Source organism: Bos javanicus, chromosome 1 (genome assembly GCF_032452875.1).
Source record: "Bos javanicus breed banteng chromosome 1, ARS-OSU_banteng_1.0, whole genome shotgun sequence".
Lineage (NCBI taxonomy): Eukaryota > Metazoa > Chordata > Mammalia > Artiodactyla > Bovidae > Bos > Bos javanicus.
The window spans coordinates 27,790,150-27,862,238 of record NC_083868.1 but is presented as its reverse complement, the minus strand read 5'-3'; positions in this window follow the sequence as shown (position 1 = coordinate 27,862,238).

Genomic DNA, 72,089 nt, shown 5'->3' with positions numbered 1-72,089 from the left:
AGAAATACGTGAACCGTGACCTTCCAGATGTTCAAGCTGGTTTTAGAAAAAGCAGAGGAACCAGAGATCAAATTGTCAACATCCACTGGATCATCAAAAAAGCAAGAGAATTCTAGAAAAACATCTATTTCTGCTTTATTGACTATGCCAAAGCCTTTGACTGTGTGAATTACAATAAACTGCGGAAAATTCTGAAAGAGATGGGAATACCAGACTACCTGACCTGTCTCCTGAGAAATCTGTATGCAAGCCAAGAAGCAACAGTTAGAACTGGACATGGAACAACAGACTGGTTCCAAATAGAAAAAGGAGTACGTCAAGGCTGTATACTGTCACCCTGTTTATTTAACTTATATGCAGAGTACATCATGAGAAACGCTGGACTGAAAGAAACACAAACTGGAATCAAGATTGCCGGGAGAAATATTAATAACCTCACATATGCAGATGACACCACCCTTATGGCAGAAAGTGAAGAGGAACTCAAAAGTTTCTTGATGAAAGTGAAAGAGGAGAGTGAAAAAGTTGGCTTAAAGCTCAACATTCAGAAAACGAAGATCATGGCATCCGGTCCCATCACTTCATGGGAAATAGATGGGGAAACAGTGGAAACAGTGTCAGACTTTATTTTTTGGGGCTCCAAGATCGCTGCAGATGGTGACTGCAGCCATGAAATTAAAAGACACTTACTCCTTGGAAGAAAAGTTATGACCAACCTAGATAACATATTCAAAAGCAGAGACATTACTTTGCCAACAAAGGTCCATCTAGTCAAGGCTATGGTTTTTCCTGTGGTCATGTATGGATGTGAGAGTTGGACTGTGAAGAAGGCTGAGCGCTGAAGAATTGATGCTTTTGAACTGTGGTGTTGGAGAAGACTCTTGAGAGTCCCTTGGACTGCAAGGAGATCCAAGCATTCCATTCTGAAGGAGACCAGTCCTGGGATTTCTTTGGAAGGAATGATGCTAAAGCTGAAACTCCAGTACTTTGGCCACCTCATGTGAAGAGTTGACTCATTGAAAAAGACTCTGATGCTGGGAGGGATTGGGGGCAAGAGGAGAAGGAGACGACAGAGGATGAGATGGCTGGATGGCATCACTGACTCGATGGACATGAGTCTGAGTGAACTCCGGGAGATGGTGATGGACAGGGAGGCCTGGTGTGCTGCGATTCATGGGGTCGCAAAGAGTTGGACACGACTGAGCGAATGAATTGAACTGAACTGACTGAACCTGTTTAAGGGAAATATAATTGGTAGATTTAAATAACATGACTATGTTTGTGGGATTTTCCTCATTGCTTTTAATGGAGTATTATGAAATGTTAAGGGCTTCCCCAGTGGCTCAGCAGTAAAAGAATCTGCCTGCAACACAGAAACCACGTAGGAGACGTGGATTTGATCCCTGGGATGGGAACATCCCTTGGGGGAGGGCATGGCAACCCACACCAGTATTCTTGCCAGGAAATTCCCATGGACAGAAGAGCCTGGTAGTATACAGTCCATAGGGTCGCATAGAGTCCAATACAACTGAAGCGACTGAGTATGTATAAAATGCAAAAATAAAGCTATGTTTAATTTGGCATTAATTACTGAATATCTATTTGATTTCCATGAATATGTGCTTTATCTGAAGACCAATTAAATATGGACACAGAGAGGATAGTTAACCATTAATATTTATCAATTGTTTATGCTACCAGCAGGTTAGCAGTTCCTTTGGTTATGCTATAAACTACTAAGCAAAAATGTTTCCATAACTTCTGAAGTGTTATTATAAAATGGATTGTAATTGGATTACATTTTAAAGCTTACAATTAATAATATAAAACATTGTTTGTTAGACACAAGTTATCAGAATGGTATTATATAGTAGATATTAAAGTTTGTCACCAATGTCCTTAAACTCAGAAATTAGAGTAGAACGTAATTACTACTTAGTGCAATTACTCAGAAAAATATGATATAAAGAAGATATCTTGATATCTATCAAAAGAAAGTAATATTTAACATTCATTAGTATGACTATTATAAAAACATACAGAAAATAGCAAGTGTTGGTAAGGCTGTGGATGAAATTTTTTATCCATTGTTAGTGGGAATATTAAATGGTGCAGCCATAGCGGCAAATAGTATAGTGATTTCTAAAATAATTAATCATGGAATTACCATATGATCCAGCAATTTCACTTCTGGATGTGTACTCCCCGCTCCAAATTTAAAGCAGCTATTCAAATTAATATTTGTATACCCATGTTCATAGCAATATAATTTTCCATATCCAAAAGATAGATGTGAGCCAAGTGTTCATGAATGAATTAATAGATAAAATGGGATATATACCTACAATTGAATATTATTGTCTTAAAAGAAAGGAAAAACTTCTACAAAATAAATAAATCTTGAAAATACTTAACTAAAAGAAGTAAGTCAAAAAAGGACAAATATGGTTTGATTCTACTTATTTGAGGTTCCTAGAGTAGTCATTCATTGAGACAGAAAGTAGAATTATGGTTGGAAAGGGATTGGAAGAGGGAAAAATAGGGAGTTAGTGTTTAATTGGTACAAAGTGTTATTTGGGGAAGATGAAAAACATTCCAGAGAGGGAATGTAATGATGGCTGTACAACAATGTAAATGTACTTTATTCCACAGAACTGAACACTTAAAAATGGTTAAAGTGGTAAATTTATGTCATGTATATTTTACTACACATTTTACAAAAAGGAAAATAAGTTGAACTTAATCAAAAATAAAGTAATTTACATTTTATTATGATTAGGGAAGGAAATACTTTAATTTTAAAGGTTTTTGTTGTTGCTTAATTAAGATTTGACCCAATTAATCATATTAAATGCAAGTCACTTGTGTTAAATGCAAGAAATAAAATTTATGTACTAAAAAAAAATCTGATTGTAATAAGTACTACAATAAAAACTATTTAGCAGTGTATGTAGTTGAACAATTAGGTATTACATTTTATGTTCATTTCTCAAGGTAGTTATATTTTAATACAAATTATTTTTCCCTTCCCTTTGATGGGAAAGGTGTCCATCAAAGTCTTCTTCCACTAAGAAAATGTCCCTATACCTGTCAGGCAAATGCCATTCCAAGCTCATGCTGAAGAAGTTATCTTGCCATTCTGGACTGCAGGAATCATATGTGTTTTACAACACGCTTCCATTTACATCACGTTGTTTAGAAAGGTTGGGATTATTTGCTTGCTTAATTGGTTGATTTTGGTTTTGACTTTTTGGTCAGTGATATCTTTTCTCACGTCAAGGCTTGGTCTCACACTTCTTTGTAATCTTTTATGTGTATGACACAGGTGAAATTTTAAGGAATTGATTGATATATGAATACTTGAATGGCTAAATATTTACCACTAGCACCACTTGGGAAGCCCTGGAGCTTTTTTGGAAATACCTCTTTACCACACTGAGAAAGATATCTTTTACTCTTTAGTTTGTTGACAATTTGTTTCAGGAATGGATTCTAGATATTGCCAAATGCTTTTTTTCTGCAGCTATTTGAATAATCATGTGATTTTAAAAAATTTGTTAATATTATGAGTTACAGTGATTTTTATTCTAGGATAAATATGCTAGGATAAACTCCTAGTTATTGCACATACTGTAATGACCGAAAAGATTTCCTTGTGAGTGAAATAAAGAGAGAACTGGTAGAAACTCTACAAGAAAATCACTCATTTATTTGGTGACTGATAGATATTTTAGTATCTTAACATGTTATATTCTGAATACAAAAAATTTCTGGAGCAGAGGTCAAAATCACTGTCACAGGCCTAACAGTACTGGCTGCCCACCCCCAACTTTCCCCTTTATTAGGTGGTGCTTTGAGTGTCAAATGGACCCCACCTGTGCACAACAGGGCATGGTGCCCAAAGGAAGAGAAACCAAATGATAAATCTGGCTTCTTATATGCATGTTTTGCCCCTGTTAAGAGAGAAAAAGAAACTCTCCTTAATGGAAATAAACTCTCTCCAGGAAGAGAAAAGATAAATCCCCTAAATTCTATCTCTTTGAAATATAAATACATAATTTTAGGGAGGAAGTTGGTGGAGAGATAAAATCAGTGTCTCCAGATTTACAACCCCTAAAAATGTCTTCATGATGCCAGGTTCCATTCCAGTCTGATATGTAGAAATACAGCTCTGGGAAGTTCAGTCTGTCCAGAGTTCTCATTATCAGTTTAGTCATCTTTTACATTCCAAGCTTATTTCTTAACCCAAGTTCCCACAAACTCAGAAAACTCTAGTTACGCAGAAGCATAAGAGCATTTTCTCTATAGTCCCACAGTGAAGTGAAAGTGAAAGCCACACAGTCGTGTCCAACTCTTTGTGACCCCGTGGACCATACAGTCCATGGAATTCACCAGAGCAAAATACTGGAGTGGGTAGCCTTTCCCTTCTCCAGGGGATCTTCCCAACCCAGGGATCAAACCCAGGTCTCCTGCATTGCAGGCAGATTCTTTACCAGCTGAGCCACAAGGGAAGCCCAAAAATACTGGAGTAGGTAGCCTATCCCTTCTCCAGCGGATCTTCCCCACCCAGGAATCGAACCAGGGTCTCCTGCATTGTAGGTGGATTCTTTACTAACTGAGCTATCAGAGAAACCTGTGTACTCTTTTGCCAGCCACTAATTCTATTATTGAAAGCACAAGATGATTCCAATAATTTATAAACAAATAACCTTTATAATTTGATTAAATTTTGCAAACTTTAAGTTGAACTCCCCTCCCTTTACCACAAACCTTGTTTAGACAGCATAATCCCTTACTATTATTATGTGTTTATTTTCAAACACTTGTTGTATATGACACATTTGGTTGAACGGCATAACTCTGTGGCATCTTTGTTCAACTACTTCATGAATACTTGTTGTATAAGAAAACAAGACATAAAGCTCTGGACAAAATGAAAGTAATTACCAAGATCATTTTAGTGTAGTATCCCATTTACATTGAGTGAAATTAATGCTGTTATCTGTTATATATTGCCAAAGCAAATTGCAGTTCATATTTACTTTGAAAACTTAGCATGAGGAAGACATATTTTAAGGGTATTTTGTGGGAAATAACTTGCTGGAAAATATATTTTATTAAGTTTATTCAAATTAAAGCAATGCAAACTAACATCTATTTATGCATTAAACATTTTTAGACTCCAAGTACATGTCTCACTGTGGTTGTCTGTGAGATAGTGTAGGAAACTGAACCACCAGTAGCCATACATAATTAGGAAATTCTTCAGATTTGAGCCTGAAAGCCATCTTCATGATTATCTTAACAAACACACCTATTTTACTGATGTGCAACTGAGTTCTCAGAGAATTTAAGCGATTCAGGTTAAGAAATGATCTTATAGTAATATTCTGAGATTACTTATTAAAATAAGCCAGCATCTCCCCCAGAATTACTTAAGTGATTTTGATTAATTAATGTGCCTTTAATAGTTTGTCTTATATGCATGTGGTAGTTGTATAAAGTAGAAAACTGTTTTATATCTAAAAGTTTTTTTTCCCCCCCAACCTTTCAGTATTTCTATAGAAACGAAAAGATGCTTGCTCCTTGGAAGAAAAGCTATGACAAAACTAGACAACCTGCTAAAAAGCAGAGACATGACTTTATCAACATCAGTCCATATAGTCAAAGCTATGTTTCTTCCCACTAGTCATGTATGGATGAAAAAGTTGGACCATAAAGAAGGCTGAGCACCACAAGAATTGATGCCTTCAAAATGTCGTGTTGGAGAAGACTCTTGAGAGTCCCTTGGACTGTAAGGAGATCAAACCAGTCAATTGAAAAGGAAATCAACCCTTACTAATCATTGGAAGGACCGATGCTGAAGCTGAAGCTCAATATTTTGGCCACCTGATGCAAAGCACCAACTCATTGGGAAAGACCCTGATGCTGGGAAAGACTAAGGAAGGAGGACAAAGGGATGACAGAGGACAAGATGGTTGGATGGTATCACTGACTCAATGGACATGAATTTGAGCAAACTCTGGGAGATGGTGAAGGACAGGGAAACCTGGTGTGCTGCAGTCCATGGGGTCAAAAAGAGTCAGACACAACTGAGCAACTGAACAACAATTTCTATAGAAACATTTCAGCAGAATTGCACTGGTTTAATTTTTGGTTTTTCAACAATGGGTAGTATTTATGTAGGCCACACTTCTCTCCATCCCCACTCCAGAATATTCTTTTTAAGAACCAGCATGGTCAGATTTAGAAGTTCCAAGCCAGGCCTCAGGAGAGCCTTGCAGTACCAGGCAGTACCTCGATTCATTTTTCACTAGTCTTTAGGGCATCTCCAGCCTCATCATCCTCTGTATTACATCAGGAAGCAGATTTTTCTTAAAGCACACACTTTCCTATATTGTTTTCAGTGGTGTGTGCATGTGCTTCTTTCTGGCTTCTGAAAGAAAGTCCCCATTTCCTGATTAACTTCATTGCAGGATTCAGTTAAGAAATTTATGACAATCAGTGTATACTCTCTTAATGTCAATCAATGTTTTGTGTGTCTTGCATTAGCAGAATCAATGCAGGCACCCTGTGAGACTACTCAGCTCGCCATCTCTCCAATTCCCAGTTGATGACCAAGTAATTTGATTTTCTGCCAGGAAAGAGTACCCTAGAACTTAGGCTAAATTTAAACCTTTGTGCTGCTGTAATATGAAAAGCCAACTTGTAAAAGGCTTCAGAATATAAAACTACTCTCATTATACTACAAAGCTCATTATTCCTACCTGATGCCTCTATCTCATGGTTTGCTTTGGGCAATAGCCAAGCTGTCATTTGTTGCCCTTCAGTGGCTGGACAAAGACCCATATCCTCTGATAAGCTTTTCCCACCAACTTATTTCTTCCTCTCTTAAGGTTCTACTTTCTATTTAAATTCTTTTTCACTCATAACTCTGTTGATTCCATGGTTAAATTCCGTTTAATATATTGCCCACAAATCCCTTTTAACTCATAATGAATTTTCTCTCTTGTGCAGTCTCCCTGATTTTCTCTACCTACCTCCTATTCACTGAAATATTCATTCATTCATCAGGAATATATAAGTTATGATTATACCAAAAATATGAATTAAATGAAAGAAAATAAGTGGAGAAAGAAAGTGGGACACAAAGAGATGAGAAAAGTAAATAGAGGAATAAAATTAAGGCAGAAGTTGATTCAGAAATAACTATCCATGATAAGCTATACATTTGTTTGTAATGTTCTAACTCCTCTTTGAGAATATAAGTAGTTATGTTATTCATGGTCTCCATAAGATAAAAATAAGATGACTCAGAAGCTGAATTCTCTTGGTTAGAAACCTGAAAAATAATATATTTTCTATTTGTGCTCACAAAAAGAAAAGTATAGCTCAGCAAACCACATTTCTACAGAATATTTTGGATTATGTATGTAAGATATACAATATAACCATGTAAGACAATAATTTTAGATACATTTCTATTAATGCAGAAAAATATAACATCACTGAAATTCAGAAAAAAAAAATCTAAGAAATAGCCAGAACAAAACAATTCAGCCAAGAAACTCCCAAAACCAAGTCTAATGCAGAAGAAGATGATCAGATCCAGGCGTGGGATGGAAAATACTAGCCATCTACATCCCTTACTGACACCGTCTCCATTGTTGATGGTACGCTCTTAAACTGATTGTTAAATCCTGTCGCCTGGCGTTCATAAGTGGCCCCAGGGGACCACTTGGTAATCAACTGAGACTGGAATTTGAAAAAAGCCTGGATGCTATTAATTTCCACAAGCCATAGATGCTCTGTGTATTCTTCAGGCAATATTTCATAAATGTCATTTTTCTTTACTGACCTTGTATATGTAATGAGAGAAAGTGACAAATACCTACAATGACGCTATTCTAAACTGCATTTTAGTAAGGATTCAGTCTTATCATTCTTCTCTGTGAATGGAAATAAATTTCTTTTTAAAATGTGGAAGCCTAAATGACAAGACATATGCCTTAGTGTAAAGCCACTTCAACATTGCTCTCAGGTGTAATAAGAAAGTACTTCCAATACAATATCTTAAAATCTAAAGAATTTTATTTCTTTCTTTTTTAGTGGGGAGAAATGGGAGGCATTGACTGACAAATGATGTAAGGTATATGTAAATACAAAATGCAAAAAGCCATCAAGAATAGCCAAGGGAATTTTAAAGAATAAAAAGAAGAAAGTTGGAAGAATCACATTCTCTGCATGAAGACCAATGATAAAGCTATATTAATTAGGTCAGTATGATATTGATAACAGAATTTAAAAGTTGATCAGTTGTATAGCATGAAAACTCTAGGACTCATGTCAGTGATTAATATATGATAAAGATGATGCTGAAGAATAATGAGAAAAGATAATATTTTCAAGAAAGGGTGCTAGGTCAATTCAATTGACTGTTCACATGGAAAAAATTTAATCTTGACCTCTACCTCAAAATTAAAACAAAAATAATTTCCAGATAAAGTGTAAATCTAAGAAAGTTAAAATATAAAGTTCCTAGTTAAAAAAAAATATATATATATATATAATATAATATCTACCACAACTTGAAGTAGACAAATATCTTTCAAACTGAAGACTAGGCACAGAGGGGGGAAAAATGATAAAATTGACTGCATTCACATTAAGATGTACTCTATTCATTAAAAAATGAATCAGTTCTACTGAAGTGGATGAACCTGGAGCCTATTATACAGAGTGAAGTAAGCCAGAAAGAAAAACACCAATACAGTATATTGATGCATATATATGGAATTTAGAAAGAAGATAAAGATAACCCTGTATGTGAGACAGTAAAAGAGACACAGATGTATTGAACAGTCTTTTGGACTCTGTGAGAGAGGGCCAGGATGGGATGATATGAGAGAATGGCATTGAAACATGTAAAATATCATATGTGAAATGAATCACCAGTCCAGGTTTGATACATGATACAGAGTGCTCAGGGCTGGTGCACTGGGATGATCCAGAGGGATGGGATGGGGAAGGATGTGGGAGGGGGGTTCAGGATAGGGAACACATGTACACTCATGGTGGATTCAAGTCAATGTATGGCAACAGCAATACAATATTGTAAAGTAAAATTAATTAATTAAAAAAAATTAAAAATACTCTATAAATTAAGAACTACTTAACTCAAAATTCATCATCAAAGAAGTGAAAGGCAAGTATTTGTTATACATTTCTCTGACAAAAAATACATTCAGAATATTATATATAAAGGATTCACTCAATTTAGTAAAGAAAAGACAGAAAATTCAGTTTAAAAATATAAAAGAGTTAAATATGCATCTCTCAAAATAAGATATTTAAATAAGCAATAAATATTTTATTAAGAAACTTCACTATTCATTAAGAAAATGAAAGACCAGAAATAGGCTGTGGACTAGGACACCTAATTTAGGGAAGCACTCACTTCCAGAGTCAAGCAAATGTCAAGTAACAGTTCAGTTCAGTCACTCAGTCGTGTCCAGCTCTTTGTGAACCCATTGATTGCAGCACTCCAGGCTTCCCTATTAATCACCAACTCTCAGAGCTTGCTCAAACTCACGTCCATCAAATCGGTGGCGCCATCCAACCATCTCATCCTCTGTTGTCCCTTTCTCCTCCTGGCTTCAATCTTTCCCAGCGTCAGAGTCTTTTCTAATGAGTCAGTTCTCCACATAAGGTGGCCAATTGGAGCTTCAGCTTCAAAATCAGTCCTTCCAATGAACATTCAGGACTGATTTCCTTTGGGATTGAATGGTTTGATTTCTTGCAGTCCAAGGGACTCTCAAGAGTCTTCTTCAACACTACAGTTCAAAAGCATCAACTCTTTAGCACTCAGCTTTCTTTATGGTTCAAGTCTCACATCCACACGTGACTACCAGAAAAACCATAACTTTAAGCAGATGAAATTTTGTGGGCAAAGTAATGTCTCTGCTTTTTAAATGCTGTCTAGGTTGATCATAGCTTTCTTCTAAGGAGCAAACGTCTTTTAATTTCATGGCTGCAATTACCATCTGCAGCCCAAGAAAATAATTTCTGTCATGGTTTCCATTGTTTCCTCATCTATTTGCCATGAGTGATGGGACTGGATGCCATGAGCTTCACTTTTTAAAAGTTGAGTTTTAAGCCAGCTTTTCACTATCCTCTTTGACTTTCATCAAGAAGCTCTCTAGTTCCTCTTTGCTTTCTGCCATAAGGGTGGTATCATCTGTGTATCTGAGGTTAATGATATTTCTCCCAGAAACCTTGATTCCAGCTTGTGCTTCATCCAGCCCAGCATTTTGCATGATGAACTCTGCATATAAGTTAAATAAGGAGGGTGACAATATAAAAAATAATAGTTTCAATTTTGAAACTATTTTTTGCATCTACTCATGCATATCCTTTGAATCAGCAATTCTTTGATACATATCTAACAAAAATAAGATTACTATATTCATAAAAGACAAGTGCATAAGTATTTATAGGAGCATTATTTGCAAAGTTAGGACACTCAAAATTGTTATCAACATAAAAATGGGTAAAAAATTATGATATAGGAATGAAATGGAATACTGTACAGTAGTGAGAATTTTGAACTACAACTGCACACAGGAAACATGAAAAAATCTTATAATGTAGAATGACAAAAGACAGACACAAAGAAATATGCACTGAATTATATATGTTTCAACAACAGGTAAAGCTAATCTGTAGCCAAGATATAGGTCAACCTTAAAAGGGGATATTGTTGGAAGGGGCCAGTGTGGTTTCTGAGATGCTGCTAATATTTTGCTTACTAAAAGAGTGCTGATTACATAGATGAGTTCACAGTGTGGATACTCATTGATTTACACATTTACCTTTAACATACTTTTGCTCACTTGCTTCCTCATGTCCAACTCTGCAACCCCATGAACTGTAGCTCACCAGTCTCCTCTGTCTATGAAATTCTCCAGGCAAGAATACTGGAATGGATGGATCAATCAATGACAGAAATTGTGAGTCAAGTATCCAAGCAAAACCTGGGACACCCCCATGTGCAAGCCTCGGTGCTTGAGCTGTCCTGCAAGGATGAGGGTGGTGAAGACGTGGAGGTTCCCTATGTACGATACAGCATCGCTGATTCCTTTATGTTCCTCTTCGATGTTTTCAGTCAGCTCAGCTTTCTGGCAAAAGCTGAGCCTTATGTCCTTTTGAGAACTTCTTGTTGCTGCTTTCTGTGTTTAGCATTGGAATTCTTAATAGACATCAATCCAAAAAAAAAAAAGAATAATGGAGTGGGTTGCCATTTCCTCCTCCAGAGATCTTCCTGACCAAGGATCAAACATACTATCTCTTGTGTCTTCTGCATTGGCAGGAGGGTTCTTTACCATTAGTGCCAAGTGGGAAACCCATAATGTACTTTATAATGGCATATTCAATTTAAAGAGTATACCAAATAAGTAAGCAAACAAACAATTCATATTAGAAGTGCTTGAAAAGAAACTAAACTAAGATAATATCTGAAAGCCTGAATGTAGTATCTACACAAAAAAACCTTAACCAGTAAGTTTCAATATGACTGGAGGCATTCATATGTCATCAAATTGTGTCACATTTTGCACACTTTGATAGGCTTTCATCTATAAACTTCTTTTACAGACATCTCATCATCAAATTTTTAAACTTGGTCTTTCAAAGTCTCTAAATATGCTAAGTTGATGATAGACAATCAAGCAGATTAGTAACATAATAAATATTAGTACTGCTCATTCATGGTCATTTTGCTTTTTTCCCTAATTACCTACTTTGGTGTCAAATTTTCCAATTTAAAAATCACCGTCAGATGTTTAGAATGACAAGGCGTAAAATAATGCAGGTCAAATTCATTCTAAACTACATGAAGGAGAGTTTTACAAAATATGAGGAAAGGAGACTTCCCTGGTGGCACAGTCCTCAATGCAGGGCACATGGGTTAGGTCTCTGGTACAATTCACATGCTGAGGAGCAACTAAGCCCAAGCACCACAACTACTGAACCTATGTGCTAGAGGCTGAGAGCCACAACTACTTAGTCTGTGTGCTTCAAGTACTGAAGCCCAGGCACCTAGAGCCTGTGCTCCACAACAGGAGAAGCCACTGCAATGAGAAGCCCATGTGCAATGCAACAAAGAGAAAGCTTTTTCACAACAAAGAGAAAGCTTTTTCACAACTAGAGAAAGCTTGCGTAAAGCAACACAGTCTCAGTGGAATAAAAAATAAATAAATTTTAAAAAATACAAGGACTGAATGAAATACACACGTCAGTATAAAATTAGCTGTTCTCTATACAATAGCATGGGAAATAAGCATCCCAAAGAAAGGCAATGCCAAACAATGTTCAAACTACTGCACAATTGCACTCATCTCACATGCTAGTAAAGTAATACTCAAAATTCTCCAAGCCAGGCTTCAGCAACACATGAACCGTGAACTTCCAGATGTTCAAGCTGGTTTTAGAAAAGGCAGAAGAACCAGAGATCAAATTACCAGCATCTGCTGGATCATCAAAAAAGCAAGAGAATTCCAGAAAAACATCTATTTCTGCTTTATTGACTATGCCAAAGCCTTTGACTGTGTGAATTACAATAAACTGTGGAAAATTCTGAAAGAGATGGCAATACCAGACTACCTGACCTGTCTCCTGAGAAATCTGTATGCAAGTCAAGAAGCAACAGTTAGAACTGGACATGGAACCACAGACTGGTTCCAAATCAGGAAAGGAGTACATCAAGGCTATATATTGTCACCCTGCTTATTTAACTTATATGCAGAGTACATTGTGAGAAACGCTGGGCCTGATGAAGCACAAGCTGGAATCAAGATTGCTGGGAGAAATATCCATAACCTCAGATATGCAGATGATACCACCCTTATGGCAGAAAGTGAAGAACTAAAAAGCCTCTTGATGAAAGTGAAAGAGGAGAGTGAAAAAGTTGGCTTAAAGCTCAACATTCAGAAAACGAAGATCATGGCATCCGAACCATCACTTCATGGCAAATAGATGGGGGTGAAACAGTGGAAATAGTGTCAGACTTTATTTTGGGGGCTCAAAATCACTGCAGATGGTGACTGCAGCCATGAAATTAAAAGACGCTTACTCCTTGGAAGGAAAGTTATGACCAACCTAGAAAGCATATTCAAAAGCAGAGACATTACTTTGCCTACAAAGGTCCATCTAGTCAAGGCTATGGTTTTTCCAGTGGTAATATATGGATGTAAGAGTTGGACTGTGAAGAAAGCTGAGCACCGAAGAATTGATGCTTTTGAACTGTGGTATTGGAGAAGACTCTTGAGAGTCCCTTGGACTGCAAGGAGATCCAACCAGTCCATCCTAAAGGATATCAGTCCTGAGTGTTCATTGGAAGGACTGATGCTGAAGCTGAAACTCCAATATTTTGGCCACCTGATTGGAAGAATTAACTCATGTGAAAAGACCCTGATGCTGGGAAAGATTGAGGCCAGGAGGAGAAAGGAACGACAGAGGATGAGATGGTTGAATGGCATCACCAACTCAATGGACATGAGTTTGGGTAAACTCCAGGAGTTGGTGATGGACAGGGAGGCCTGGGGTGCTGCAGTCCATGGGACTGCAGAGTGGGAGACGACTGAGCGACTGAACTGAACTGAACTAAAGCATCTGATACTTGCATTGTAGTCAACACAGAAGCATCCTATGGTTTACATGTATTTAGATAAAATGCATATAGAATTAGGATTATTATCAGGGAATATTGGTCACGAAACAAACAAGGTAAACTAAGATCCCAAAATACCACCCTTATTATTGACAAAATAAGTTAAAGGAGATAAATTTTTAAAATGTGAGTATAGGGAAAAGGAGGTACTGAGGGAATGACTACCTAACTTCAATATTCTTGCCTAAAGAATTCCATGAACAGCAGAGCCTGGTGGGCTACACTCCATGGGGTCACGTCAGACACAACTGCACGACTAAGCTAGAGGCTTTTTAGAGGTAAAAAAAATAAAACCAACAGAGTTAGGAAGTCAAAATAAAGGCTCAACTAATCAGAAAACAAAGAATGGAAGGGGTTGATGTTTTGTATAAATTACATAAATCAAAGCATTCATTTTTGGGAAAATCAAGTCCTATCCTCCTTAACCTAGTTTCCTGAGACCATTAATAATCTGTAAATAAGCAGTGTCATGAAGTTTAAGTTGTTTTATCTTGTCTACATATTGCAATTGCTTTGATTGATACTAAGAAGGAAACACGGGTTTGTTCAGTTCCTTAGCAATGCTCCTGAGTAGAATTGGGATGCCAGTGTTGTAACCACCTGTCACTATGAGAGAAGATTCTCCCTCTTCTTTGTGGCAACCAAGAAGATTGAGTCCATTTGGTATTAAAGGTAAAGAAAGACTTTGTCAAGACAGACAACAGAGTCTGTGTAAATTAAACAAACCATAAAGTCTTGACCTTGGAGCAAGACTCCAAGGAGATAGGTTACCTGAACAAAATCAGCACTTTAACAGTAGCTCTTCATCACTAGAGAATTATCATGTGACCCAGATTTATCCACTGGTAAGTATTTCTCACAGTATTTAATGATGTTAAGTGAAACTGTTAGTCACTCAGTCATGTCCTACTCTTCGCAACCCCATGGACTGTACCTTGCCAGGCTCCCCCGTCCATGGAACTCTTAAGCAAGAATACTGTAGTGGGTTGCCATTTCCTTCTCCAGGGTATTTTCCTGACCCAGGAATTGAAACCGGGTCTCCCGCATTGCAGGCAGATTCTTTACTGTCTAAGTTACCAGGGAACTTCTCATACAAATATATTTTCTCATTTGTTTTCTAATAATTTATACTATATATTATAATCAGCTATGTATCTAGAAGTTTTGAAGGCTAGGATTACTTGTGCCTGTTGTATTCTCTTTATATAACCTATTAAGTGGCACTCAGTTCAGTTCAGTTCAGTTCAGTCGCTCAGTCGTGTCCGACTCTTTGTGACCCCATGAACTGCAGCACGCAGGCCTTCCTGTCCATCACCAGCTCCCGGAGTTTACCCAAACTCTTGTCCATCGAGTCAGTGATGCCATCCAGCCATCTCATCCTCTGTCGTCCCCTTCTCCTCCTGCCCCAGTCCCTCCCAGCATCAGAGTCTTTTCCAATTAGTTAAGTCTTCACGTGAGGTGGCCAAAGTATTGGAGTTTCAGCTTTAGCATCAGTCCTTCCAAAGAACACCCAGGGCTGATCTCCTTTAAAATGGACTGGTTGGATCTCCTTGCAGTCCAAGGGACTCTCAAGAGTCTTCTCCAATACCACAGTTCAAAAGCATCAATTCTTCGGCGCTCAGCCTTCTTCACAGTCCAACTCTCACATCCATACATGACTACTGGAAAAACCATAGCCTTGACTAGATGGACCTTTGTTGGCAAAGTAATGTCTCTGCTTTTGAATATGCCATCTAGGTTGGTCATAACTTTCCTTCCAAGGAGTAAGCATCTTTTAATTTCATGGCTGCAGTCACCATCTGCAGTGATTTTGGAGCCCCCAAAAATAAAGTTGACACTGTTTCCCCATCTATTTCCCATTAAGTGATGAGACCAGATGCCATGATCTTAGTTTTCTGAATGTTGAGCTTTAAGCCAACTTCTCACTCTCCTCTTTCACTTTCATCAAGAGGCGCTTTAGTTCTTCACTTTGTGCCATAAGGGTGGCGTCATCTGCATATCTGAGATTATTGATATTTCTCCTGGCAATCTTGATTCCAGCTTGTGCTTCTTCCAGCCCAGTGTTTCTCATGAGGTGCTCTGCATATAAGTGGCACTAATAGGTGTTAAATAAATATTCATTTAATTAATATTATGGAATGTTGAAAAAACTTTTATTTAATAATGTATTATATTCAAGTAATGAAAATTCCAAAACAAATCAATTTTCTTGTTAGTTGCCATTTTTTCACTGTATATTGGCTGTAGTGAAAAAACTAGCCAGGGTTTGTGATAAAATTGCCTATGTTAGAAAGATAAAATTTATTTGGCTTTTATTTTATTCCAGAAAGGGAAGATAAATTTCTATTTATATATTACTTAATGAGTTTTAACTGCTTTCCATTTGGCTGACCACATTGACATATATATATATATTTAATAGAAAATTGTATAGGTATTTTAATGTTTATATATGAATATTTCTATGTACCGCACATATATGTATGCCTTGATGCAGGTGAATTTAAAATGAAGTGTTTTAATCAATAGTGTGTGTGTTCAGTCACTTTCAACTATTTAGGACCCCCAAGGACTGTAGCCTGCGATTCTCCTATGTCCATGGCATTTCCCGGGCAAAAATACTGAAATGGGTTGCCATTGCCTTCTCTAGGGGATCTTCTTGACCCAAGAATGGAACCTATGTCTCTTGTGTGCCCTGCATTGTCAGGCAGATTCTTTACCACTGCACCATCTGGGAAGCACTTTAACAATAGTGCCAGTAACTAAAGTTTCACTAGAACAAAATGACATACCACAGATCAGGGCCTAAAACTGCTTTGACTTCAACAGCTACTGCTTGCCATTGGGCAGATTGCCCGAAGCAGTAAGTAGAGCTAGAAAGAACCGTTTCTGCAATTCATGTGATTTGTGTCATTGCTGAGAGAGGTGTTCTTATCCTTACATTTCTATAGCTAGCTCTATTCGGCTTGAATTCTCTCCAGTCCTTTGTAAGCAATGTAGCCTTTTCTAGCTCCCTCTGAGAACAGTCTGAAGGGCTTTTTCCTCCTGGATATGCTAGCCATAGTTGTGGAAAAGCTGCAAAGCCATCGCATTCTTAGTACTGATGAGCACATCTCCTTTACAATTTTCTGCATGATAAATTCTCAACATTTCCTATGGGCAAAAACCACAGGAAACTGTGTAAGGGGGAAAACGATTTCACTGTTATTTTCTTTTCATCTAGATGGAAAATTCTTCTCTACCAGCCCATTGATATTCAGACCATTTCAGACCAGAATTCTCTAAGCTAATTATTTTGTTCCTAAGTGAACAATAGATATTATATATTTATACATATATATATATATTTATTATGCAGTGAATGGACTGTCCCACAGTTACAGAAAATATACTTAACCTATGCTTAATTGTTTTAAATATGTGCTCTATTGCTCAAGAGACTAAGTGTGGTAGGGGGGATAGTGAAGTTATCCTTAGAGAACCATGACAATTCTGGCTTAACTGTCTGTCCATCCAGAGATCAAAGTGCAAGACAGATAAAGTGAATATTTTGAAAGGGAAAAATGTCTTGTGATTAGGCATGCCAGCCAGGTAAGCAAACCTCAGATTCTACCTGGTTATATGAAGGAATGGTGATTACATGAACCTCAGGGGTTTTGTTTATATTCTGATAACACAGTCAGACAGGAGCCATAGCCTTCTCAATGAGACTCAGTGAATCTCCCAGAGGGATATGCTAAGGGCAACTCTGAGAAGAACACGATATCATATCATCCGCACAAATTCATAATTCCACAAAACCTCACGTTATGCATCTTCCTTTATTGTGGGTCACAATGAACCTCTTTTGTCTGTGTACACAGCATTATTTTTAGTTACATAATTCACAGCAGGGAAAGAAGTAACACAATTTACCTGAAAAAGTTAATGGCTTTCTTGGACACCTAATTTAAACCATTCATCTTTCTGGTTGAAACTATGCCTGTAAAGAGTTAGTATAAAAGCTAAAGTTATAGCTCAGAAGTTCAATATGCTTCCAAGAGCACTTAATGCTCAAACCGACTAAAAGTGTTTTTATGGAGATCAATGGGCAATTCACTCCTTTCTTGCATTTTATTTTTCCTATGAAGTGGAGTGGTGGTGCAGTTCCCCATAATATTTAAGACACATAAAAATCTTTGTTAAAATCTATATACTGATGAAATCTTTCAACAAAATGTGTACACTGGGTATAGGTTGATATAGGAGGTTATAAAGGCAGTTGGACATTTGGTGTCTTTTATGGGCTCAAAGCCAAGGAAAATGAATTTAACTCATTACTGCAAATTCAAAAAGACATATTTAAGAGAGAAGGGAGGGTGACTTTCCTGAAGGACCCTCACTTGTCAGTAACTCCATTTCTAAGGCACAGCCACTCAGATTTTTAGCTCAGAAATGTAATTGTCGGGGCACCCTGAGTCCCTCAGTTCCCAGAGCATTAAGTCAGACTTGCCACACTCACAAGAGTCTAATTTACAAGACAACCAAGTGAGACCTAATTATTATTAAATAAAACATATAGCTATCAAGAGGAATGAATACTTCTATTTACTGATCAGCATATTCTTTCCCTGTAGGCAAGTTAAATTATAATTATATGATTTCACAGTCAACATGGGAATAAAGCAAGAGCAGTTAATTGGATATTTTATTGCCTAATGTCATCAAGTCCTGAGAGCGTGAAGTATTCGTCTCAACACAGATGCAGCAACAATGGTCAGTCACTCCTGGGTGGAAGCTAGGGTTCAGATGGAAAGTCCCTAGCAACATTCCAAAGGAATAGAAATATAAATAAGTTGATAGTGTTTAGCAGGCTGCATTAGATATGAATATGCATCTATTTAACAAGGTGGGTTACAGTCCATGGGGTCTCAAAGAGTCGGACAAGACAAGACTGAACCAACTTATCACAAGACAAAGTCATTTAACTAAAACTGCCAACTGAGAAAGCCAAAGAGGTCAGAAATCTAAAAGACAAAGAAGGAAGAAATCCCTGAGTATATACCAAAAGCATACAAATTGGGAAGAAATCATATGACAATAAAAAAAATTAAAGGGAAAGATTGTTAGATCAAGAGAAATTGCTTGAACTATCAAGATTCAGGGGAGAAGGAAATCCATTTGAATTTTCAACAAGTTTTTAACAAATGGATATTAGGACTGATTGCTATGCTTACATTCTGGGGCTCAGCACTATGACATCCATGTTAGTTGATACTGGTTTAGCTTAGTATCTGTTTCTCAATCCTAGCTTAAAAAAAATAATAATATCTGTTTTACCCCAAAGGTACTTTTCTCTGTATGGAACTATCATCAGATTTCCTATCTGCCTCACGTTCTATTATTTATTTATTTCATTTCTTACAATCCTGTTTTCTGAGTGGGTGCATGCTCAGTCCTGTCCAATTCTTTATGACCCCACGGACTTTAGCCTGCCAGCCTGGAATTTTTCAGGAAAGGATACTAGAGCAGGTTGCATTTCCTACTCCAGGGGATTTTTCTTATCCAGGGATGGAAAACACATCCTTTGTGTCTGGTGCAGTGACAGGAGGATTCTTTACTGCACCACCCAGGAAGCCTATTTTAGCTTATTACTAATCCTCAATGTGCCATTGTCCTACTGACAACAGATTAAGAACCCAGAGACTGAACTTTCTCTGGAGATGTATCTATGGACCCCACCACTTGGCTTCAAGTCCAGCCTCTCCTTGTCCATTCTAAGTAATGGGGTAATATTCAGCAGTCCCAAGATGTGCTCCAGATGGGTGAGTATGGCATTAACAGAGTAATTCATTGAGGAAAACATTTTTTTTTTTTCCTGTATGATTGGAGAGACAGAGCCATTTGAAACACTCCATCTAGAGTAACTTGGCTTTAAATTTTCTGTTATATTACCTTAGGGTCCATCAAAGCTCTAAGGTAATATAACAGTAAAATGATAAAAAGAACAATAATTCTTCTGAGGTCACTGGTACCTCAGAGGTTGCTGTGCGTGCTGCAATATTTGTGCTTCCTACGTTTAAAGTCCCTGTAGTAATATTCTTTAGTGAGCTAAGACTTACTGTTTCCTATCTACTAACACCACAGTTGTCTCTTCACAATAATGTGTATCATTTTACTCACAAAACCAGATTAGCATTAATTCATCATCAGGAGGGTTTCTGACTGACACATAGAGAAATGTAAGGGTTGATTTTTTTCATTTGTAATTCATGCAAATTCATCATGTTCAAATGTTGCTTCACTGGGTAATATGAAATAACACTAAGAACCAAGGGTCTATAACAAAATTTTCCAGACCCTTTTCATTTAAGGTTGTTTATTTTGAATGGTAGGGATTTCTGCCATATTTTAAAATTAAATTACTATTCTTATGCTTTAAGTCACTTGGCAGTAGACTCAAGGTATATGTTTTCTATTATAGATTTTCTCTCCTAAGTTATTGTTTAGGTATAAACATTTCATAGAGAGATTTTTATCTATATTACATAAGAGTAAAGTTACTATAAATTGATTAGGTAGGCTGTATAAAATCTCGTCAACTCTACCACCTAATAGAATTTATTTAGTGCCGATTCCCTTAGACTGTTTGAACATTTTGTTCAGATTTTGAATGTTTCAATAGTTTTCAGTGCTGAGTTGCAGAAGTGTTACTGAGTGTGTAGTTGACTTTTGCTGTTTCTGGCCTCCAGGCTTCCATGACCCATTTATGGCAATACCTAATTTCCTTCTGGAACATTATCTCTTCCATACCATGTATATTATAATAGTGGAAATGTAAAGCAAGATATTGTTTTCTCTCATTGTGGAAGGGAATGAAACGCCTGGAAGCTCCTGACATCTGATTCCTTCTGTAAATATCAATCTCCAGTTGAATTTCAGGCATCCCAGTGGTGGCTCTTGGGTGACTAGCCTTCTGCATGATGATCTTCTGTCTGTTCCAAGCCTGGTTCTCAATTTTTATTTTCAGTGGTAGTTGTTAACCTTTTATGCAATCTTATCCTTCCACTTTTTTTCTGTCAGTTAGGGTCATTCGGCAAGGTCATACTTGCAGCCAAAGTACCCCGAATCATGTAGTGGAAAGTTCAAGAGCAGACTTTGATATTGTAATTTTTATTTATTACATATTTTGAGTCTAGTTTAGAGATAAAGAACGTAGTTAGAGGCTAATGTGTCTGAACTCCATCCCAATATGTTTAACTTTTTTCCTTCTCTTCTTAGTGTTTCAACAGACTCAAAGTTGAAAACAGTAATTCCCAAGCACATAAAGCAACATGCTAAATCATCTATGCAGTCAATGCCAAATCACTGTGGTAGCAATTCTTGCATTACACAGGATCTACCTCCAAGCTACTCATGGGAGTTGAAAAACTTGGAGAGTGGGGACTGTTTTGGAGGGAATTGTCAGTGTGTTGTGAATTAAACACATATATACACGCACAAAGGGTGGTAATTTTTCCCTCTATTGCCTCAGGCAAAGTAAAGCATTAAAATAAGTTCTTGTAGAGCTTAATAAATGTTATCTGAAATTTGGAGGAGAGAAAGACCCTAAATATAAATTTAAAATGTATATATATTGGAAATTTGAAAGTGGGTAATTAGCTTTTATACATCCATTTCAGGGAATACTGTTTAGTTATTTAAGAGATGCCACATAATCATTTATACAGAAATCTCCATAAAATATTTGTAAATAAAAATCAACTATCAACTATTTTGCTGGATATTCATAATACATGTATACAAATAATTTTTAAGCAAAATTTAGAAGAAAATAAACAAAGATGAAGTGCAAGTTGTCTCAGTGTTTTTCTCAATTAATTTATACTTGTTTTATTTTTGTTTAGCCAAAATTTTAGCTTTTCTATGTAATAAATTTTATATGTGAAAATACATATGCTTATTTTTAAGGCACTTGGCATTTTAAAAAATCTGTAAAATTTTAAAATAGTCAATATGGCTATAGCAGCAGCCCCAAAGTATAACAGAAAAAGCAGAGGAATGATTGAAATTTTCTCAATCTCAATCTGAAACACAGGTTCTGAGAAATAAAATCACACTTACTGTGTTTGTGAAACTTTGGTGTTTAAGCAGCCTAGGTTTGGTTTATGCTTCTGTTTCTAACAGTATTTCCCTAACATAATCTCTCTGGGTTCCAGATTCCTTATGTGTAAAATGGACGTATTAAGGATGACTGCCTTAAAGACCCACTGTGTGTATTAAGTGAAGCAATGAACATAAAGTGCCCAGTGCCCATGATAAGATCATCCAAAAATGTGATGATAGTGATGACTCTGCTTTGATGACAATGCTTACTAATTTTGTTTTACGAAAACATGGTAATATAGATCCCCAGAGCAATTCCAAGAAGTAATCTGGTCTTCTTTTCTCTCTCCAGGATTCAAAATATATTACAATCATTTGAACCAGAGGTACTTCATGACAATCCCCCTAGTATCACTTTAAAGTACTTATAGTGAAGGGTGAATAGATTGATCTAAGAGTTGGATCAGTTTTATAGTTCTTCATTTTGTTTTTATTAACCAGAAATATGTTACTTGTATTAGGAAAAAGACCTCTACGAATGAATATGTTTGGGCAAACTCCTTTGTGTTTTATTTTTCTTTTTCATTACAAGTCTCCTGATTGTTAATAATTTAATATAAGGCTAATGTAAGACATTAAATCACAAAGTCACTTCAGATGGTGATTGCAGCCATGAAATTAAAAGATGCTTACTCCTTGGAAGGAAAGTTATGACCAAGCTAGACAGCATATTAAAAAGCAGAGACTTTAATTTATCAACTAAGGTCCGTCTAGTCAAGGCTATGGTTTTTCCAGTAGTCACATATGGATGTGAGAGTTGGACTATAAAGAAAGCTGAGTACCAAAGAATTGATGCTTTTGAACTGTGGTGTTGGAGAATACTCTTGAGAGTCCCTTGGACTGCAAGGAGATCCAACCAGTCCATTCTAAAGGAGATCAGTCCTGAGTGTTCATTGGAAGGACTGATGTTGAAGCTGAAATTCCAATACTTTGGCCACCTGATGCGAAGAGTTGACTCCTTTGAAAAGACCCTGATGCTGGGAAAGATTGAGGGCAGGAGGAAAAGGGGATGACAGAGGATGAAATGGTTGAATGACATCACCGACTCAACGGACAAGAGTTTGAGTAAACTCCGAGAGTTGGTGATGGACGGGGAGGCCACTACCGAGTGACTGACCTGAACTGAATGTAAGGCACATTTGTCCGTGAGTGGAAATTAATTCTTCAGCTTTTTGCAAACTTAGATTTTTAGAAACCATTTGAAAGGAGTATGGGATGTACTAGCCTAAAGTTTCACTTAAATGTTTTAGAAATTTTATTTTTAACAATAATAAATCTCATCCCTCAATAACTACTTGGGACTTCTAAGAATGCATTGCCGTAATCTCATCCTAAATGATTAAAATATTTGGTAGCTTTGAAATATATTTGCAGATATACCAGGTCCAGGTCATTTATATCCTCAGAAGAGAAAAATAAAGTAAAAGAATGGAAGTATAGTATATACTGAATTAATGTCTAAAAATGGCTAAAATGAATTCTACAATAAACCCCTAAAAATGAGGTTATTTATTCCATTAAAATATTTGTGAAAAAAATTTTTTAAGAAATTGTTGATCTTAATGAATTAGTTACTTACCACCTATTTTGAAAAGAAACATGTGATGCTGGCTAAAATTAAATAGGTTATAATCCACTTTATGCCACTTGATTTTCTCAACTGGAAACTTTAAATTACTGAATGAAAACCCCTAAAAAATTAAAGTTAACAAAAAATCATATTTGACTTCTTTCACTTTCTAAAGTATATTGATTTGTTTCATGTTTCCTTAGAGATACAGATCATCCTGTTAATATTTTCTGTTTGTACTTGAGAATCATTTGACATGTATTCAATTTGCAGCTTTTCCCTAGATACAAACAGCAAGGGTACCAATTAGGTTGGTGTTTCCTGAGAGCCAGGCAATGCTTTATGACAAACTGGAATAAAATCAGCTGAGCTCACCAGGATACATCACTGGGGTTGGCCTCTGCTACATTTGAAATTAAATCGAAGCACAATAACCACAGCTTCCCTGGTGGCTTAGAGGTAAAGAATCTACATGCCAATGTCTGCCAATGGAGGAGACATGGGTTTGATCCCTGGGTAGGGAAGATCCCCGAGAGGAGGAAATGGCAACCCACCCCAGTATTCTTGCCTGGGAAATCCCATGGACAGAGGAACCTGGCAAGCTACAGTTCATGAGATGGCAAAGAGTTGGATACGACTGTGCAACTGACATGGATTCACACAGGTCAAGTTTCAGATCCCATGTGCCTCCATCATGTTTTATCAAGGGAGATGGATAATAAAAAAAATGTAAGTATGTTTCAGTTACTGGTGAGTCCTGTGCCAAAAGTCAGTGGAATAAGGGACTGGAGTTTAAAAGAATTTTTTTCAGGAGAATTCATTCTTATTTGTCTACTTTTCCAGATTCTGATTTGAGACTATTGGTAACTACAGACAAATTACAAGTACTTCACACTTTCAAAGTCTTTTAGTTTACAACAGAAACCATCAATTGGTCCCTCTTTTCTTATGAAAAATACCTAATCAAGATATGAGCTCTGGGCAGAGTTCCCACTGCTATACAGCTGATTCTTACTAGTTATCCACTTTATATGTATATGTCAATCACAATCTCCCTATTTATCCCCCAAATCATCCTCCGGTGATAACTGTAAGTTTGTTTCCTAAACCCATGACTCTACTTCTGTTTTGTAAATAAGTTCATTTGGAAAACTCAGCAGTGGCCACAGGACTGGAAAAGGTCAGTTTTCATTCCAATCCCAAAGAAAGGCAATGCCAAAGAATGCTCAAACTACCACACAATTGTATTCATCTCACACGCTAGTAAAGTAATGCTCAAAATTCTGCAAGCCGGGCTTCAGCAATACATGAACCAAGAATTTCCAGATGTTCAAGCTGGTTTTAGAAAAGGCAGATGAACCAGAGATCAAATTGCCAACATCCGCTGGATCATGGAAAAAGCAAGAGAGTTCCAGAAAAACATCTATTTCTGCTTTATTGACTATGCCAAAGCCTTTGACTGTGTGGATCACAATAAACTGTGGAAAATTCTGAAAGAGATGGGAATACCAAACCACCTGACCTGCCTCTTGAGAAACCTATATGCAGGTCAGGAAGCAACAGTTAGAACTGGATATGGAACAACAGACTGGTTCCAAATAGGAAAAGGAGTATGTCAAGGCTGTATATTGTTACCCTGCTTATTTAACTTCTATGCAGAGTACATCATGAGAAACGCTGAGCTGGAAGAAGCACAAGCTGGAATCTGATTACCAGGAGAAATATCAATAATTTCAGATATGCAGATGACACCACACTTATGGCAGAAAGTGAAGAGGAACTAAAAAGCCTCTTGATGAAAGTGAAAGAGAAGAGTGAAAAAGTTGGCTTAAAGTTCAGCATTCAGAAAATGAAGGTCATGGCATCTGGTCCCATCACTTCATGGGAAATAGATGGGGAAACAGTGGAAAAGTGTCAGACTTTATTTTTTTAGCTCCAAAATCACTGCAGATAGTGCTTGTAGCCATGAAATTAAAAGACGCTTACTCCTTGGAAGGAAAGTTATGACCAACCTAGATAGCATATTGAAAAGCAGAGACATTACTTTGCCAACAAATGTCCGTCTAGTCAAGGCTATGTTTTTTCCAGTGGTCACGTATGGATGTGAGAGTTGGATTGTGAAGAAAGCTGAGGGCCAAAGAATTGATGCTTTTGAACTATGGGGTTGGAGAAGACTCTTGAGAGTCCCTTGGACTGCAAGGAGATCCAACCAGTCCATTCTAAAGGAGACCAGTCCTGGGTGTTCTTTGGAAGGAATGCTGCTAAAGCTGAAACTCCAGTACTTTGGCCACCTCATGCAAAGAGTTGACTCACTGGAGAAGACTCTGATGCTTGAAGGGATTGGGGGCAGGAGGAGAAGGGGACAACAGAGGATGAGATGGCTGGATGGCATCACTGACTCGATGGACATGAGTTTGAGTGAACTCCAGGAGTTGGTGATGGACAGGGAGGCCTGGCGTGCTGTGATTCATGGGGGTCACAAAGAGTTGGACATGACTGAGCAGCTGAACTGAACTGGACTGAACTGAACCGTACCCTTTTTTAAAAAGATTCCACATAAAAGAGATATCATATGATATTTGTCTTTCAAAATACTCTGTAATGGCATATATGGGTAAAGAATTTTTTAAAAAGGATATATTTTCTAAAAAAGTGTTCTAGAGTTTTCTTTCAGCATGTTTACTTTTTGCATATAAAAATATTTTATATCATTTTTAAGGGGAAACTATAAGAAATATTTATGTTCAGAGAAGAAATCCACCCATATGAATTCAGATTTAATTTTAAAAATAGGTAAACAATCATATAAGGAAAATCAGTGATTTTTCCAGGTATCTTTTGAAAATTAATGAAGACAAATCAACTCAGGAAAAAAAAAATATATATATATACTGTCAGTGTTTGGGGGTTTACCATCATGATAGGCATGTATTAATATAAGTATCCCACTGTTTTTTTTTTACCTTGAAGTGAAGTCGCTCAGTCGTGCCCGACTCTTTGTAACCCCATGGACAGTCGCCTGCACCAAGCTCCTCCGTCCATGGGATTTTCTAGGCAAGAGTACTGGAGTGGGTTGCCGTTTCCTTCTCCAGTGAATCTTCCTGACCCAGGGATCGAACCCAGGTCTCCCGCATTGTAGACCGACGCTTTACCATCTGAGCCACCAGGGAAGTCCGAGTTTTTTACCGTGGTGATTATCTAATGACATGTAAGACTGAACAGCCTTTCATGTATTTATCTACTGTCTGCATATCCTCCCTGGTGATACGTTTGTTTAGATCATTTGCCAATTTTTTTTTCATAGTAGTTTGTTTTCTTACTGTTGAATTTGAAGAGTTCTTTATACATTTTGGATAACAGTTCTTTATCAGATGTGTCTTTTAAAATGTTTTCCCCCTATGTGAGGCTTACCTTCTAATTCTCTTGACAGTACCTTTCATAGACTAGTTTATTGATGTTTGTTTGTTCTGGTAATGTCTGGCTTATCAATTATTTTTTCATCAATCATGCATTTGGTGTTTTATTTAAGAAGTCATTCCCTACACCCAAAGTTGTCTAGATTTCACCCTGTGTTATCTTTTATAGCATTGCATTTTACATTTAGGCCTATGATCTAATCTTGAGCTAAATTTTGTAAAGGATGTAAGGTCTATGTTGAGATTCCGTCTCAGATTTTTGCATGTAAATGTCCAGTTGGTCCAGAACAATTGTTGAAAAAATTATCATTTCTACATTGTAATTTCCTTTGCTCTTTTGCCAAAGACTGTTGACTATATTTTTGTGGATCTGTTTCTAGGCTGTCTATTCTGTTTCATTGATCTATTTGCTATTCTGTTATCAATACTACACTGTCTTGATTACTGTAGCTTCCTAGTAAATCCTGAAGTCACGTAATGATTTTTTTAAATTGAAAGATCAGTTGAATCTGTCTTGAGAGGTGACCTTTGAAAAATGAAAGAAGCAAACCATGTAAATATTTTGAGGACAAATATTTCGGGCAAAGGAAAATGCATGTGCAAATATTCTGAAGAGAATCATCGTTGATTTCTTCAAAGAAAGGTAAGGTTACCTGGGACTCTGGGAAAGTGATCCTTAGGAAGAGTGAAAAGGAGCTAACAGGAATAGTTGCAAGCATTAATCAAGTAGGGCAATATAAGCAAGTTAAGGGCCCTAGACTGTATTTAAAAGATAACAGAACCCAGTAGAGGATTTGAGTATGCAGTGAGTGATATTATCTCATTTATATTTTTAAATAATTATCTGGATGCTTATGGAGAACAAATATTTTGTTCTGTGTTGCACCAAAATAAAAGTAGAGGCAACGTTTACAGTACCCTTGCTATAGTCTAGCACCAAAATAACTGGACCACAGATTAGAATGACAGCCATGGAGGTCTGGGGAAATGATTACATTCTAGGTGTATTCTGAATAGAATAAAGAAGAATTGAATGTCATATGATGAGATATGAAAAACAAGATACTGATAATTTTTGTCTGAACACTTGATGAATGTAGATGTCATTGAATTAAATGGGACATATTTATGGAAGAGCAAGTTTGGTTTAATAAAAAAAGAATGAGGTCTTATTTTACCCATGTTAAGTTTAGTAGCTTTTAAGAAATCCAAGTGGAAATGTCAAGTAAGCATAGATATCGAGGGTATTATGAAAACACACACATTATAGAGTCATCAGTGCATGGGTAATATTCAAAGCAGATAAGAGTCTGGCTCTACCAATCCGCAATTTGAAAGAGATAAATGGTTAATCCCACCAATATTTCTTCAACTTTAAAAATCAGCAATTTAATAGACTAACAGCTTATTATCAATCCATTACAAATGCTGTGGGGTAGTTACATATCCCACATCAGAACTCAGATTCCTAGTTAAACATTTACTGTCCTGTGAACATAGCCTTTATTCTTCAAAATACAGCTTAACATTCCATCACACTTACCTGTGATTTTATGTTTATCCTTGTTTTATCATTTTTGTGACCCTTTAGAAAAATCAGTGGCTCAGCAGTAAAGAATCTTCTTACCCATGGGTTTGATTCATGGGTTGAGAAGATGCCTGAAGGAAGACATGGCAACCCACTCCAGTAATCTTGCCAGGAAAGTTCCATGGAAAATCCTGGCGGGCTACAGTCCATGAGGTCACAAAAGAGTTGAACACAACTGAAGCGACTGAGTACATACGAAAGATCAGGAGCAGAGGTATCATGTGAAGAAACAACATGGATGCCAAATTGGAATCAATATTGCAGGTGGAAATGGCATGAATTCAAGAAATGTTATAAAAGCAAAACTAAAAGCACAGTTTATTTTAGCTTTCTAAGACTACTACAGGGAGAAGGAAATGGCAACCCACTCCAGTATTCTTGCCTGGAGAATCCCAGGGACAGAGGAGCCTGGTGGGCTGTTGTCTATGGGGTCGCACAGGGTCGAACACGACTAAAGCGACTTAGCATGCATGCATGCATTGGAGAAGGTGGCAACCCACTCCAGTGTTCTTGCCTGGAGAATCCCAGGGACAGCAGAGCCTGGTGGGCTGCCATCTATGGGGTCACACAGTTGGACATGACTTAAGTGACTTAGCAACAGCAGCAGCAGTAGCAAGACTACTAGAGCAAATCACCATGAACTCACTGGCATAAAGTACAGATTTATTCTCACACATTTCTAGAGGCAAGACGTCTGAAATCAAGATGCCAATAGGACCACCCTATCATCAAAAATTCAAAGGAAAATTCTTCCTTTTTTCTTACTAGATTGAAGTAATTGCTGGCAATCATAAGCTGAAAATGTCCTATCCTTGCTTCCTTCTTCACATGGCTTTCATCTTTGTATGTGTGCCTTCTGCATCTCTGGATCTTCTTCTCCTTTAAGGCAATAAATCATTGAAGTTAGGTCCACTATAATCCATTATGACTTCCTCTTAACTTGATTACATCTGTAAAGACCCTATTTTCAAATAAAATCACATTTACAAGTACTAGAGGTTCAAATTTCAAAACATCTTTTGGAGGGGAGACAGTTTAAGCCAGCTGAATGTAGGAGGTGAAGCAGAAAATACAGGGAACAAGTGGGGAGGAGACATATTATTCCCAGGATTCTATCTAAGGAGAGGCTAGTTGGTGTCTGACAAGAAGCTTTAGACAGGTGAGAGATAATGCCAAATGTGTGTGCTTATAAGAAATCCAGGCTCACATATCTATAAATGCTGGCTATATATATCTGAAGCTTGGTAGATTTCAAGACAATGAATAGCATCATTAACATATTGGTAATAGTGGAAACCATGTGATTAATACATAAGTGAGATAAATTAATCATTACTAACGTGCATTAGGGAGAAGGCAATGGTACCCCACTCCAGTACTCTTGCCTGGAAAATCCCATGGAAGGGGGAGCCTGGTAGGCTGCAGTCCATGGGGTCGCTAAGAGTCGGACATGACTGAGCGACTTCACTTTCACTTTTCACTTTCATGCATTGGAGGAGGAAATGGCAACCCACTCCAGTGTTCTTGCCTGGAGAATCCCAGGGACGGCGGGGCCTGGTGGGCTGCCGTCTATGGGGTTGCACGGGGTCAGACACAACTGAAGCGACTTAGCAGCAGCAGCAGCAACGTGCATTAAGCACTTACTATCTGCCAACCACTTACCAAGTGCTTAGTGTATATTAACTAATACAATCCTCTACAACCTTATAATTTGGTACAATTACCCCTGATTCACAGATTTGGAAACTGAGTCACAGAATGATTAAATAAACTAGTAATTTGGGGAGGCAGGATCCAATTCCAAGCTGTTTGAGACCCACTTTCTAACACCATACACAAAAATAAACTCAAAATGGATTAAAGATCTAAACATAAGACCAGAAACTGTAAAACTCCTAGAGGAGAACATAGGCAAAACACTCTCCGACATACATCACAGCAGGATCCTCTATGACCCACCTCCCAAAATATTGGAAATAAAAGCAAAAATAAACAAATGGGACCTAATTAAACTTAAAAGCTTCTGCACAACAAAGGAAACTATAAGCAAGGTGAAAAGACAGCCTTCGGAATGGGAGAAAATAATAGCAAATGAAGCAACTGACAAACAACTAATCTCAAAAATATACAAGCAACTCCTACAGCTCAATTCCAGAAAAATAAATGACCCAATCAAAAAGTGGGCCAAAGAACTAAATAGACATTTCTCCAAAGAAGACATACAGATGGCTAACAAACACATGAAAAGATGCTCAACATCACTCATTATCAGAGAAATGCAAATCAAAACCACTATGAGGTACCATTTCACACCAGTCAGAATGGCTGCGATCCAAAAGTCTACAAGTAATAAATGCTGGAGGGGGTATGGAGAAAAGGGAACCCTCTTACATTGTTGGTGGGAATGCAAACTAGTACAGCCACTATGGAGAACAGTGTGGAGATTCCTTAAAAAACTGGAAATAGAACTGCTTTATGATCCAGCAATCCCACTGCTGGGCATACACACTGAGGAAACCAGAAGGGAAAGAGACACGTGTACCCCAATGTTCATAGCAGCACTGTTTATAATAGCCAGGACATGGAAGCAACCTAGATGTCCATCAGCAGATGAATGGATAAGAAAGCCATGGTACATATACACAATGGAGTATTACTCAGCCATTAAAAAGAATACACTTGAATCAGTTCTAATGAGGTGGATGAAACGGGGGCCTATTATACAGAGTGAAGTAAGCCAGAAAGAAAAACACCAATACAGTACACTAACGCACATATATGGAATTTAGAAAGATGGTAACAATAACCCTGTATACGAGACAGCAAAAGAGACACTGATGTATAGAACAGTCTTTTGGACTCTGTGGGAGAGGGAGGGGGTGGGATGATTTGGGAGAATGGCATTGAAATATGTATAATATCATATATGAAACGAGTTGCCAGTCCAGGTTCGATGCATGATACTGGATGCTTGGGGCTGGTGCACTGAGATGACCCAGAGGGATGGTAAGGGGAGGGAGGAGGGTTCAGGATGGGGAACACATGTATACCTGTGGTGGATTCATTTCTATATTTGGCAAAACCAATACAATATTGTAAAGTTTAAAAATAAAAAAAAAAAAAAAAAGAAGTCTCTTGACTTGTCAAAGGATAGCAAACAGAAGCAGAGATAAACACAAGCCCATACATATCATTGACAAAATGATAGATTTTAACCTGAAACGAGATTCTTCTACTCTGAGGAATTTTTTATCTTTTTCATAGTTTTAAAGGACAAAAGTATAGTCAATGGGTGGTGATTACATAAGTCTAACAAAATCTGGGCTATGCAAAATGAAATGTTATATCAACAACAAAATCATCCCTTTACCCTTAAGACACTGGACACTCAGGATATTTTTAAGGGATATTATAATGTTGAAATTATGCTAGGAAGACCTTTGAAGATTGTTATAAAAGAATATAAAAATACATAATCATTAAGATGCATTCCAACTATGAAATTCCATAAGATATTAAATCTTATTTAGTTTGTTGGTTGTTTTTTGTTTTGTTTAAAATCTTATGGCTGTGCCATGTGGCATGTGTAATCTGAGTTCCCCAATCAGAGATCAAATCCAAGCCCCCTGCAGGAGAAGCGTCAGTCTTATACACTGGATCTTCAGGGAAAAAATCCTGATATTAAGTTTTTTTGGTTCATTTTAAGAGTGACAACAGGAATAATTACTGAATGAATAAATATGAAAGTACAATATGACATGCTATACGATAAACCTGTTATTTTAAACATATCTATATCCCTGGAGAAGGAAAAGCCTACCCACTCCAGTATTCTGGCCTAGAGAATTCCATGGACCATGTAGTCCATGGGGTCACAAAGAGTCAGACACAACTGAGAGACTTTTACTTTTCATGCACAGAAAAAAGAAAAACGATCATATAAAAATGAAAACAGATTATCTCTGAGTTGTGGTATTATATTTGATTGAAAATATAGTTTTTCACTTTTTAGTAGTTATCCAAATTAACTAGTTTTGAAGACAGGTTTTAAGAAGATGTGATCTTAAAAAGAAATACTTATTGCTAAGAATACAAGGCTCAAAAAGTTGTTGTAATATAAGAATAAAATTAATTTGTATTGACACAATTGTATTCACAAAACTTCCTGATACTGTTTATAGAAGATAAATTAAGGCCACAGTATTTTTTAGGCCTAGAACTATTATCTGTTTGCATCTCCAGTTCTGCAACTGATGAATGTGTGAGAAATATTTATCAGAGAATTTTTCCCCAGATATACTATTATTGTTGAGTGGGAAGCAGTTACTTGTCTTTTAAAAAATATATTGTGCAGTGGAAACTGCTTATTCAAACTTACATATTTCATTGAAGACCCGATGTTAGATTTGGGAATTCCAGACTACAGAATATCATTAACAAATAAACAAAAAGACTAGCAAATTTTTTCCGAAGCCTCGATGTGTGTGCAAAACATACTGTGAACTATGGAATTGAATATAATCAGCTTTACTAGAAGAAATAAGATCCAAAATTTTTAATAAAAGATTTTATCTTTTAAAATAAGCAAGGAGGCTTATTTTATGAAGACTGCCTTTAATAACATTAGTTTTACTTAACTATCAAATATAAGGACTCTAAATTAGATGATGCCTGGTGGTTATCATATTAGCTATTAGTAGTAAATAGCACTGAATCACAGATGAAAGTACTTCAATTTGTAAACAGTTTCTGTTTTTTATTTAAACAGTGAACAATGGATGTGTGTGTGTGTGTGTGTGTGTGTGTGTGTGTGTGTTTATAATGAAATTAAGAGGGAGATTGGTAGCCTGAACTTTGTATAGATCAGGAAGATTTATCTTTTCTTTCAAAGCTATCTTATACAAAATTAAAACAAGCTCAGCTTTTAGACCCGCTGATCAGAGACATCCTATAGCAAGCATTATAAGTTATTATTTGCATATCATACATTTCTACAGTGTATATAGTCTTACTCAAGCAAAATACCATATCTGATTAGCTTTGTTATATGGAATCATAAATCAATGTTAAATAGAATCAACATTACTGGTTATCTCAGTGATATTTATATAAGTCCTAGTAGTATCTGTAGTTACACATTGTTTCCTATCCACTTAATTTGAGAATCTGTATTTGAAAATATTCAGTTGACAGTATGAGAGATAATGGAAGATAGCGATTAAATTCCATTAGATTGTACAATAGAAATGGAAATTCAGTCTTATGAAGTAAATAGACCATTATCATTAAAATTATATCTTTTTTTTTTCTAGAAACAGTTGTATTTAAAGTAGATAACCAAGCCACACAGGTTCCTTATTTAAAATTTCTGGTGGTCTGTATTTTGGCTAATTTTATTATAATTCTCATTCTGCATTATTATTCCAAGGCAGTAAGACTGGATAATTAAATTAACTGTGACTTTGCAAGTAATTTTCAGATTTTTGAGAACATGTGCTACTCTCTATCCTCCAATTTATTCAAACTTTGACCTGGCAAGTTTTCCCCCCACCCAATTAACCTAAGGATCAATTTCACAGAATAATAACATTTTAATAAAACTGAATAGCATAGTATGGATTATCATAAATGAATTCCAACATTCTTTTGATTATAAATATTACTGAACACCTGGAAATGCAGATTTGAAATAGCAGGACACCAGCCAAACCCTGCTCTGCTTTTTAAACAGTCAATTCACAATTAGGTCTTGTCAGTCATTTGAGGAGTCCAATTCTTGTTCCTCAAGGCACAGCATTTCCTTAACACCACCATTACAAATGAATCCTTTTCCAATGAGGGGTCATTTTTGTCTGCCTACAACAGATACTTGTCTATTTCAGTTTAATCACATAAGCGTCAGTTTCCTCACATAGCAAGAGGGTCCAGAGATGATAATAAAGTGGCTTCTTTTATCCACTGGGGTCCAGGCTCTTTCTAGATCTCTACTCAAACATCCTTAACCCAAGACCTTCATCTGGCTATTCAAAAGTTGATTTCTATACATCCAGATAGAGCATCCATGTTCCAGGTAGTTAAGAGGGAAAAGGCAAAGGGCAAAAGGATAAGGGCAAGATGAGTTGTCAGTTTTCATTTAAAAACACACACACAAAAGCAAAATCACTACAAAGAAACCTTTTGAGGAAAGCTCACCTGGGTACTTCCAATTACATTTCAATCGCAAGAGGTTTATCAGACAGCCACACTGAGCTGTAAGACAGGCTTGACTGTGAGTGCATATAACTGGGAACACTGACTCACAAAACAAATCTCAACTCTCTTAGAAAGGGAAAATGGGAAAATAAATATTAGGCAGCTGAGAGAGTCTGTTATAGAGCCCAGGGCTGACTGATTCAAGAATTCCTCAACTTAAATTCTGCCTGTTAGCGGCATGAATTTTTCTACCTTTAACCTACCTTCCAAATATCAGTTACTTTGTTGCCGTTGTTCAGCTGCCAACACATGTCCAACTCCTTGCAACCTCACTGACTGCAGAATGCCAGGCCTCCCTGTCCCTCACCATCTCTCAGAGTTTGCTCAAGTTCACGTCTATTGAATCGGTGAGGCCATCTAACTATATCACCCTCTGATGCTACCTTCTTCTTCAGTCAGTCAGTTCAGTCATTCAGTCATGTCCAACTCTTTGTGACCCCATGGACTACAGTACACCAGGGCCTCCCTGTCCATCACCAACTCCCGGAGTTTACTCAAACTCATATCCATTGAGTCAGTGATGCCATCCAACCATCTCATCCGCAGCTGTCCCCTTTTTTTCCCAACTTCAATCTTTCCCAGCATAAGGGTCTTTTCAAATGAGTCAGTTCTTCTCACCAGGTGGCCAAAGTATTGGAGTTTCAGCTTCAGCACCAGTCCTTAAAATGAATATTCAGGACTGATTTCCTTTAGGATGGACTGATTGGATCTCCTTGCAGTCCAAGGAATTCTCAAGAGTCTTCTCCAACACCACAGTTCAAAAGCAATCACTGCTAATCCAATCACTGCTGATCCAAAATGTGTAGGCTTCCCAGGTGGCTCACTGGTAAAGAAAGAATCTGACAGAAATGCAAGAGATGTGGATTTGATCCCTGGATCAGGAAGACCCCTTTTCCCTGGAGAAGGAAGTGGCAACCCACTCCAGTATTCTTGCCTGGGAAATCTCATAGACAGAGGAGCCTGGTGGGCTACGGTTCATGGGTTTGCAAAAAGTCAGACATGACTAATGGACTAAACAATCCAAAGTGGTGCTTTGAAAGTAGGCCTGGAAAGTATGCATCCTCTTTCTTCCACTGACCTCCCAATTGCCCAGTTCCAGTGATTTCAGCATACCCTGAAGCTAAGCTCTTTCCAGCATGGCTATACCTGCTGCCTTAGAAAATCAATTCACTTCCAAAATTTTCATCTGTAACCCCTCTCAGATTACTGTCTCCTGTCCTTTCATGCTCCAATTCCCTAATTCTCACTGAACACAATCTCTGCCTTCTTTGTGATTTGTTGGCTTTTACACAACTCCCAAGTTTGGTGAACAACAGTTTCCTTCCATTTGCAAACTTTCTTCTGCTGTTCTCACATCCCCATGTCACTGACCTGGCAATCCAGTTTTATCACTGCACTTGATTATTTTCCAAGTCTCTCTCCCATGGACTTTCTACAGAATGAGACCATATATATTTTTCTCTATCCCAAGCTAGTGGAGGTGATAGAATTCCAGCTGAGCTATTTCAAATCCTGAAAGATGATGCTGTGAAAGTGCTGCACTCAATATGCCAGCAAATTTGGAAAACTCAGCAGTGGCCACAGGACTGGAAAAGTCAGTTTTCTTTCCAATCACAATGAAAGGCAATGCCAAAGAATGCTCAAACTACCACACGATTGCACTCATCTCACATGCTAGCAAAGTAATGCTCAAAATTCTCCAAGATAGGCTTCAATAGTACGTGAACTGAGAACTTCCAGATGTTCAAGCTGGATTTAGACAAAGCAGAGGAACCAGAGAGCAAATTGTCAACATCTGTTGGATCATAGAAAAAGCTTCTGCTTCATTGACTACACCAAAGACTCTGAATATGTGGATCACAACAAACTGTGGAAAGGACTTGAAGAGATGGGAATACCAGACCACCTGACCTGCCTCCTGGAAATCTGTATGCAGGTCAAGAAGCAACAGTTAGAACTGGACATGGAACAACAGACTGGTTCCTAATTGGGAAAGGAGAATGTCAAGACTGTATATTTCACCATGCTTATTTAATTTATATGCAGAATACATCATGAGAAATGCTGGGCTGGATGAAGCACAAGCTGGCATCAAGATTGCTGGGAGAAATATCAATAACCTCAGATATGCAGATGACACCACCCTTATGGCATAAAGCAGGAGGAACTAGAGAGCTTCTTGATGAAAGTCAAAGAAGAGCATGAAAAGCTGGCTTAACTCTCAACATTCAAAAAACAAAGCTCATAGGATCCGGTCCCATCACTTCATTGCAAATACATGAGGAAACAATGGAAACTGTGACAGAATTTGTTTTCTTGGGCTCCAAAATCACTGCAGATGGTGACTGAAGTCATGAAATCAAAAGATGCTTGCTCCTTGGAAGAAAAGCTGTGACAAACCTAGACAGCATATTAAAAAGCAGAGACATTACTTTGCCAACAGAGGTCTATCTAGTCAAAGCTATGTTTTTTCCAGTAGTCATGTATGGATGTGAGCATTGCACTATAAAGAAAGCTGAGTACTGAAGAATTGATGCTTTTGAACTGTGGTGTTGGAGATGACTCTTGACACTACCTTGGACTGCAAGGAGATTCAACCAGTCAATCCTAAAGGAAATCAATCTTGAATATTGATTGGAAGGACTGATGCTGAAGCTGAAGCTCCAATATTTGGCCACCTGATGGGAAGAACTGACTCATTTGAAAAGACCCTGATGCTGGAAAGGATTGAAGGCAGAAGAAGAGGACGACAGAGGATAAGATAGGTGGATGGCTCACTGACTCAATGGACATGAGTTTGAGCAAGCTCCAGGAGTTGGTGATGGACAGGGGAGCCTGATGTGCTGCAGTCCATGGGGTCACAAAGAGTCAGACACAGCTGAGTGACTGAACTGAGAGCTGATTTAAACTTTTGTGTTAATTCCAGATGTATAGCAACATGGTTCAGTTGGATGTGTATGCATGTGCTCAGTCACTGTCATTTCTGGCTCTTTATGGCCCAGTGAACTGTAGCCTGTGAATCTCCTCTTTCCATAGCTTTCTCCAGACCAGAATATTGAAGTGGGTTACCATTTCCTCCTCCAGGAGTTCTTCTTCATCCAGGGATAGAACTTGGGTGTCCTGTGTATTGCATTAGCAGGCAGAGTCTACTAAGGAAGCATTTTTTAAATGCTGAAAATTAGGTAGTTTACCCTTACTTCTCACAGGTAAAAAGTGATCAATTTCTCAACAAAATCATATACAAATAACTCAAAATAAAACATAAACCTTTTGGCAAATAAGCATGACTAGGACTCTAGATGGAGAAGGCAATGGCACCCCACTCCAGTACTCTTTCCTGGAAAATCCCGTGGACGGAGGAACTTTGTGGGCTGCCGTCCATGGGGTCACACAGGGTCGGACACGACTGAAGCAACTTAGCAGCAGCAGCAGCAACAGCAGGACTCTAGAAAATGAAAACCTCTTGATACAGTTACTCAGTGCTAGGGAGTTTATTCTCACTAGATCTGCTCTGTTAATATAGGCTGCCAGCCAGCATTTCCATGAACGTTTTGTTATGGTGAACTTTTTATTGCAATGGTGCATGCAGGAGGGATTTGACCTGTATTTGTCCCACGAATTCTTTTCCAGAACATAACTCACTTTGACAAGGTATTTAGATACACAGGTATATTTTAAATAGGAATACCTCCAGGCTTCATGATCCTATGCCATGCAAAATTACAACCACTGAAAGGAATATTTGTTTGGCTTCTAAACTAAATAAGTTTAGAAGTGTTCTTGGTAATTTTATCAAAATAATTAGTAATTAATATTCATAATAAATAGTGTTTATTGGATCTGATACCGAAAATCTGAATTCAAGATTTCCCTCTTGGTACAAATGCCATTTGAAAAAAATGAGTGTGTATGTGCTATAAATTTTGAATATTTACTTTTTATGATGCTTGTGAAGTAAGACCACAAGGCTATTTAATTTTATGATCTTTCAGTTATAAATTTGGACATAACAAGAAAAAGAGTTTTCAAATATAATTCCTGTAATATTGTGTTTAAGATTCTAGTAAAGTTTGACACTGTGTGAAAATGTTAGTTCCTCAGTTGTGCCCAAATCTTTGCTACACTGTGGTCTGTCCATGGAATTCTCTAGGTGAGAGTACTAGAGTGGGTTGCCATTTCCTTCTCCAGGAGAACTTCTTGACCCAGGGATTGAACCATGATCTCCTGCATTGCAGACAGATTCCTTACAGTCTGAACTACCATTAAGTAATATGAAATCTGAATAGATTATATAATCAATAAGAGAGATAAGTTTTTAGTTACACACTTACTGATTACCACCAATTATGTACAAGGTGCTCTTCTAGATGCTCTTTTTGCTTGGGCCTGAGATGAGATGTGAAAGCTATGTATGTATGTGTAGATGTAAATATATATACATATATAAATATATATTTAATTACAGCTCAAAACATTCAAAGCATTACAAAACAGCTCAGGAGACACACTTGTCATGCCTTAAGTTTGTTGCTTATGTTACTCAAGTATGTGTTAGATCTGTCTTGAAACTGGCAATGGACTTTTCATCTCAGTTAAAGCTTGTGAGTTTTAAAATTTCAGCAGCATTTCACACAAGAAATTGATTCTCCTCGCCCTTCCCATTTCCTATCCCTCCTCCACCCTCTGCACACATTCTTTTTGCCAATGTGAGAAATGGTGAAAGCCCATTATATTCCCATCCTAGTGCCCTTTGGAAATAATCTGGTGTCACAATAATCATTAGTAATTTAGCCAGATACTCTCCACTTTGCTCTTTCAGGTACATGTTAGGTTGCCTTCCTTCCCTTGGGCTCTTCTTATCTTGGAGTTAGGTTTAACCTTGTAACTGATTTTGGCCAATCAAATGTGAGAAGTACTATGAGTTATCATACAAAGTTTTTAAAGCTACCATGTTTTCCTCATTCTCTGTCTCTGGCCACAGTGAGGACTCTGGCACGCCCTCAGTCTGGGTTATTTATGGCCAACAAAGAGAGGGTCTCCTGCCAATCAGCATAGACAGGGCACAAATGAGAAATCAACCTTAATCATTTTAAACCATCAGGACTTTCAGATGTTAATACTGCATCATACTTTTAACCTATCCTGACCAATACATGTGGGAAAGTAGACTTCTCTGAGATTAAACTGCCCTAAGACCCAGATAAACAACCACGTGAATTATTACTTTAAGATCTGGATTCTTTGTATTTATTCCTTCTTTCAGGAAACATTGGAGTGTACTAATGGTATTGATCACTTTGCTAGACTGCTAGACCTTGGGGTACTAATGATGAATGAGGTGTGGCCTTTGACCTCAAGGGTCTTGCATTCTAGAACACATTTCTGACATGTAATTGGATAAACAACAGGAAATCAGTCCCATGCACTTGAATTGGCTGTGTAGTTGGTCAGTCACTTTATGGGAACCTTGAATATAAGAGCAGCATCCTAAGCTGAGAAAAAAATGTGTGCAAAAAGAGAAATTATAAAAAATTGTTTAAGTTATGTTTAAAAGCTCACTATAGCTGAGAAACATGTCAAAATATTAACAAAATCATATGTACACAGAGAAAAGAAAAATTGAAATTATTTTTATATATATTTTTAAATTATTTCCCCTTACTTTGAGACAGTGAAAGAGCAAAATATTTGGAAGTTGCACTAAGCACCATTGAGATCATTCAGAGCTATGGCTTACATTGAGGCAGGATTTCTGCAAAACAAATTTGAAAACATCTTTTCCTGATTCTATTTAATTTGTTTCAAAGAAATCTGGATCCATATGGTTGAACAACTTTACAGTTCGTTAAATTGAATAATTTTGAATGTATGAGATGTCATTTATTTTCCATCCAGTTGTGAAATATAATAAAGTTGCACAATGCTTTCAGCATAAAATTCTTTATTATCCTATATTTCCACTAACAAAGTCCATATAGGAATTCTTTTTGATACCAAGTAGCTATTGGATGGGAAAATGAATTTTCTTAAAAAAGGTGTCAAGAAAAGTTCTAATATAATCATCAGCTAGCTCTGTTAGATTTAAAGTTTTACTTCCTTTCTATCTAACCTGTATTTTTACCAAGTAAATAAAAATGCAGTAAGTATATGTTCGCTTCTTTCACATGTAAAACCCTCAGTCATGTCACCTGAAATTTCTGTTGGTGTTATTGCTATTTTAGAAAATCTTAATATGTTGGTTTCGTAAATTCTTGTCACTTCTAACAGACAATTAAACTATACAACCAGAAAAGTGTTGTAAGACTAATTTCTGGCATCTGTTCAATTTTACTTTTCCTATGTTAGAAAATTTAAGCTTTGTTATTTTCTGTTTTAGAAATGCGGTAGGAAATAGGACACTATAGCACAGTATCCTTTTCCTTGGCACATTATATAAAAATTGTGGTGGAGGCACAAATTGAATCATGTCTAGAAAAAGCGATAGCCAACTTCCCCTTCCTCTGCAATCATGGCAATATGTTATAAACTTCTCACGGGTGATATTAAACATTGTGTTCTGGGTCTTTGTGATTGCCACTTCTCTTTATGTCTGAGAAGATATTTTGGTTCCTAGTTATTGGCTTCGTTTGAAATTGCCTTTTGTTTGAAATTATGAACTTGGTCCATATGCTGAACTTTATGCCACTACAATTGTTGACATGAAACTCTGTATCGTCTTGATTTTATTTATATATCGTTTACTAGCTCCTGTCATTCAGCCTTTCTTAAAAACACTCCATTTCTCTTACCTACTTATTCTGTATTCATTTGGCCCATTCGCTCCAGCTTAAGTATTTTTTAATACTCTTCATTTCCAAAAACATTTTACAATTGACCTTACTTTGGGAGACTTGGGTTGGATCCCTGGGTTAGAAAGATCCCCTGGAGAAGGGAAAGGCTACCCACTTGAATATTCTGGCCTGGAGAATTCCATGAACTATAGTCCATGGGGTTGAAAAGAGTTGGGTGTGACTGAGCAACTTTCACTTACTTGGATACAAAGATAATAGACTGTTAGTATTGGCTTAAAAGAAAAATCTCTTGGTGTTAATCTAGTGTTTCTCAAACTTCAATGTACATACAAACCAATGTGAATTTTGTTAAAATGCAGATTCTACAAACCTAACAAGCTCCCTGGTGATGCCTCTGCTGTTGTTCTGAGACCACGTCTTTGAGTAGCAAAGTGTGAATCCATTGATATCTGACATCATCTGGGAAAGATATAATCAATTATTCAAACTATTTACTAAATATAAACTATAACAGACACATCAAGCATTTCTCTATGCCAGACTCTAGTGATTAATCAGAAAGCAGAAAAAAAAAATCTAGGTTTTCACATTCATGGGATTTAAATTCTGGTGGAGAAAATAGAAAATAAGTGAATGACAATATAAACTTTTTAAAAATTTTAATAAAAACAATAAAGAAAATAAACATGATGCATTCTGTGGAGTAAATGCAGAATACCGGTCATATGGGATGTTCAGGGAAGAACTGTGGAAGTGGCAATTAAACAATGAGTGGGAAAAAGTGAAGGAAACAGTTATCTGAAGTGTAAGAAAACAGCCTCCAGGGCAATCATTCAGTGCAACATCTTTTCTGGTAGCATTTAGAGAATTTGAGATGTTAGAAAGGCACCCCATATAGCTGAAGTCAAGCAAGTAGGCTGGAGACAAACTCTGCAGTATCCTTTAGATTTTGGAGATTTTTTTTTAAAATTCTAAAATCAATAAAATTTCACTGAAGGAGCATTTGTTTATTTAAATTAGAAATGGACACAAGAACTTCTCTGATGATCCAGTGGCTGACTCTGCTCCCAATGCCTGGGTTCAATCCCTGTCAGAGAACTAGATTCCACATGCCTCAACTAAAGGATTCCACATGCTGCAACAAAGATGAAAGATCCTTCATGCCATAACTTCATGCCAGGGCAGCCAAATAAATGAGTAAATAAAAATAAATATTAAAAAGAAATATACATATATATATAATTTACATTTCAAATCTATTAAAATTCTTTATAAAAGAATGGACACATCTTTGTTATTTGGAGAACACAAGGGCAAGAGCAGAAGTGGGGGTGTGGACCTCATTGAGAATGGAGATTTAGGTAGCTATGCATTGGTAGTAGCAGCAGCAGAGTAATTGAGATCAAAGATGATCTAATCAGGGAGCTGACACTGAATCCAGGGAGAACAAGAGTTGGAGGTGTATTTCTGAGATAGGATGGACTTGTGATAAAAAGGGCAATAGATAAATGAACAACATGTTGGCTTAAGGAACAAATTGTCTAACAGCATGTTTTATTGATGTGTGGGACCTAGGACTAAAACAGGTTTGCAAGGTATCATTTCAGTTGTGGCCATGTTGACATGTGATGATAGTAGCCATCCAGGTATACAAGTCTGGAGCTCAAGGATGGTTCTGAGCTGTTGATAGAAACATAGAAGTCAGTAACCATGGGGACGTTGTGTCTCTGGGAGAAGGCATAGAAGAGAGAGAGAAGATCCAGCCCTAGAGTACTCAAAATTTAGATATTCAGACACATCTTAGATATCTCTTGTAAACACAGGAGAAAACTGGTTTTGGTTTTGTTCTATTTTAATAAAAGGAAAACAAAGAATAAGGGCATAAGTACAGGTGGGTGTGCTGGTTTAATGGAGGACATCAGCTCTCTGACAGTATCTATAAGATATCAAAGCACTTTTACAAGCCATATTCCTTTAGCTAAGGAAGAAGGAGCAGGGAGCTGTAAGGATAACAAATAAGTGGCTATGGTAATGGGATAGCTGTGTTCTGCCCCATGGATTGTAACCTAACAGGCTCCTCCATCCATGGGATTTTCCAGGCAAGAATACTGGAGTGGGTTGCCATTTCCTTCTCCAGGAGATCTTCCCGACCCAGGGATTGAACCTGGGTCTCCTGAATTGTAGGCAGGCACTTTACTGTCTAAGCCACCAGGGGAGATCAATGCTGGTAAATAACTTTTTTCTCAGAAAGAGTATCTTTTACATTTAGATCTGCAAACTGTCTGGAGTTAATTGCTTCTCGTATGATTTCAAATCAGAGCCAATTTGTATTATTTTGCATATGGAAATCCAGGTATAATAACTCTGCATCATTTATTTCAATTACCACCCTTTACCCACTAAACTGTAGTATCATTTTGTCAATTAGCTGTTAATTTTATATATGTGGGCCTGTTTCTGGATCCTCTATTCTATTGGTCAGTTGAGAGCCTTTGATTTCTTCAGCAAGATTTTCATTCTATATAATGAAGGCTCAAGTAAAAACTGTTAGTAAACTCTTAAAACTACCAGGACATCTATTGAGGTTGAATGTCAATATCTACATACGAAATTGGATTCTCACCCATGATGTTCTCCATATTTAATATGAAGTAAATAGATAAAATTAAATCGGTATGACAAAACACATCCATGTAAACAAACTTTTTAAGCCAAAAAGCAATATGTGAAAACCATCAATTACAGAAATAACAAGTATGGTAACTAATCCTTTAAATATCCCATTGCAAATGCACAAACAGAAATAGCAGAAATAAGACTTTTTCAAACAAAGGGATCACCAAAGTAAATATCTATTAATTCACCAAAATGTTGAGTTTAAAGCAATAACTTATGATACATATTTTACATAAACCTTCCAATACAAAAACCCAGCAAGTCCTTGTTTGTTTTTAAGTTATGCAACAAGGATAATCCTTTATTATTCTCTTACATCTGGAAATATATCAAATGTTACTTAAGTAATTCTAGCTGTAATACAAAGGCATTTGTAGAACAACTTAAATTGACATAGTGCCCTGAAGTGCTCTGATGATTTCATGTATGATTTGTTCTTTGAAATGTTGACTGTTTCCCTTCATTTTTAAATTTTATTTCACTTCATTTTTATCTTCACAATTTTTTTCTGCAGAGTATATTGCATTAAAGATCTGCCAATGAAAGCTAAGAGATAAAGTCCTATAAAATCAAATAAAGACTATCCTGAACAGTTTTGCTTTGGTTTCATGTATTTTAAAAGGGGGTGGGTAGAGAATCACAGTACAGCTACAATAAACATTTAGTTCAAAAACATGATTGAATTAAATGGAACATTTATATGAGATAGAGAGATCAAATCTCTTGACAAGATGAAGTAGAGCTGTTTTCTGTTTAGTCTACCTTGCTAGAGAGTAGATTTAAAGGGCAATAGAACTTTATGAGAATTCATCTCCTCAAAGATTCTAGCCCTAAAGCAAATGCAGTTTCTCATATATTCTCTATTTCTATTACTCCACTTTCCATTTCAGTGTCGTATTAGAAAATTACACTCAAATCACTGGTTTCAAAATATTAACTGCGTTTTTTAAGCCTCATTTTAATTTCCCTTTGGGCAAGAACTTTTCTTTTTTTTTTTTTTTTTTTTTTATTCTTCCAATTTTATTTTATTTTTAAACTTTACATAATTGTATTAGTTTTGCCAAATATCAAAATGAATCCGCCACAGGTATACATGTGTTCCCCATCCCGAACCCTCCTCCCTCCTCCCTCCCCATACCATCCCTCTGGGCCGTCCCAGTGCACCAGCCCCAAGCATCCAGCATCATGCATTGAACCTGGACTGGCAACTCGTTTCCTACATGATATTTTACATGTTTCATTGCCATTCTCCCACATCTTCCCACCCTCTCCCTCTCCCACAGAGTCCATAAGACTGTTCTATACATCAGTGTCTCTTTTGCTGTCTCGTACACCGGGTTATTGTTACCATCTTTCTAAATTCCATATATATGCGTTAGTATACTGTATTTATGTTTTTCCTTCTGGCTTACTTCACTCTGTATAATAGGCTCCAGTTTCATCCACCTCATTAGAACTGATTCAAATGTATTCTTTTTAATGGCTGAGTAATACTCCATTGTGTATATGTACCACAGCTTGCTTATCCATTCATCTACTGATGGACATCTAGGTTGCTTCCACGTCTTGGCTATTATAAACAGTGCTGCGATGAACATTGGAGTACACGTGTCTCTTTCCCTTCTGGTTTCCTCAGTGTGTATGCCCAGCAGTGGGATTGCTGGGTCATAAGGCAGTTCTATTTCCAGTTTTTTAAAATGCAAACTAGTACAGCCACTATGGAGAACAGTGTGGAGATTCCTTAAAAAACTGGGCAAGAACTTTTCTTCAACTTTATTTTTAAAATAAAATTAACCCTGACAGTAAACCCTGTTAACATGAATTCCTATGCCCAGTGCACAGTGAGACCAAACAAACGAAACTGTCAGAATTTGGAGCAGAGAAAAGTTTATTGCAGAGTCATGCAAGGACATGAGGGGCTCACACCCTAAAACGTCCAGAACTCCCCAAAGGGTTTCTACAAAGCACTTTTATTTTTTTTATTTTTATTTTTTTTACAAAGCACTTTTAAAAGCCAAGAGTTAGGAGTGTGGAAGGGTGAGTACATGGGATCTGTGATCAGCTTGTGTTCTATTCTCTGACCAGCAGATGGTGAGGTAACAGCAGTGTCCCAGGGGTTAACATTATCAGTCTTTAGGCTCCAGGAGACCTGGGGCCATGTGTTCGTGGTCATCAAGGAATTAGTATCTTCTATTTGTTGGAAACGGAGAAGACAATGGCACCCCACTCCAGTACTTTTGCCTGGAGAATCCCATGGATGGAGGAGCCTGGAAGGCTGCAGTTCATGGGGTCGCTGAGAGTCGGACACAACTGAGCGGCTTCACTTTCACTTTTCACTTTCATGCAATGGAGAAGGAAATGGCAACCCACTCCGGTGTTCTTGCCTAGACAGTCCCAGGGATGGGGAAGCCCGGTGGGCTGCCATCTATGGGGTCGCAGAGTCGAACACGACTGAAGTGACTTAGCAATTTGTTGGAAAAGGGAAGGTTTTTCACATCTGCAAAACCACTTTTTTATTATCTAGGTACTTCAGAGAGGAGCTAAAGCAGAGAAGAAGAGGGAAGGCTTGTTCTCTGCCCCCTTACCCCAAGGTTCCACGGGACCCTGCTTGGTTACATTACAAACCAAGGGTAAAACTCACAGCTTTTATGTTTGGCCTCCCCATTCTCTAAATGGGGCTTCACAGGTGACTCAGTGGTAAAGAATCCACCTGCAATGCAGGAGACACATTCTATCCCTGGCTCAGGAAGATCCCCTGGGGGAAGAAATAGCAACCTGCTCCAGTATTCTTGGAAAAGACCCTATGTTGGGAAAGATTGGAGGCAAGAGGAGAAGGGGGAAACAGGATGAGATGGTTGGATGGTATCACTGACTCGATGGACATGAGTTTGAGTGAACTCCAGGAGATAGTAAAAGACAAGGAAGCCTAGTGCACTGCAGTCCATGGGGTTGCAAAGAGCTGGACACAACTGAGCAACTGAACAACAAAAAAGCTAATATTCTTGCTGGGATAATCCCAAGAACAGAGGAGCCTGATAGGCTGCAGTCCACAGAGTCACAAAAGAGTTGGACATGACTGAGCAACTAAACAATAGCAACAACTTTCTAAGCACCAAATTTCTTTCTTCTTGAATCAGAGATTACATACTGAATATGTTTAAAACACAGCCAAGTGCCATATTTCTCTACAAGAAAATATTTTAGCAATATATTTGAAATGTGTGCAGTCCCATGAAGAAGGATAAAGAAAAAGAACAGATAATGATGTTTTATTTCCCATTAACATAAGATTGTATACGTGAAAGGCATGGACCCTCAAATCACTTCAATCAGACATTCTGAACAGGAGTATTGTTCAAACGAATCGCCAGTTCATGTTCGATGCAGGATACAGGATGCTCGGGGCTGCTGCACTGGGATGACTCAGAGGGATGGTATGGGGAGGGAGGTAGGAGGGGGGTTCAGGATAGGGAACACGTGTACACCCGTGGCGGATGCATGTTGATGTATAGCAAAACCAATACAGTATTGTAAAGTAATTAGCCTTCAATTAGAATAAATAAATTTATATTAAAAAAAATTTAAAAAGAGAATGTATTAGCAGTGTTTGTAACCCACAGATGTCACCTGACGTTTTGTCTCATAAATGGGGACCTGGGAGCTGGGCATCGTACTAGCCACACCCAGTCCCCAGGGTGACCCTTTCATTCACTTCAATAGAAACTGAAATCGTCACAAACCCTGATTTTGTAGCTTCCTAGATAGCTAAGATGGAGAAGGCAATGGCACCCCACTCTAGTACTCTTGCCTGGAAAATCCCATGGATGGCAGATCCTGGTAGGCTGCAGTCCATGGAGTCGCTAAGAGTCGGATACGACTGAGCGGCTTTGCTTTCACTTTTCACTTTCATGCACTGGAGAAGGAAATGGCAACCCACTCCAGTGTTCTTGCCTGGAGAATCCCAGGGACAGGGGAATCTGGTGGGCTTCCGTCTATGGGGTCACACAGAGTCAGACACCACTGAAGTGACTTAGAAGCAGCAGCAGCAGCAGCAGCAGATAGCTAAGAAAGCTTATTTTTGATGGTATTAGGAGAGCAAAACTCCAACATTTCTCCTTTATTTCAGAAAGAAGAAATGCATTTAAATTTGGGCCTCCAGACAAAATACCACTCTGATGGTTTAATTTTATGTGTCAAGTTGTCTAGTCTGTGGTGCACAGTTGTTTTTGTCAAACACCAGTCTGGATGTTGCTCTGAGGCATTGTTGATGTAATTAACATTTAAATCAGTTGACTTTGACTAAAGCAGATTAACTTCCATAAATTAATCTCATTCAATCAGTTGAAGGCCTTAAGAGCAAAAGTGAGGTTTCTAGAAGGAATTCTCCTCAAAATTGCATCATCAACTCTTATCTGAATTTCTAGCCCATGGCTTGCCCTACAAACTTCATAACTGCCAGTACCCATGATCGTGTGTGACAATTACTTAGAATAAATCTCTAAATATCACTCTAGATATGACTTCTGCAACTGGCAAAAATACTGTGTGCATGAATCTCAGCTTAACTACAGAAATTCACAGAATAAATGTTTTTGAAAAAATATGTGCAACAATAGCAAAGTGGCAGTTATGCAACTTTTCAGTAGTTTATTTGACTTGCTTTTTCCTGCCAGACCCCTAACCAGCCAGCCAGGCAATTTTCAACTTCCTGGAAGTTTGTATTGTTGCTATTCAGTCGCTCAGTGTTGTCCAACTCTTTGCAACCCCATGGGCTGCAGCTTGCCAGGATTCCCTGTCCTTCACTCTCTCCCAGAGTTTGCTCAAGCTCATGTCCATTGAGTTGGTGTTTCATGTCCATTGAGTTGGTGTCGTCATCCAACCATGTCATCCTCTGTTGCCCCCTTCTCCTCCTGACTTCAATCTTTCCCAGCATAAGCTTATATGTTTATACATATTGTAAATTCAAGCCATTTCTCCTTCCACACAGAGTCGATAGCCAGGTGGACCACTTGAAACTCCTGAGGTTTTGTTCTTATGCTGTCTGTTAAGGCCATTTTTGAGTGGGGCTGCACTGCAGCTGACAGCCCATTTTTTGGATTGCTTCCTCATATTGAACTTACCCATCCACAAACTAATGTATGCATTTTTCTTCATTTTATGCCATTTATCCAGAAGCCTCCAGAGATCAATGCGTGTGAGCAGAGGGAGGGATGCTGATAAAACCATGGTGTTTACCTGGGAATTTGGAGTAACTGCACATGTAACTTGTTTGTGCACTCTGATCAGGATCTTATGCTTCATCCCATATCTGTCACTTTCAACTTACAATGGATGACCACTGTGCCCACTTTACTTTATGTCTTCTTAGACCAAAACAACCCAGCACGTCTTTACAGTTCCAGGTACATGATCACTCAGTACCCTATGTTCAAACATGTTGTCGCTATAAGACTTCAGTTAAACCCCGGAAGCCATCTTTCAAAGGCATGTATTTCTCTGCCGCAGATAGAATGGCCTTGCTCCAGTGATTCAAGAGGACCTGCTGTTCTCTGTCTAGTTGCACCTACTCTCAATTGTATACTGCATCTTTCTTCATCACTGACCCCGGATGTTACAAGATTGCAGACTGTAAGGTCCACATGGTGGAACTGTGTGTTTTGTAGCCTGAGTTTCCTCCTTACTGCCTTAGGCCCAGCTCAAAGCTAGGAGTCTTCTACATCATGCATAAAGACCAGAACAGTATTCCAAGTTATGGAATATTTTATTTTCAGACCTCAAAAATGTCTACCAGGCTTTGAGTTTTCCTATTTGTGTAGAGAATACAAGCGGCATCAATTTCTACTTTACTTTGGAGAAGATGTTCTGGCACGTCCTGGATAACTGCAGTCCTAACACTTCACTGAAATGACAGAGACAACATCTTTACGAGATTTGTTTCCCACCTTTGGGCTTGAACATCCAGGATACTGGCTGCTCCTTGCTCCTGCCTGACTGGCATGATGCCATTGGTATAATGGATCTATAGATTTTTCTGTAGAATATCCAGATGGTTGGGATATCCAGATGGTCAAGATCTCTTTGGATTACATCATGGCAGAGGATGGGAGGGTTAACTTAGCTCTGGGGGAAAATAAAAATGTATGTTTTTGTGAACGTGAATTTTTTATGATTCTCTTTCCTGACTGGAATATAAAAGAATGCATTTATTTATTCAACAGTCACACATCATATACCTGAGGCCATATTAACCTGCTCAAGCTAAGGTATCACATCTGTTACAGCAGCTGTGATCAAGACTCCTAGAAGTTTGAGCTTTCAGTAACCCTCAGTCATTCTTTAGGATCCTTAATCCCTATAAGGCCAGAATGAGGTTTTAAAAGAAAATATCATAGGGGCCATAATCCTTGCATTTTAAAAAAAATTTGGGATTGAAATTGTTATCTACCATTCCCCCTCTTCCAATGTAATATTGCTTTTATTTATTCTCTTGTCAAGAGACTAGTTCAGAGATTTCCACTGCTTTTCCCCATGATGATGCAATGTGGGAATTACTCCAGCTGATAAGTGTGTACATTCTGGGTATATGCAGGGATCCGTGAAACAATTACCAGAAAAATCTACAGAACACACTGAAAACTAGACAAGCCAGGGGTCCACTTCTTCCTGGTCTCTATATACCCTCTAAGTGAGGAGACATGATGATGCTTTAGGTCCCCAGGTTTCAATGTCTACCCAGAGCTTGTGTCCAACAGTAAATTAGATGGGAATCCTTTTCTCATTGTAAAATTACTTAAGGTAATGCCATGGATGTTTGGGAGGAAGAACAAGGAAATCCTTTACAGTATATACTTTTCATGACCTAATCCAATCCTTTGCAATGGGATTATTTTTATCAGTGGCTTTAGTGTGAGAAAACTGGATCAGTTCCAGAAACTAGTCAAAAGATTTTGTGCAACTGCCCTCAATTTCCTGTCCATTCATTTTTTTTTCTCTTTTAAATAACAATGTTAAGCAATGCCCTTGTTTACTACTCATCTGTTTTTGTCCCTGGAAGCATCACTGCAGCCATGAAATTAAGACACTTGCTCTTTGGAAGAAAAGCTATGACAAACTTACACAGCATATTAAAAAGCAGAGACATTACTTTGTCGACAAAGGTCCGTCTAGTCAAGGCTATTGTTTTTCCAGTAGTCATATATGGATGTGAGTGTTGGACTATAAAGAAAGCTAGGCACTGAAGAATTGATGCTTTTGAACTGTGGTGCTAGAGAAGACTCTTGAGAGTCCCTTGGACTACAAGGAGATCCAACCAGTCCATCCTAAAGGAGGTTGGTCCTGGGTGTTCATTGGAAGGACTGATGTTGAAGCTGAAACTCCAATACTTTGGCCACCTGATGCGAAGAGCTGACTCATTGGAAAAGACCCTGATGCTGGGAAAGATTGAAGACAGGAGGAGAAGGACAACAGAGGACAAGATGGTTGGATGGCCTCACTGACTCAATGAACATGAGTTTGAGCAAAATCCAGGAGATGCTGAAGGACAAAGGAACCCTGACATGGTGCAGTCCGTGGAGTTGCAAATAGTCCGACATGACTGAGTGATTGAACACAACACGGAGCATCATGCTTAGCCATCACCATAACTTTCTATGTGCCAGTTGGCAGATGCCTGCCAATCTGAATTCTCAAGCATTATAATAATTATTGGGCATGCCTGACTTTGAGTGTCTAAACACTGGCTTCCATATCTGGCTTCCATTCTTTCAGAGTCCCTAAAATATCAATTATCAGTGAGTTCAGTTGTGTTCAGAGGAGCACCATCACTGATCATCTTATTGATGCTAGTATCTTTCCATTAGCACATTTCTGATGGTCTTACCCAGTGTTATATTCTGCATTTTCCCATAGAACGTAATTCTCCTGTGGAACTTCATATCTATCACAATATGTACATCCCAGTTTACCAATTTCTGTGAGCTTTTAACCCCTTATTCTTTCTCACTCAGGTATTTCCATCTTGCTCAGTGTGAGCCATCTCTTTTTTGAGGTTTCTCAGAGTCACCCTAACTTTGAGTTTGTATTTACACAAATTCAAGATCCATCCTCTTGGGTCTAAATCAAGGAGTGCAATCCATTTATCCCCAGAATGTTTTCACAAGCCAGTAATCTCTCCTGAGGTGGATCTTCTTTTCTGGTCTCCTTATTTGAGCACCTTCAGTATCAATACAGTCACATGGATAGTTCCAGCCCCTACCAGTACATGTGGGATAGATTCATTTCTTTGGGATTATACTCCCTTCCCTCCTTCAGTTGACCCAACACATCTCTGGAGGGATTACCTACAAGTGAAGTTGCTCAGTCATGTTTGACTCTTTGTGACCCCATGGACTGTAGCCCACAGGATCCTCCATCTATGGAATTTTCTAGGCAAGAGTACAGAAGTGGGTTGCCATTTCCTTCTCCAGGGGATCTTCCCAACCCAGGGATCGAACCTGGGTCTCCAGCATTGCAGACAGATGCTTTATCCTCTGAGCCACCAGGGAATCCCCTGGAGGGATTATATGTGCCTTAATCTGATTATCAACCTGGCAGCCAAGGGAGAATGTAGGGACAGCTGAAGACTAGAGTATCTATTTCTTTGTGGATAAAGAATTGTAAGCGTGTATCTTCCAGCTTGGGGAATGAATAAAATTACCTCATTAGCAAAAGACACCTTTACCACTCTCATCACTTAGGAAGTTTCTGGGGTTTTAAAAACTCTGTGCCAGAAATGGGTGTGAAGAGCAAATATATGCATTTCTTGTAATAAGTCACAAAATAAGAAACATATCTTAAGAAATGAACCAATAGATAAACAGCTAAGCCCTGAGACTTGGCTCTTAACTTCAAGTTACACATGATTTTTAAAAACTTAACACTCTGAAAGCATAGTTCACCACTGTTGATAAAGAACAATGAACAGATGCATTAATGAAGCAGTTTTTTACATTTGTCAAAATAAATTGAATTGGGATCGGCAAAGGAATAAGAGTTTCCATGAGTCTTCCAGATAGGTTAACAAATTCAAATATCTAAATTTAGTATTGTGGCAGATATAAAAAATTAGTCAACAAAACCTCAATTAAATAGATGGGAGACCAGGATGGGGAGCTCTCCTGCCATGAGATGATAGCAAAACTTAACAGGAAGAAGAAAGACTCATCTTTTTTCTGCTACAGACTCAGCCAATGAAAAACCAGGGATTTTTTGCTTACTACAGTCCTCTCAACTTCCTTTTCCTTTCCATAAAACTGTTCTTCCCTCATCTTGTGGGACCTTGCTTACGGCTTGCCATGGTTTCAGACCCCAAGTTACAATTCTCTGTTGGTCCCAAATAAACCTAATTTTGCTAGAGATTTATCTGGAAGACTATTTATTTCAGGTCAATATACAGGAAATTCTGAAATGATTAAAAGCAGAAGTGATTTTATAAGGTGTTATTATAAAACACATTTAGCAAGAACATATATTGATTATAGGAATGTAGCAATATTGATCACCATTCACTTATGTCAACTTAAATAAAGAGGTAAACTGAGGAAGTTTGAATTACTAGAAAAATGAGTTTGAGGAGGAATATCAGAGGAATTGCAATTCAGAAAACACCAACTGTAACAAGCTGAAAGCCAGACCACTGAAAAATTGGGGGTGGCAATATTCACAGGCAAAGAATGTATGTAAAAAAGATATTATTTAGATGGCAAATAAGAGTAATAAATATGATAATTCACTTTGAAATATTTTGATACAAATTATTTTGTTATAAAAAGTTATATTGATTTTGAATCAATTTATCTATTTTCCTTGAGTATACCTGAGACTTATCAGATGACTAGACACATGAATAATTGTGATATAGTTAATTTTTAAAGAAATTTTATCCCTCCAAAAATCAAGATATTTTATGATGTTTAATTCTCTTATAATATATTGCAATAGGTGTACAGTAGTGCTTGTGTGTTGCCAAGGTCATTAAATCCTTAAATTTCTTAAGAATAAAAGACTATTGCATAATTTAGAGGTGCCTGAGGGTAACTCATTTATACATCATGTCTGTACTTACCCAATGCTAAGAATGACTTGTCTGTTGGCTATTTGCTTTTCATAAAACTTCATTTATTTTTTTTAAGGCTGATAATTAAAATTATATGATGAATTCTATATATTAGCTTTATAATAAACCAGGAAAATATGTATTACTTATCAATATAGCACAGATTTAATTTTAAATATAAGCATACTTCTTTAGATTTAAGCCCAGAAAACTAATCCTAAACTGGCAAAAATGCCACAAGTTAAGTTAATAGTCCCATGAAATTCAATACCTTCCTCATTAAGTTGACTTCAACATCCTATATAATAAATTGAAATCACTGACATCATTTTAAGTCTTCACTAACATTAGAATGATTTTCATTCCCCAAAACACACTCTTTAGTAATCCTAGAGTAAAATATTATTAGTAAAATATTATTTAGACTATGTGTCATATGTCTTATTCTATAATTTTATATGTTATAAAAATTTTAATTGCTTCTTGTGGATTTTTCCTAAGCCTTTAACTTAATGTGAAAAAGTATATAGTTGGTATTTCTGCACATTTGTTATACGGCTGCTCAAACCATGTAAGTTGGACCACTACTGAAAAGTTAAATTATGCTGCCCTAGGGTTCTGTGAATAGTTCTACATAGGTAAAGATTATTATAATATTTTCTATATTGTATATCATGAATATATATTTTTAAAAGCCTTAGGTGAGATGACACATTGAAATAACACAGCACATGTTTTTATTTCAATGTTTTCATATGTGAAATATCACACATTTAGAAAGAATATTCCCTTATTTCCAATATGTGTATGTCACTAAATATAAACCTTTTTAAATGCAAACATAATAATCATTGCCTGTAAAACATTGTTTCTAGAAATATACATGTGCAATATTTTGGTGAGAATGAGTGTCAAATTTTCCAACATGTTATTCAAATTTTTCAACATGTTATCACTGAATTGCCTGTTATGGACTGCAGTAGAATTTATCCAAAATCTCAATAAACTCAGGGCATAATATACTCATTTTAGGGGGAAAAAGTCCTTTTTTTTTTTTTTCTATCAGAACCTAATATACTGTCATCTCGTTATTTAGAATCGGAGAATAAAAATGAAGGAAACTTAACTGTGAATATAAATATCTGTTACAATTCCTTTCCTCCGGGTGAGAACACATCCAAACAAAACCAATAAAACAGCTTTCTTTGGAAATGAATAAACAGACTAAATCCTTATAAAAATAAGTGTATATTTTCAAGGACATCCTCTAATATCTTGCCTGTATCTTTTATTCTGTTTATATGATATTATTTTACTGGACTTCATGCAAAGCAGAATGTGCTGTACTATCCTTAGTCACTAAGTCATTCCTGATTCTTTGCAACCCCAGGGACTGTAGCCCTCCAGGCTCCTCTGTCCATGGGGATTCTCCAGGCAAGAATACTGAAGCGCGTTGCCATGCCCTCCTCCAAGGGATCTTCCCCATCCAGGGATCGAACCCAGTCTCCCGCATTGCAGGCAGGTTCTTTGCCGTCTGAGCCACCAGAGAAGCCTGAAAAGCAGAATAACTACCTGATTTTCTTTGGGCTCATAAAATAATTTCTGATTTACCCCCAAGTGAAGGAGCTTCCAGCTGCTACCCTGTCATACATGAAAAATGGTAATTGTGTTTTAACTCCTAACCAAAGCTCTATATCCCTGATTCTCTTCATCAAACTTTTTTAACAAGCCTTCTTACGTCACAGACTTTTTCTCTTTATTCCTCAGTAACTTCTCAACCTATCCTAATCTGTTTTTTGCTCTTATTAATCCAATGACATTGTTCTTGCTGAAGTAAAACATGGTTTCCTTGTCACTAAAGCCAATTTAATAGTCTGTATTTACTTGACCTTTTTGTAGCAGTTGATACTTTTGACACTGACTTTCCAGAAACACTCTGTCTTGTTTCCCATGATATCACATTTTCCTGAAGTCCATGGCCGTTCTTATCAGTGTACTCTGATCATTTATCTTTCTCAAGTTAGTAAATATATTTGAAATTCTTTAAGATTTGATCTGGAATATGTTATCTCGTTGGTGTATGTTTTCTCTAGGCAATATCAACGGCATTAATGGATTCAACAATTATCTGTTACTCCACACCCACATTTATAGCCTAGGTCTCTCAATTTCAAAACCATGTACAGCTAAACTCTATACCCAACCTGCCTGTTGGATATTGTATTTGAATCTTAAATGTATTATTTCCAAAACAGAACTCATGATCTTAACTTATATAACTCTTCCAGTATTTTCTATATCAACAAACTGACATGGCCAGAAAAATCAAATACACAAACCAGAAATCTGGAAATCATCTTTGATTTTGTCTTTTTTTGTCTAATTTTTCTCAATATTGTTGATGAGCAACATGTTGATGAATGGCATGCAGGTATTACTTTATTAAAGTCTTTCCAATGTCTCTAGTCCTCTGATATCTTTATCACAAATCTAATCCTTTTAAACCAACTCTAATCTGGCCTTCAGCAATAGTCCACCAGCTAGTCTCTTTCCCTTCTTCAACTGAGTCTCCCTTTCACAGTGGGGCTGGCATGATATTTTCTGACTAAAAGGCTAAACATTCCCTATGCCGGCCACCCACACATTTGGCATATAAAATCCCTTATTGGTTTCCTTTTTTGTTCTTCAGTCACTGTCATGTCCAACTCTTTGCAACCCTATAGACTGCAGCCCACCAGGCTCCTCTGTCCATGGGATTCCCCAGGTAAGAATACTGGAGTATGTTGCCATGTCCTCCTCCAAATGATCTTCCTGATGAACCCATGTCTCCTGCATTGCAGGAGATTCTTTACTGCAGAGCAGCTGGGGAAGCCCACTCCAGAGTTTGCTCAAATCCATGTATATTGAGTCAGTGATACTATCTAACTATCTCATCCTCTGTTGATCCCTTCTCCTTTTGCCTTCAATCTTTCCCAGCATCAAGGTATTTTCCATTTCGCTCCTCACATCAGGTGACCAAAGAATTGGTGCTTTAGCTTCAGCAACAATCCTTCCAATGAATACGCAGGGTTGATTTCCTTTAGGATTAACTAGTTTAATCTTGTCATCCAAGGGACTCTCAAGAGTCTTCTCCAGCACCACAATTCAAATGCTAAATTCTTCAGCTCTCAGTCTTCTTTATGGCCCATTACTATGAAAACAACTAATGGAGGAGATGAAATTCCAGCTGAGCTATTAATATTTAAAATCCTAAAGATGATTGCACTAATTATGTCAGCAAATTTGGAAAACTCAGCAGCAGCCACAAGATTGAAAAATGTCAGCTTTCATTTAAATCTCAAAGAAGGGCAATGCTAAAGAATGTTCAAACTATAATACAGTTGATTTCCAATGACCTTTAAAAGAATGACCAGAACTTTAGCATGATCTTTAAGATGCCCTGGGGGCTCAACTGGTACAGAATCTGTCTGCAATGCAGGAGACCAATGGGTTCAATCCCTGTGTCAGGAAGATCCACTGGAGAAGGGAATGGCTGTTTACTCCAATATTCTTGCTGGAGAATTCCATGGACAGAGGAGTTTGGCAGACTATAGTTCATGGGGTGGCAGAGTTGGATATGGCCGAGTGATTAACACTTTCAGTTTAAGGTGCTTAATGAGTTCAATCTTTCAAAATATTGATATCCTCAGTTTTATCTCTCCCTATTTTATTTGCTGGCTTCAGCTTTATGAGTCCAGTTTAACAATGGTCACAGTTCCCTTCACTACTCTGTTACTACATATATTTTCTCCTTTGCTTGGAAAGCTCTTTTCTTTTTCACTGAGTTAAATTCTTATTATTCTAAAATCAGTTCAAATTTCCTCATAAATTTATTTTTAATCCCTCATAGTGGATAGATCATTATGACCTATGTTTCCTGAGTAATCTGAACATAATTTTTGTATTTTGCATCATAGTTCCTGTGGCTGAAATTATCATGACACCTTATACCAAGATGTAAGCTCCACAGAGGTGAAGTGGGATATGTATTTCTGGTACATCAAACCAAGACCTGAGCCTAGCAGATACTCAGTAATATTGAATATTAATATCTCTTTCACTCTGGATAAACACATGAATGAACTTCTGATCAAAAGAATGTCTATAGCACAGCTGCAATGTCAAGGAAACAAATTCTCAGATTGACTTGCAGCTGGGGTTGTTGCAAGCACTGCAGAAATTATCAAATTATTGAGATAGTCTCAAGTACACCCAGAGCAATGATAATAAAGTCCTTGGCATCTGGTTTATTAAAGATCAGCCTGGTCCTTCTAATCCAGTGGGGAAACTATTAGAGAGAAAGAGCTTCAAAGTGTCAACTACAGACAAATTGCAAACCTCTATGGGTTGCTGGATGAAATGTTACACTTAGGCTAAACAAATGATGGTGCATAAGGAGGAATACCCAGTTATTCCAGAGATCAAGGCACAATTACATTTCAAAAAGCAATTGCCTAGCCTGGAATACCATTCTCAGAATTCTTAAATCTCTGTCATCAACTCATTGCTCTAAAGAATTGTGAAAATGTATAGGTTAAATAATTAGGTCAAATAATTAGGAATAAGTGGTCAGGAGAGTGCTGTTTTCTGTCATACCAACTTTTCATTAAACATATAATAAATACCAATTATGCAATATTCTGTATATGGAAGTATGGAAAATTCTAGCGTCTGGACAACAGCATTCCTGAAGTCAGACCTACCAATTTGCTCTCCACTGGTACTAGATGTATAAGCTTAACAATATATCTGTGTGTGTATTTGTATATTAAAATATATGGACAAGACATATATTTAAATTATATATTATTTATATGTGCATGTGTTAAGTTACTTCAGCTGTGTCCAACTCTTTGCAACCCACTGGATTATAGCCCACCAATCTCCTCTGTCTATGGGATTCTCCAGGCAAGAATACCAGAGGGGGTTGCCATGCCCTCCTCCAGGAGATCTTCCTGACCCAGGGATCAAAGCTGGGTCTCTTGCATCTCCTGCATTGGCAGGCAGGTTCTTTACCACTAGTGCCATCTGGGAAGCCCACTGTTTACATATATAATTTCATATTTATATGATATATATTACCTATACATATATAAGTCAATATTTCATAGATACCATTATATAATATAAATAAATATAATTTACAACTATATATATACACATATACTTATTTTCTCAAATGCACTTACACCCATATTTAACAAGATCCAAAAAAAAAAGATCACACTATCAAGGCTGAAGAAACAGAAGATATCTATTTAATAAAGTAGAAGTCCCTGAAAATTGATAACACACATATACATCTAGAGGGGTTCCAATCTGCCGGTGCTCCTGCTGCTACTAAGCCACTTCAGTTGTGTCCGACTCTGCATGACCCCATAGACGGCAGCCCACCAGGCTCCCCTGCCCCTGGGATTCTCCAGGCAAGAACACTGGTGTGGGTTGCCATTTCCTTCTCCAAGCATGAAAGTGAAAAGTGAAAGTGAAGTCGCTCAGTCCTGTCTGACTCTTCGCAACCCCATGGACTGAAGCCTACCAGGCTCGTCTGCCCATGGGATTTTTCCAGGCAAGAGTACTGGAGTGGGTTGTCATTGCCTTCTCCATTCCCATGTGGGGTGGTGGTAAAGAACGGTGCCTGCTTGTGTAGGAGATGCAAGAGATCCTTGGATCGGGAAGATCCCCTGGAGGAGGTCATGGCAACCCACTCCAGTATTCTTGCCTGGAGAATCCCATGGACAGAGGAGTCTGGTAGGCTACACTCCATGGGGTCGCAAAGAGTTGAACACAACTGAGTGACTGAACATACACATAGAGCACGAATATCCATCTAGTAAATTAATTTTATTTGATTCTCACAATAGCCCTAGGAGACAGATTTCACGAGTGAAGAATCTAAAGTACAGAGAGGTCATGTAACTTGTCCAGTTATTAACAAAACTTAAACTACTTTATTTGAATTGCAATGCCTTTTTCACCCACCGTACTAATACAGTGTTTCTGTGTCTCTGACACATTTTAAAATAGTTTATAATACATCACATACATTAGTATCATGAAAGGAATACAGCTCAATATTATTTCAGTGAGTTTTTAAAAGTTTCAGATTACAAATTGGTTGTTAAACTGGTAAGACAGACAGCACAAGAGTGTATGTATACATGCATGTGAGAAAATAATTGGAAATAAAGGAAAAAATTTGAGAACATCAGCACTAGTCTCCTTCTTTTTACAGATGGGAAATTTAAACAATTTTTTCAAGTTATGTACTATTTTGCTCTGTGTACATAGTTTAGCCTATTACTGTTATTGTAGGCATGATAAAATTGTATTAAATTGATCACAATTAAATTGACTCACAATTGATAAAATTGTGAGTCTCCAGGAAGTTCCTAAAAGTTAATTCTTCATATTGGCAATTCTAAAAAAGCCAAAGACATTCTGTAGAAACAGAAGAAATGTTGAAAGAGTCTATCATTAATTGGCCCTCTTTTCTCTGGTTAGCCAGTTAACAAATATCAAAGGAAAATTATCAGGTCAGGAGAGAGGAGTGTATTTACTAGAAACTTTGGTATATAGTTACAAAAATACTTTGAGGACTATCACATAAAACCCAAGAATGGAGATCCTGTGGAATTTTATTTATTTATTTATTTTAGTTTTCTGTTTTTTTTTTAATTTTATTTTATTTTTAAACTTTACAATATTGTATTAGTTTTGCCAAATATCAAAATGAATCCACCACAGGTATACATGTGTTCCCCATCCTGAACCCTCCTCCCTCCTCCCTCCCCATACCATCCCTCTGGGTCATCCCAGTGCACCAGCCCCAAGCATCCAGTATCGTGCATCGAACCTGGACTGGCAACTCATTTCATACATGATATTATACATGTTTCAATGCCATTCTCCCAAATCATCCAACCCTCTCCCTCTCCAACAGAGTCCATAAGACTGTTCTATACATCAGTGTCTCTTTTGCTGTCTCGTACACAGGGTTATTGTTACCATCTTTCTAAATTCCATATATATGCATTAGTATACTGTATTGGTGTTTTTCTTTCTGGCTTACTTCACTCTGTATAATAGGCTCCAGTTTCATCCACCTCATTAGAACTGATTCAAATGTATTCTTTTTAATGGCTGAGTAATACTCCATTGTGTATATGTACCATAGCTTTCTTATCCATTCATCTGCTGATGGACATCTAGGTTGCTTCCATGTCCTGGCTATTATAAACAGTGCTGCGATGAACATTGGGGTACACGTGTCTCTTTCCCTTCTGGTTTCCTCAGTGTGTATGCCCAGCAGTGGGATTGCTGGATCATAAGGCAGTTCTATTTCCAAAAACTGGAATTTTAAAACAAAGTATAATTAGGTCCTTAAAAATCTTTTCTAACACGTAACTATTCCCTATTAAAAATAAACAAGTAATTGCTGCTGCTGCTGCTGCTAAGTCGTTTCAATCGTGTCCAACTCTGTGCAACCCCATAGATGGCAGCCCACCAGGCTCCCCCGTCCCTGGGATTCTTCAGGCAAGAGTACCGGAATGGGGTGCCATTTTCTTCTCTGAAACAAGTAACTAAATGCTTGCAAAGAAGGGAATGGTAACCCACTCCAGTATTCCTGGCTAGAAAACCCCATGCACAGAGGTGTCTGGAGGACTAGAGTCCATGGGGTTGCAAAGAGTTTGATGTGACTTAGGGACTAAACAACAACAAAATTGTGACTCAGTTTCCTTGCTACAGATCTTGTTGCTTCTTTCTCTTTCTCCTTTGTTCCAAAATTTCCTTCCCATCAAGAGGGTTCTAATCCTATTGATTATATTGTTATTTATAATATTATATATATATATATATATATATATATATATATATACACATATATATAAAACATATCTTGGGTGTTTCCTAGGTCCTTTTTTTGTTTTTTGGTTTTTTTTTTTGGTACTTTCGGGTACCTATTCTTCAAAAAGCAATATATTTTTCTAATCAGTTTCAAGAAAAAGGACTGTATATTTAAAAATAAATTATATATATATATATATATATATATATATATATATTGCAAAGAAGTTAGTGGGGCAATCTGATGAAGTCATGTCTTTCATAGTAGTAAATAGATCATACATAAGTTAGGTAGTTCACAAGATTTTTCAACATAGTCAGAGTGAGCAAGTGCAGGGATTGAGGGGAAAGCAACATATGAGATCTTCTTTCCCAAACCAGGGATTGAACCTTTGCCCCTCCATTGGGGTCACAGAATCTTAAAAACTAGACCACCATGGAAGTTCTTATATATGAGTGAGTGATAGTTGCACAGTTGGGTCCAACTCTTTGTGACCCTGTGGACTGTAGCCACCAGACTCCTTTGTCTATGGAATTCCCAGGCAAGAATACTGGAGTGGGTTGCCATTTCCTTCTCCAGGGGATCTTCCTGACCCAGAGATCAAACCCTGGTCTCCTGCATTGCAGGCAGATTCTTTACCATCTGAGCCACCAGGGAAGCTCCTATATTACAAAGAAGTTAGTTGAGCAATCTAATGAAATCATGTCCTTTCACAACAGGAAATAGATCAGACATAAATTAGGTAGTTCACAAGTTTTTTCCACATAGTGAGAGAGGGGTTGGGGAGAAAGCAGTTAGAGTATTATTAGGGCTTTCTAGGTGGGTCAGACAGTAAAGAATCTGCCTGAAATGCAGGAGACCTGAGTTTGATCCCTGGGTGCGGAAGATCCCCTTGAGAAGGGAATGGCAACCCACTCCAATATTCTTGCCTGGAAAATCCCAGAGTACCCTGGAAGGCTACAGTCCATGGGGTCGCAAAGAATCGGACAGGACTGAGTGACTAATACACACACATTTTATTAGGTCACTAGAAAACTGCAGAGAAGAAGACCTACTCACAGCTACAGAGCTATAGAAGATGCTCTGGTCAATATATGACAGAATTATGTATAGATAGGTGTCTGGGTATTTGTGACAGCTAAACCAACCTATGTCTAGATGCTAGGTTACAAAAATACCATGTATTCTTGCCTGTTACTGCCCTGTTGTACTTTCTTGTCTGTGCATTTATTTTGTTTTTATATTTTCATAACAAAGTGATCTGTAAAAATTAAATAAATTATGGGAAATGGGTGATTTTTCCATTTTGAAACTAGAATACACAGCAGAATTAAAGTACACCTTAGCACCAGGCAAAGTGAAGGGTATTATCCCATTTGGAAATGGGGAAATTATGACCCCACTAGTTTTGAAAGTAAGTTAAACCTTGAGAGAAGATACTTAGGAGGTAGTAGTAACTATAGATTTAATCCTACTCACAGTGTTACCATATACAGGATGCCACATAGTCAAACATACTCTGAGAGTGAAATTAGTGTATGTAGTTAAAGCTGCAATTTGCATTTGTAAACTTCCAAGGATTAGGATTGAAGATATTTATATCTTCTAATTTATCCTCTAAGACACGAAAGAATAGAAACATAAGCAAGCACACTAGAGTAAGCAAATATGTTTATTCATTCAATCATGTGTGCTAATATCACATTGGTCCCCAAAGCAGGAGTACCAATATATGGAAAGTTACATCTAAAAATTAGACCAGGGACTTCCGTGGTGATATAGTAGATTAGAATCCACTTGCCAGTGCAGGAGACATGGGTTCAACCCTTGGCCTGGGAAGATTTCACATGCCATGGAGCAACTAAACCTGTGCACCGCAACCACTGAATCCACAGTGCAAGTACTGAAGCCAGTGTGCGCTAGAGCCTACATGCTGCAAAAGGGAGGCCCCTGGAATGAGAAGCCCGTGCACCGCGACGAAGAGTAGCCTTCGCTTGCCGAAACTAGAGAAAGCCTGCACGTAGCTATGAGCACCCGTGCAGCCAAAACTTAAAAAAAAAAAAAAACTTTAAAAATAAAAATTAGACCAATGAGGAGAGTAAAAATTAGTGTCCCAAAAGGTAATTGGAAAAATCAATAGTTAGAAACATTCTAGAAAGTTTAATTGATAAACTTAAAAGCAAGAGTGGGACACGACTGAGAAGATACACATAAAAGCAAGAAAAACAGCATAGCAATGTTTTATACCTCAAAACCCAATATGACAAATTTATCATTAACATTTCCACACTTTCTTCCAGCAGCTAGGGAAATCATATTCTTCACCAGATGATACACTTTATATTTACACTCATAGTCTTATTGTTGATAATGACAAAATATTGATTCATCCTTTTAGAGGAATGAGAGTGTCCTTCACTTCTTTCTTACTCCCTGGAAGCCCAGGTACATAGCCTGTATTTAATAAATCCTTTCTGATTGATAGGTATAGAAGACTCTATCAGTAAGAGCCTATAGATTATAAGGCAGACTACACAGACATTTGAGAATACTGTCAAGAGAGGTTGAAAAATCAATAGGAAAACTGGCACTTCCATTAGGAAATAAACAAACAAATAAAAATCACTGCTGAGCTCTTTCGGAATTGAGGTCCAGAGATCTAATATCCTGGGAAATTATTTTTTGGTTTGTTTACCAAAGATATTATGTTTTTGAGAATGCTGTCAAGATGTGGTTTGCTTGGTTTTGTTTGTTTTGTTTCTCCTTCAAGGCCAGTGGATAAAGCATGTGCTCTACCTCAAGATAACTGGAAGTAAAAAAGAAAAAAAAAGAAAAACAGAGGAGAAGTTTCCCAATATCTCGGTCATAATTAAGGAGAAACTTTGAAATGACTTTGGCTTAAGACCTGTGGCTCTTGAATTTTCTATACACAGCTGGAAGGAAGAAAGAAGACAAAGGGCAAAGATCCGATGTTCTAACTGAGTTGACCTTGGCGTCCATGTCTCACATTTGTGCTGGCTTATGCTCTCTTTAAACATTCAAAAACTATCTAATAACTGGGAGACTTACATAAACTGTTACCATATTACCTCCAAGTCTCCTTTAAAGTCAACAAGCACCCAGTGTAGTAGCCCTTCCACTATTTTCATTTGCTGTATTTGTCAGTCCACAGGACTTTATCCCTACTTGGACACCCCACATTCTTCCCAGTGATTGTAACACAGGCCTAACACAACCTGCAGTCTACCTACTGACACTGAAGTGTCTCTCAGGAAGTGGTGGCCCCTCATTTGATTCCTGAGGAAAAAAATCTTCTTACTCATCTAATTGGACTTCCCAGATGGCTCAGTGGTAAAGAATCTCCCTGCCAAGCAGGAAACTTGCGTTGGATCCCGGGGTCAGGAAGATCCCCTGGAGAAGGAAATGGTAACCCACTCCATTATTTTTGCCTGGGAAATCCCATGGACAGAGGAACCTGGCAGGCTACAGTTCATGGGGTCCCAACTTAGCAACTAAACAACAACAAATCAGCTAATTAAAGACCCAGATATTGGCTGGTTTTATTAATTTCCTCCAACAGCAAGCCGTGTTTATACAGTTGGATCTCTTGTCAGCCATAAACACTGGCCCACATCCCAGAGCAGACCCCAGGTGTCTTCTTTCCTGTGCCCCATATTGGTGAGGGCTGGAATTATATCTGAACCATCACTTTTTTCTCCCAAGATACTGCCATCAGTTGCACTTTTTTCCCAATGAAATAATTTTTTGAAGTAATCATTTTAATCATTTACATGTTATTGTTCAGTTGTCAATTCTTCTCTGATTCTTTGGGACCCCATGAATTGCAGTACACCAGGCCTCCTTGTCCGTTACCATCTCCCAGAGTTCACCCAAGTTCATGTCCATTGAATTAGTGTTGCTATGTGTATTGTGTTTTCATTCATCTTTCTGTTGCCTAAATACTTAATATCAAAGAATTAAAAAACAATCATTTCCTCATATATAGTCTATAATGATCTTTTCCAAAGATACACAAATTTTTTCAATCTAACCCCATTCTTATCCCTAACCCTAATCTTGATCCACCCATAAGGATGGTAACAGTGACTGGAAGTCTCCTTTACTTGAATATGTAAAAACTTTATTGTCATTCAACTAATGTTAAAAGCCTACTCCATGTTATAAGTTGGAGTTACAGGATGTATATCACATAAAAAGCTTTTCTCATCATAGAACATGGTAATTTATAAAAGTCACTGATGTCATGAAAAAACTTTAAAACCCTACCTTTTATTTCTGATCATCTTTTAAACAATACTTCCTACATCCTAAGTAGTATAAGAACTCTTTACAATTATTTGATGTTGTCTTAGTTTGCAGCTATTGTAATAAAAGTTTATGAGCGTGTGAAAATATACGCAATGTTCTAATTAAAAATATAGGCAGATTTTTATAATTGAAGAATGTGCTAAAGCAAATAAAATTAATTTTTATTTATTAGTTTAGTATAGAAATTTTCAATAATTGTAGCCAAAAAATAATAGAAATACTAATGCATAAAATATTTGTTGTTAATTTTACTCTACTCTTGCACACAACTTTGTCATAATAATTGCAAACAGGAGAAGAGTCTTTAAAGTGATAAACTGATGAATAATTAAATGGCTAAATGGCAAAATAATACAGATAGTAGGAAGAGTTACAGATCTGATATGCAAATTGGATATACAAATCCTGGATAATAAAGAACTTACTATAATTAAGATGAAGTTTAGATAGATGTGAAATGTATTTAATAATTCTATTATGAAATGTAATTTTCAAATTATAGATCTATCAGTTCAAGGTCATGGCCTATTTAATTACAGCAACCCTGTTTTAAATGCTATTTCAATAAATAAAAGGGTGTAAAACTGGAAAGTATTACTGTCAAAAGTATGATTAAATTGAAAACTGTAAAATAATGTAATTGAAAATAATAACCATGTCTCTCATTTAACTAAGATTTAACAGAGCCTGAATGACTTATCCATGGTCAGAGGAAAAGTTAGAATTATGACTTCATAAGATGTAGCATCAGTGTTCTTCTTTGCCTCATCTCGTTTAGCTGACAGAAGACTGAATGCAAATTCTAACTCACATTAGAACCTACTTAGATCTCTAGTAATAGCCTGGTAGACAGAGTATCCAGGTCATTTTACTCAGAAAATTTTACTGAGAGCTGAAGTTAAATTTGATTAAAAGCTAAATAAATATATTTCCTTTGGGATTTCTTGTTATGTTATTCTTCAAAATCTGTATCTTAGATCCTTCCTTGTGGTGTTTCCCTCAACTCTAAGTATTAGAATTTCAGTGATTTATTATAGTTCTTGGACTTGCCCTGTGGCTTAGCGGTAAAGAATCCACCTTCAGTGCAGGAGACTTGGGTTCTATCCCTAGATCAGGAAGATCCCCTGGGGAGAGAATGGCAACACACTCCAATATTCTTACCTGGAGAACCCCCATAGACAGAGAAGCCTGGTGGCCTACAGTCCATAGGGTCAAAAAGAGTCCGACACAACTGAAGTGACTTAGCATGCAAGCAAGTCTAGTTCTTACATTCTACTAACAGTAGCTTGCTCCTATGAGGGGAAAGGGAGTTAGAAAAATAAGCAGCACACTCCATTCCTCTGAACTCGTGGGGATTTGTGTTGTTGTTGTTCAATCCCTAAGTCATGTCCGACTCTTTGAGATCCCATGGACTGCAGCATGTCAGGCTTCACTGTGCCTCACCATCTCCCAGAGTTTGCCCTAGTTCATGTCCATTGAATCAGTGATACTATCCAACTATCTCATCCTCTGCCACCTTCTTCTCCATTCGCCTTCAATCTTTCACAGCACCAGGGTCTTTTCCAATGAGTCAGCTCTTCCCATCTGGTGGCCAAAGTATTCGAGCTTCAGCCTCAGTCCTTCCAATCAATATTCAGGGTTGATTTCCTTTATGACTGACTGGTTTGATCTCCTTACAGTCCAAAGGACTCTCAAGAGTCTTCTCCAGAACCACAGTTTAAAAGCATCAATTCTTCGGCACTCAGCCTTCTTCATGGTCCAACTTTCACATCAGTACATGACTACTGGAAAAACCATAGCTTTGACTAGATGGACCTTTGCCAGCAAAGTGAATTTCTCCACTTTTTAATACCCTAAGTTTTGTCATAACTTTTCTTCCAAGGAGCAACCGCCTTTTAATTTCATGGCTGCAGTCACCATGCACAGTGATTTTGGAGCCCAAGAATATAAAATCTGCCACTGTTTCCATTTTCTCCCCATCTGTTTGCTGTGAAGTGATAGGACTTGATGCCATGATCTTAGTTTCTTGAATGCTGAGTTTTAAGCCAAATTTTTAGTCTCTTCTTTCACTTTCATCAGAGGCTCTTTAGTTCCTCTTTACTTTCTGCCATTTGAGTGGTATCATCTGCATATCTGAGATTATTGCTATTCCTTCTGGCAATCTTAATTCCAGTTTGTGCTTCATCCAGCCCAGCATTTCACATGATTTGCTCAGCGTATAAGTTAAATAAGTGGAATGACAATGTACAGCCTTGATGTACTCCTTTCCCAATTTGGAACCAGCCCATTGTTCCATGTCCAGTTCTAACTGTTGCTTCTTGACCTACATACAGGTTTCTCAGGAGACAAGTAAGGTGGTCTGATATTCCCATTTCTTTAAGGATTTTCCAAAGTTTGTTGTGATCCACACAGTCAAAGGCTTTAGCATAGTCAATGAAGAAGTAGGTGGTTTTCTGAAATTCCTTTACTTTTTCTATAATATTGATAGATTAATATATCTTACATGTTTTACATCCTTCCTTTGGCATTTTCCTCAACTCAAAATATTGGAATTTCGTTAAGAATGGTTACTACAAATTGCAATGATAGTAGCTTGTTCCTCTGTGTGTGTGTGTGGTTAGAAATGTAAGCAGAATGCTCCATTCCTCTGCATTCCTGGAGCTCCTTCCACCGAAACCTTTGCTATCTTGTGCAAGTCCTGTAATTCCCTTCAAATGTTTACATCCTTATGGAAGGCTCTCTCTTGCTGACTTTTGCCCTCCTGACCTTCTTTTTTTTGTTTGTAGGTTCTTTGGTGTGTCATCACTTCATTTACTTCTGAGATTTGGATTCATTCACAGCCCTTTGTGGGCATAACATGTTCAAAGACTTCTATTCTCCACTAACTGCCCTCCTCTTTACACATAAAGCCTCCCAGGCTGCCTTTGAGGTGTATAATATTGTCTTTCTCACATACTAAGTTGTAAATTTACGGTCACTATGCTTAAGGCATGAATTAACACATTAAATGAAATTGCCTAAAGCGTGTGTCGTAACTTAGGAGATGTTTGGTTTGAAATCAATGAGATTGTACTTGACTTTACAAAATAAGGAAAGAAGCCATATATTTATTAAGAAAGTAAGAGTAACTTTGGGATTTTGAAATCTGATTGCTGGCCAGTTGGAATGAATTTGTTTTCCTTTGAGCATTTTCTGTTCCGTCTAGAGTTATCGTTAGTTAAGCATTATCACCGCCATACTTTCTTGGCACCATTTTCTTTTACCTTCTAGGTCCTATCCCTCATTTTTGAAAAACACACTGACTATAACCTTTGTCTTGGCCCAATTCCCAGACTCATGTGTCCTCTCAACATTGTTGCAGTTAATTACTTACTTATGTTTTTTATTTGATGTTTATCTTTGCCAACTTCATTACTTATTACTTACTCTGAAGTGCTATGATATAAAGCACACATGTCACTTTCCCCAAGGTCACTGGCAGTATTAGATTCTTTTGGTCAAGTATTCTAACTAGTAATAATAATGATTTCATAAATGAACAGCGCTTCATGCTATTGAGATTTAATCTGAATGTTTTGTCATTCAAGTTCTGCCTCTTTTAAGTATACCATTATGTTATATAACTATTTAATTAAGAATTTTGAACTCTTGAAGTGTACCAAATCAAGAACAAAATAAAATAATGCTTGCCCTAAGAATCATAGTCATAGGGACTTCCCTGGTGGTCTAGTCATTAAGGCTTCACACTCCCAATGCCCAGGGCACAGCTTCATTCCCTCATTAGGCAACTAAGATCTTACATGCCACATGGCAGAGCCAAAAACTAACAGAATCATTGTTGCAATTTTTCTGGTACTTTTGCTAATTACATTAGTATTTGTTGCATATGTTCTTTTTTTCTTTTAATGAATTATATTTCTTCATCATGATTCCAATATTATATTTTATACATTCTTAGTTTCTTTAACTTTTCATTTTAGGTTCCAGTGTTCTGAGTATGGAGTTCTCCCCCAGAACAAACTGATTAAGCTTTAAGTTTATATACACACTGCCATATAAAGTTAGCTAGCTATGCCATTCTGGGTGATCCATAATCAAGATTAAATGTCCTCAGGACCAGAATAGGCTTTACACCTACCTCATCCCCATCCACACTTTCCTATTATTAAGTTATACCTCTATTTACAATATAGATGTGTATGTACATATGTATATACTTATGTATGTACTGAAGACGAAAAGATGGTTTCTCAGCTCATAGGAAAAGACAAATGAGAGCAATGAAGACACTCAAGGGAAAAGCATGACATCTAACCACTGCTAAACTCAGTGCTCTAGATTTGAGTACTGATGCCAAAGAGCTTTTCACGAGACTTTTTGTGAGATTGAAAGTAAGAGCAATGATGCTTTAAGCCTGAGATAACTGCTATGAATTAAATGTTTGCGTCCTTCCAAAATTTACATGTTGACACCCCAATATGCCTTGTAATTATGCTTGGAGTTAGGGCCATTATGGAGGTAATTATGGTTCATGAGGCCATAAGGGTGGGATCCTAATTTTATAGGATTAGTGTTCTTATAAGAAGAGACACTGGAAAGCTTGTTCATGCTCTCTTTCCACCATGTGAGGATCAAGAAAGAAAATGGGTGAACTTCCATAAATCAAGAAAAGCTCTCTTACTAGAAATCTAATCACCTGGCACCTTGATCTTAGACTTCCCCAATCCAGAGCTGTGAAAAGCAAATTTCCATCCGTGAGCCACCCAGTGTATGATACTTTTGTATAGCAGCTCAAGCACAGAAGGATGAAAGGGTGCAGTGACACACGACACTTATGGTCATGCCACACTGGGGCCTCAGAAGTGAGCAGCTCACACAGGGAAGCAAAGTTCTTTTCATCTTGGGCTCTGCTGGAAAAAGAACCATAAGTGTCACCCTCCCCATTATCTTGTAGGGGGCAAAATCTGATGAGCACACCAGGACAGAACGATAATAAACAGTCAACCACATCTCTCCACAAAGGCTGCCAAGAGGAGGTGAGGAAAGAAACCCAGAAACAGTGGAGATATGAACTGAGAAGTTTCCAAAGTGTGGGGATTAATTCACTGTAAGCGCAGGCCACTCAAGACAGCGTTTCTCTTGTTCTCTGTACGTACTCTCTGGACCAGTGCCTGCTTCACTAATATCCTACTCACAGGACTGATCATTACACATACTTGCCCTGGGCCCAGCCAGTTCTTATCAAAGGAGCAGTGAGTGGCATGCCTCTCTGCTGATTTCCCTGGTAACCAATGAGTCAACCTTGCCTTCCCCCCAGGAGTGAAGCCTGCCGCCATGCCCCGCCCACTGTTCACTGCACCTGGTCGGGTGTTTCTTCAGGATCTTGCTTCCGACTTGTAAGATCCTAATTCCATTAAAACATTGATGTCTCATTGCTGACTCCAGGTTCTTTTTATAGTCTTAGAGAAGTGCAGGTCTTACACTTATGCTCACATGACTTTTAGAAATTGCTGAATTAAGTTTGCCTACTTTTTTTAATTTGTCCCTTAAAAATGTATAGTTGACATTTATAGCATTTTAAAAGTTATTATGTAAAAAGTTCATCTACATACACACTT